Below are 72,089 nucleotides of genomic sequence, written 5' to 3' on the forward strand. Positions count from 1 at the left end.
TAAAGCTAGGAAAGCGGTTCCTATAGAATACTATAGTCGTTACGGGTGCTTAACACCTTCCCGTAACGAAAACGACCCCCGAACTTAGAGTTTCTAAGGGTTTTCTCAATTTTACCCTTCCCAAGAAAAAATAGAGAATATCAAATATTGAAAGGTTCAAGCCTAATTAATGACTTGATACCCCGAAATCGTGATAACACTAACAATAACATAATAGACATGTATCACAGAACAATGTAATAGACAAATTAGTTTCTGATATCGCTAATGCAACCAAAAACCTGGAAGGTTTTTGTTTTATATAAGAGTAACATGATCTAAATAAAATACAATTGAAAATGGTAATAATATTTGTTTGCACCAATAATAAATTTTCATGTAGAATAAAATATCACAACATCACCATAGATAACAACACAATTTCATAACTTGAAATAAAATATTTTAGCTTATTAAAGCCTTACATTTTTCTTATAATAAAATAAGTAAATATTAGATAACATCGGCCCTGATCTCATAGTATCACAGCCTACAATTCTTTTTAAACATAAAAAACAATTAAACAAACATTCAAGAACAACATAACACGAGTTAAAAGATAATTATCCACTTTACTCTCATGAACGAACATCTCAGTACTACATGTAGCGAGGAGGCTCTGCATACAACATAAAAAAGAAAAGAACATAGAAAACAAGATGTTAGATATGTTATATGTAACTTAAAGTTGTACAAAAATAAAAAGGCATACAAACAAACATAAATCTACATTCATGACTCAAACCATCTAAGGTTTGCATATTAAACTACAAGATATTAGTGTGACATTTTCTTGTGCCTATAATGAATTTCCTAGCTTAAATATATGCCCTAACAACAACGTATTATCAAGAGTTTCCACACTAAAGAGTAATCCCCTCCTAGACTATAGGTTAAAATCCCTATATATAATACATGTTTCATCACATAAAATTAAAAAATGTTATCATATAAAAATTATTAATATCATCCATGCCTCTCACAAACTAGGTAACTCATGAAAAAAAAAATTATCATCTTAACACCATCCTTGCGTTTATTGAGACAAGTAGCCTGTCTTAAATAATATTCATTAAAAAAATATACACAAAATAAATATCCTAAAGATCAACCTTGTAATTAGTTAAAACTCGAATTTAATTCTTAAATTAACAACTTATATTCTAATCCCCATATAAAATATTAAGTACATATTCTATATTTTTCTCTTTCATTTATTAATTTCGTTCTTCACTCAAGAAAAGTTACGACACGACGGATGTTCTGGGGATTTTCTAACCTATTTCATTTATTAATTTCATTGTGTGTTTTGATAATTTTCTTCAACCATAATTACCTCTTGTTTCATTATTGATTTATACCCTTGAGCTTTTCGTTATATATATATATATAGACACACACATCTTGTATTACTGAAAACAATGTTATTAAAGAACTATGTATGTATGCTAACAGTTTGTGGAAACTATGGTATATAAAGAGATAATATTTCATATTTGAGTTTTGTTGTGATGATTTTTTAATTTTTTTTATCATAATTTGATATAACTTTGTTTTTGTATTTCTTTTGAATTACAAATTATTTAGACTTGTTCAGAACGATTGTTAGCTTGTTTGGGTAATTAATTTGTTTAGGTAGAATCAATATTATTTCCTAACATATTTATTGTTTTGAAGTATTTGAGTATGTGTTGTTGTTATAAAATCTGTCAATTTGTCCATGCAGCATTCTCAGGTGCTAGGAAGGGGCAATACACATTTGGGACGAGTAGAGTAAAAATATTTTCAATTAATATTCAGAGGGTGGTCTAAGGCCTACTAAGGATGAAATAACTAATGGTATCTAAAGTTTAGTTTTTAAATCTTCATAGTTTCACTTAAAGAGAGATATGTGTTCATTGTATGGTTGATAATATGATTAATCATAATATATTTTAGTAACGGATGTGTGGTTGAATTTTCGTGTTTTACCTACTTCCATCCCGCTAGAAAAAAAAATATTTGACATGATAACTAAAGATATCAAAGAAATTTCAGGATCGGAGAAATATATGTAAGTTTTAGACAAATTATAAGAGAAACAACATTATAACAATAAAAAATAGTTTTAGATATAATAGATAAAAAAAAAATTACCTTTGTACAAACTCAAACAATAACCAATGTTGCAAATCAGAGGCTTTTTATTACCCGGATATAATTTTTCACAATCGACGTCAGTAACACATTCATCTGTAATATAAAATAAGAATAAAGAAGGTTACTAAAAATGATTGAAAGATTATGCATAAAATAAAATAAAAATCAAGATGAGCTTACTTCCACCAGCTTCTACAATAAGCAATAAGGAAACAAAAAGTATCATAATATAAACAAACTTAATAATTTCAGCCATTTTTTTTACCTTTGTGTATAACAAAAGTATAATTGTCTGAACACTTTATATAGTAAAAATCCCCATACAATAATTACATCTATTAAACAGTTTAATAATTTTGAGACGAAACAAATTCATCATTTAAATTAGAATAATTATTAGATATCACTAAAGTACATGTATGTATCATGTTTGTCCCTTTAGTTCATAGAATAAATCTTACATCAAAATGTTGCTTTTAACTATAATTCATTTTTTTTAAAAGGCCAAAATAAAATATATTACTAACCAAAACAAGTCATTCCAACACAAGTTGTACCACAAAAGACTTAAAAAGAGTTACAAAATAATATGAGAAACTAAAGGCCCGTTTGTTACGGATTAAAATAAGGGTTAATAGTGTTTTATCCCCTCTATAAGATAGGTCATTTCCGATTTTACCCCTCTAATAGGTCATTCAAAAACGAAAAATTTTGCAAAAAAAAGGTTGGTTTTTGAATGACATGTTAGGGGGGTATTCCAAAACAAAAACATTTTATAGGGGGTAAATCAAAAAAATAATTTTACAGGGGGTAAATCAAAAAATAATTTTACAGGGGGAAAAACCGAAAATAACCTATATTACAAGGGGGTAAAGCATCATTGCGCATAATAGATGTATAATTTTTCGAACATTTTATACATAAGTTTTTTAATAGTTTTCATCCATAAGAAGTTTTTCATTTAAATTAGAATAATTATTAGATATCACTAAAGTACATTTATGTATCATATTTGTCTCTTTAGATCATCGAATAAACCTTACAACAAAACCTTTCTTTTCATTATTGTTTACCTACCTTTTATTACTTTTTATTTCCTAGCTGACCTTTCATAATATATGGGTATATATATATTGGGGGAATATCAAGTGGGAATGACAATTTTGTATGAGAATGGTAGGAATGGTTTTCAACCCTTAGATCAAAATGAATGATCAAGATTAAAAGGACAAATTGATTTGCACGTGTCTTTGTCTTCCGCAAGTCCAGAACTAAAAGCACATCATTTCTTTTTATGAACCACCACTCTAGATCTCACCCCAGAGGAATAACCCGGCTACCGGCTGCACCAAACCAACCAATGGACCACAATAAATTATATATGCCACCCATGACATGAACATTATAACCTTTGATTTTATTTTTTGTAGTTGAATTCGAGGCACAACCTACTTACAAAGCTATAATGTAGAAGGAAGCATGTAACATCTTCTACTATAGGGTAATCCTTCAATAACTAATTTGAAAGTCTTGTGATTTAAGTTAAACAAAGGGATTTACATATTCTTGGAGGTTGACATGAGTGCATTGAAGCAAATGGGAGAAAAATCAAAAATGGCCTCATAGAGCTTGCAATTCTTATGGTAATTGTCATCAATTTGTGGCTTATGTTCAAATGCCTATTACAGAGCATATGTTACAAATACTTTGGTTGGTTGATCGCATGAAAATTAATAAGGTAAATAACCATTGTATTCAAATATAAGCATCAAGAAGAATAAACTTTGACATAGACATCCGACACGACACATATACTCATACGTCGACACCACTAATTTAAAAAACACATGACACCGACATCGCTACATATTTTTTTATTTATTTATGAAAAATTAAAATTGATAATCAGTTTATTTATGTGTGCATCTAAATTTATCAATTTATTTCATTTTAAAAAAAAGTTCTAAACAAAATTAAAATAGGATAGTTTTTAACATTTTATTTATATTTATCCATCTACTATAAAAAAAAAAAAAAAAAAAACTAAAAATGTTCTAATCAAATTTAATTTCTTTGACCCCTCATTGAATAACAATGATCCTTCACAACATTTTTAACTCTTGTAAATGTGTTTGAGATATATCTTTAAGGCTTTGTTTCAGAATTTGGAGGGGAGAAAAATGAAGACTTTGGAGGGTTGGAAATATATAGGAAAATGGTAAAATCTTTCACATTTTCTGAAAGAGTAATTTTTTAGAGAATGATAAATCAATGCTTATGATTAATATTTTTTTAATTTTAAAAATATTATAACTACATGTATTAAATTTGAAAAATTCATGTAAACCCTCCAGAACCCCTTAAAACCATGAGGGTTTTGTAGTATGAAGAAAAATGAACGCCCCAAAGCCTTTCCCTCTTAATGTCATCTATTTTTTCCACTTGCCCTTTCTTTTTTTCCATAAAGAATTTTTTTTTGAAACAAAGTGTCAAAAAACTTTTTTTGTCATACAAGTGTGATTCGGGTGTCGAACACCTCTATCCAAAGAGTTCCAAATAAATAGTAAATATTTTTTGGATACTTGTATGATATTTTTTGACACGTTTCAAACAAATGTCATATGAGTGTTGGAAATCGATGTGTATCGGACACCGCGACACGTCTGAGCTTATGGGTGTCAGTGGTTCATATATTAATACAAATTTAATCTAAACTTGGATCCCCTAATTTGTATTTTTTTTTACAAACCTTGAGTTATACTTTGTGCTTCGAGTTAGTTATTAAAACTATATTTGCGTCCTTCCTTCCCTATTTCATTCTCACTCCTATTTTACTGGATTTTAGCTTATGGTACTTGTTATTTAGGAGATGCTGGAGAAATGATGAAGGGACAAAAGAGGATATATATAATTTTGATTTGAATATATTTGTGAATAATGGGGAGATTTTAGTATTAAGGTGAAAGATTGATAGAAATAGGCAGAAAATGGTAACCAAACAAATTTTCAATTCAAGGAAGATGTATTGCTTCGTAGAGGATCGCCACAAGAAACGTGGTTTTTTGATAAGATAAATTCATGGTTCAATCTAGAACCCAAAAGAAGTAAAGCTTCCAAATTCACATAAAGTGACATTTTTTCTTATCAAAATTCATCTGCCTTACGTATCATTTTCGTGCTCTATTTATATGATTTTATTACATGATGATTTTGATTCTAAAACTCTTAGAAAATAAAAGGAAATGCATCTATTAATTGCAAATTTGCAATAATGTTTTGCTGGCTGATTAAGACAAGGAAGACTACACTTTAGATAGACTTTTAGTTGGTTGATTTTATTTTCAGTTGTATGCTTCAGTCAATCCCCTCAATTTCACCTCCTTATAGTCATCGTTAAGTGCTGGATTGAATGCTCGTTCCTTCCTTTTTTCAGCTCTTTATTTGAATCACGTCTGAAACTTCAAGCCCATTTTTTACAGAAAAATATGTCGATTTTGATCTTGACCCCAAAAGATGAAATGCAGATAAATTTCTAAGCTTTCCAACAAATTAAAGATTGCATCAATCGGACATCGACATCTCTAGATATGGACAAAACAAGACAGATATATAATGATCTATACGAATATAAAAACTTTGAACCAAAAATAATTTGGTTCTCTTATGCCATAATAACTTAATGATTATTTTCAAGGGAGAGGATATTAGGATCACATCAAGAAACTTATTAGCTTGTGGTGCGTGTTATTTATGACATGCTATAGTGGAAATTTCAATATTTATTATGTGAACAAACAATCAAAATCTGATACACTTAAACTTCAAGTTGATATGACTAGTTTATTATCAAATCATATTTGTCGTCAAATTGATCTGGTATGTTTCAAGTATTTCTTTTGGTATATTTTTCATTGATTGGGTCTGCATAGAACTAGTAATTGTATTTGATAAGGTCAACTATATCTAGATAAATTGATGACAATTTTTATCCCTCAACTTGATAGGTAAATAGATTGAAAAGATCATGTATGACAAGGAAAATGTTTTTGGTGGTAATGATATTCATGCATGCCTCTCTTTCATTATACTTTGTGATTTACAACAATATTAAATGCTCTAGTGTGGTTAAATGGATAGGCAACGATGATCAAAGTTGTTTCAGGTTCCATGGTTTGTTGTGGTGCATGGTTTGGGTGTTTGATCAATTATTCCTTTTGATTTGTTGTATGATTCTTAACTTGTGTGATCATAAAAGTTGAAATTTGAGCAGTAATATTGTAATATGATTAGTACTTTGAATTCGATTTATATTTTGTTATTATGTTCTTTTATAATGAATAAGTTAAATGATTTGTATAGTATTTTTTTGGGATTACTGAAATACCTTTTTAAAAAATAATTCCTTTTTATAATCTCTAGTTATTCATGAATATTGATGTTATCCTTGCTTTTAATGTTTCAATTGTGTGCATTTGAATTGTAATTGAGAAATACATTTTGAATTTAGATTTAAGATAATCATTTTGAACACTAAACTCTAGAGATAGATCTTGGTTTTTTTTTGTGGTGGTCGGGGTTCGAACCCCGGACCTTGCATATATTATGCATTCTCCATACCAACTGAGCTAAGCTCACGAGGACAGATAGATATGGGTTTAACAAGCACTAAAAGTATTGAATATTAATATTGTCATATTGGTTAATAGGTAGAGATCGTCGATTAACTAATATGATCCCACAACATTATTTTGACATAGATAATGCGTTTTGGGCGATACATGATAATATTGATTAGTAACAAGAATATGTATAACTAATCATAAGAATACATGTGATAATCGTATCGTTTACATTGTTATAATTTTATAGCTTATGAAACCAAACACCTTACAATTTTATCACTTAAAATCATATTAATTATTGAACGACTTTAATATCGCACTAGTCCTTGTGGCTTTTTAAAATCACACAACATCACCATAATTTGATATTACATTACACAACATCACCATAAATAAACAACTCAATTTCATAACTAGAAATAACATATTTTGGCTTCTTATAGGCTTACATTTTTCTTATAATAAAATAAGTAAATACTATATTATTAACATCAGCCCTGATCTCATAATATCACAACTTACGATCCATTTTAAAGATAAACAACAATCAAACAAACATTCAAGAAAAATGTAACATGGATTAGAGAATAATTCTCCACTTTACTCTCCTAGACAAACATCTCAATACTACTTGTGAGGAGGCTCTACAAAACACATATAAAAAAACACATAGAAAACAAGGTGTTAAATATTTTACATGTGACTTAAAGTTGTATAACAATATAAATGCATGAAAACATACATAAATCTACATTTATAACTCTAAACCATCTACATATTACATATTAAACTACAATATATATATATATATAATTTGTAAATACACATTTGGGACGAATAGAGTAAACATATTTTCCATTAATATATGGAGGGTGACATAAACCCTACTAGAGATGAAATAACTAATGATATCTAAAGTTCAGTTTGTAAATCTTCTTATTTCCCTTTAAGATAGATATTTGTTCATTATATGGTTCATAATATGATCAATGATAATATAATTTAGTAACAAATGTGTGGTTGATTTTTCATGTTTACTTACGTGCATCTCATTAAAAAAAAGTATATATTTAAAATGTTTATAATAATGGTGGATTCTAGGGTGAGGGATCAATTAAGTCCCTCACCGGTGAACCATGACAAAAATACCATTCGATCTAATTAATGGTCTAGATTTATTAAAATAAAAAAATGAGACCATCAACACATGTTCACACACAACCATGCCCTTATGTCTTCCTCATCTACCTCCTTTTCCATTGCGTAAATGATTTTGTTGAAAAATTAAAGAATCGTAAACTTTCAACTTTAATTAGTTCTCTTTGCTTATATATGTTTGCTAAGAACAAAATAGCAGAATGATTTTGCAATGTTCCTCCAAACAATTTTAAAGTTCAAAGGCCGTTTTTTTTTTTTGTACAAGTTCGATGCCCATTTTTATCACCTTCATTTGAACTAAAGTTTCAATTGATTTGTTTGTGTGTTAAAAGGCCATAACCGAACATTATCCTTGTTGCGTTTTTCACCATGAACATGAAGTATTAAATTTTCAAATTTTAGGGGTTTCTCTTTTGACACAATAGTTATCAACACCAAGAAATTGGTTCCTGTCACTTTCCCATATCTGGTTTTTCATTTTCAAATGGATGTAGATGTTTTCTGCAAGCATCTTCTAGATTTACAGATTTCAGAGGAGTTGAAAAAGATGAAGAAATATAATAGGGACAAGATTGTATGTTAAAATGTCTAGATGTTCTCAATCTTATTTTCAATAAATCTCAACCATTGATTCAATCAAACGGTATTTTTTTCATGGTCCACCAGGGAGGGACTTAATTGAACCCTCACCCTATAATCCACCTTATAATAATATTACATAAATTTTAGGATCGAAGAAATATACGTAAGTTTTAAACAAATTATAGGAGTAACAACATTATAACAAGTAAAGAAAATAAAAGTTTTAGATATACTAGATAAATAAATTTTACCTTCGTATGAACTCAAACAATAACCAATGTTGCTGCAAATAAGAGGCCATTTATTACCATAATATAGGTTTTCACAATCGGCGTCAGTAACACATTCTTCTGTAATATAAAATAAGAATAAAGAAAGATTACTAAAAATGATTGAAAGATTGCGCATGAGATAAAAAAAAATGGGAATGAGCTTACTTCCACTAGCTTCACCAATAAGCAATAAGGAAACACAAAGTATCAAAATATAAACAAACTTAATAATTTCAGCCATTTTTTTCACCTTTGCGTATAACCAATGTATAATTGTCTGAACACTTTATATAGTAAAAAATCTCATGCAATTTTTACATCAATTAAATATTTTTTAATAATTTTCGGACGAAAGAAATTCATCATTTATATGAGAATATGATGCAGGAGGGCTTTATTATTAATTTAGTAGTAGTTATTATTTAGCCAAATCGTAGTAATTTTTTAGTAATTCATCTTTCTATTATTATTTCATTTTATTTTATTTCGGTCCACGGGTTTGTTATTTCTTTCATTATATAAGCAGAACTTATGTAGCCTAAGAGGCACACTTTTATTTCATTAATAATATTCGAGACTTTTCTCTATTTTCTAGTGGATTCCGGAACCCTATTTTCACAAGTTTGTTGCCTGCGAGCTTCTTCTTTTCTATCTAGGTTTAACGCTTGCTAGCCTACGCTTCCATACTGCGTCAGAATAACTATTAGATATAACTAAAGTACATTTATGTATCATGTTTGTCCCTTTAGTTCATAGAACAAATATTACATAAAAATGTTGTTTTTAGCTATAATTCATTTTTATTAAAATGGCCAAAATGTAATATATTACTAAACAAAATTAGTCATTCTATCACATGTTGTGAATACTTTGATCTTTACTACGTACCCTTGTTTCGTCTCATCAGATTCCTTGCATGCAACGGTATACCATAACAATGCACCCAGACCCCTCTTTCATAAACAATGTCAATTTTCTTCGACCATGTGTCTATAATCAGATCCAAACCCTAACCTGAGACCTATGTGCCAACTAAATCCCTAAATCCGGTCGAATCGTTTTTCGGCATCTTGAGCTCTCTCACACACACACACACACACACACTCTCTCTCTCTCTCTCTCTCTCTCTCTCTCTCTCTCACTCATGTTTTCTTTAAAAACATGCATTCAATGTAGTCTATGAAACTCATATACTTGATACGATACGGCCCAATACAATTATACGGGAAAATTTCAAAATCAAAGATGCGATACGACCGACATACTTTAAAAAAATAAAAATTAAACTACGTATTAAACTCAAAATACAAACTATGTACTAAAACTCGGGAAAAAAAAAACAGACGCAAAATCTAATCCCACACAGTGACCATACAAATATAGAAAATAATAAGGTACAACAATGAAATTACCTTCACATGACAATCAACAACAACAACTTTCTCACAACAACAAAAGAGACATTGCACAACAACATAAATATAAATATCGTAATATGGATAATAAAGAAATTGACAATTAGTCAATTACTTGTATATATCTCAAAAAGTGAACCAAAAAGAACATTTTTAATGTTATACATCTATATCCAAAAAAGAACATCACCGTATAATATTCATTATTAAAAGTTAAGTGTTATTTTAAGTAACACTAATATTCATTTATTTTCTTTTTTCTCTTTTAAGGAAAAAGATAAAGAAAAAATAATAGAAAAATCATGTATCCTGTGTGAATAGGTTTTCCACCACGATATCCTTCGCGTATATATGACGTATCTAAAACATATTGGACAATTTTTTTAAAAAAATATAAAATTAATTGTTGGATACTCTTCTGGTACACATCGGGACGTATCAGGCAGGTATCGCAGCAGGATACATATCGGATATCGAAAAATCATCAATTTTGAAATATTTAGGCTTCACTGAATATGGTTATTTCGCTCAACGTTGAACATTTTTAATTATAATTCATTATTGTTTATCAAGTTTTTATTTCTTTTCTAGCCTTTTATAATAGAGTAATGATTGGTAGACACCCTTATTTCGTACATCCATTTGTATCATTCTAGAAAATTTAAGTTAGCCAAATATTATGGTATGTGTGACCACATTTTTTCAGTTGCGTGACCACTATTTTTTCAGCATTTAGAAACTCAAAAATATGGTCACGCAACTAAAATTCGTGTGACCACTATTTTTTCACTTAGTTAACCAAATAAATAGTGGTCACGCAACTGAAAAAATGTGGTCACACAGACCATATATTTGATTAACTTAAATTTTTCAGAGTGGTACAAAGGGGTGTACACAGACCATGTATAATTGTTTGAACACTTCTTTATATCATAAAAAACTGCACACAATGTTTACACCAAATACATAGTTTTTTAGTAAGTTTCGTTTGTAAGAAGTTTTTCTTTTAAATTAGAATAATTATTAGATATCACTAAAGTACATTATGTATCATGTTTGTCCATTTAGTTCATAGAATAAATCTTACATGAAAGTATTTATTTTTATTGTTGTTTACCAACCTTTCATTACTTTTTATTTCTTAGCTAGCCTTTCATAATATATATATATATATATATATATATATATATATATATATATAGATAGGGGGAATATCAAGTAAGAATGACAATTTATATGGGAATGGTAGGAATAATTTTCAAAAATTAGATCAAAATTAATGTTCAAGATTAAATGGAGATATTGATTCGCATGTGCCTTTGTCTTTCCCAAGTCCAGAACTGAAAACTCGTTATTTCCTTTCATGAACCACCACTCCAAATCTCACCCACAAGGACCACAATAAACTATGCCACCCATGAACATTCAAAACTTCGATTTTAGTTATTGTAGTCAAATTTGATTCTCATTTGTTGCACCTCTTTCTCATGGAAATAGAGCGATTGTCTAGATTCCATGAATAATAATAATAATAATAATAATAATAATAGATCGATTGTGTATAAAGAGAATACAAGAGTTTGATCCAACTTATTCACTTTCAATTATATTCTTAAACAAATTTGTCTATAAGAATGTTATATTTTTTATGTTATTTAAAAAGATAAGAATTTATATTATATTTTATATATTGTTGGTGTCATTAAAAGATTAATGTAGTTTGTTTAAATATGAAAAGGCAAAATATTTATAGCTGTAATATACTTTTCGTAATTTATAAGTAGTATTAATGCTTTTCTTCTCAACGCTATTAAAACATTGTTATTTAATAGCATTTTTCAAGCGCTATTATAGGATTTCAACCTATAGTATCGGGGTTTTCTTAGTGCCTGAAAAACACTATTAAAAGTGAAAATGAATGCTACTAAAAGCCAAATTTGTAGTAGCACATTGATAAATTCTATTATAGCAATTGATATATTTACCATATAATTATTATATGTTAATAATTAATTAAAGGGGTTAATGGTGCTTTACACCCCTGTAATATAGGTCATTTTTGGTTTTCCCCTCCTGTAAAATATTTTTTTTTATTTACCCCCTGTAAAATTTTTTTTTTTTTTGGAATACTCCCCTAATATGTCATAAAAAAACGAAAAATTCTGCAAAAGAAATAAATAAAGTCGTTTTTTATGATCTATTAGGGGGGTATTCCAAAGAAAAAAAAATTACAGGGGGTTAAATCAAAAAAAATATTTTACAGGGGGAAAACAAAAAATGACCTATATTACAGGGGGGTAAAGCACCATTAACCCTAATTAAAGTGATCCAAGTGGAAGAATCGTTGGATTTATGGATTCACTTTAGTTAATTAAATAAATATAAGAAGAATTATTATTAAATATTAAAATATCAAAGAACTTATTTTATATGCATATGTGTGTCTATCTATATATCTATTTATCTATCTATCTATCTATCTACAAACACATGCATAAGAAAATGAATTTTCTCCCTTTCACAATTAATCATTCTCTTATTCTAGTGGGAGTTAACTCACGCTCAACATTTTTTAGCGGTAGATAACTCACGCTGGTACTTTTTAGATTGGTTGAACCGACTAAAAAAGTGATTGAACCGATTCAAAAAGTACCAGCATGAGTTAACTACTGCTGAAAAATGCCGAGCGTAACTCCCGCTGGATCAAGGGAATTAGCAAGTTTACAAGGGAGAAACTTATAGTTTGTGGTGCTTGTTATTTAGGACATGAAGGAGAAATATAGTGGAAATTTCAACATTTATGAACAATCATAAACTTAAACTTACAGTTGATATTAGTTTATTATCAAAACATATTTGTCTTCAAATTGATTTAGTATGTTTTGAGTATTTATTTGGTATATTAAATTGTCTAGTGTGTTTAAATGGGTAGGCAAGGATGATCAAAGATGTTTCAGGTATGTTGTGGTGTTTGGTTTGGATGTTTGGTCAATTATTCTTCTTTGATTTGTTGTATGATTCTTAACTTGTGTGATCATAGAAGTTGAAATTTGAGCTATAATGGTTGGAATTCGATTTATATTTTGTTGTTAGGTTCTTTTATAATGAATAAGTGGAATGATTTGTATAGTATTTTTTTATTACTAAAATACTTTTTTAAAATATAATTCCTTTTTATAATCTCTACAATAGCACTTTTTCTCACTATTAAATACAGGACATATAATAACTGCTTTAGCCAAATTCGTTACCAAATCCTCGCGCGAAAGAAGTATACCATAACGTTTTTCCTATTAAAGAAAGACTTTTTTTTTATAGTTTTTCAAAAGCGCTATTATAGGTGTGGTAGCTATAATGGTGAGGCTTTACTAATACTAAAAAAAGCGTATGAAAGCCAAAAAAACTATTAAAAGTCAAAAAGCGCCATTGTAGAAGGAATAATTCACAAAAATAGATTCTTGCTCTCAATATATTTTAATTTGACTTAATTGTATATTTGGTCCCTTAAGTTTATTTTAGATTTTAAGTTGATCATTTATGTTTTAAAAGTTTCAAGTTGGTCAAAAATGTTATTCACATTGCAATTAGCTAGTCACTTCCGTTATATAATATTGAGTTTAATAAAACCAAAAAATTTTAAAAATGTTTTAAAATAGATTTTGTAAATAAGTTAAACTCCAACACCGATATTCTCAACCAAAATCTCTAAAAAGTCATTTGACGGAAGATATTTAACTTATTTTAATATCATAAACATTTATTACGAACATGAAACTTTTATGCGCTTGAAAAACACTATTAAAAGGGAAAATGAATGTTATTATTATTTTTTTTTTAAAACTCGGTATCCGATCCAAGAATCGACTAATTTGATTTTGTTATTAAAAGCCAAATTTATAGTAGTACATTGATAAGTTCTATTATAGCAATTGATATATCTACTATATACTTACTCTATGTTAATAATTAATAACAATAATCCAAGTGGAAGAATTTTTGAATTTATGGATTCACTTTAATTAATTAAATAAGTATAAAAAAAATTATTGTTAGTTATCAAAATAACAAAAAACTTGATTTATGTGTGTATCTATCTATCAATCTATCATTCTATTTATTTATCTATCTATTTATCTATCTATATACACACACATGAATAAGAAAATTTATTTTCTCCCTTTCAAAATTGCTCATTCCCTTGACTCAGCGGGAGTTTACTCACGCTCGATATTTTTCAGCAACAGTTAACTCACGTTGACACTTTTTTTATCGGTTTATCCGACTTAAAAAGTGATTGAATCGATCTAAATAGTGCCAACGTGAGTTAACTACCGCTGAAAAATGCCGAGTGTGGGTTAACTCCCACTGAGTCAAAGGAATGATTAATTTTGAATGGGAGAAGAGCAATTTTCCATGAATAATATGGTATTGGGCCATAATTGAGTTCAATCCATAATGAGTTGAAAATTACTTCTCTCCCACAAAATTGCTCATTCCCTTGACCCAACAGGAGTTAACTCACGCTTGGTATTTTTTAGCGGTAGTTAACTCACGTTGGCACTTTTAAGATTGGTTGACCCGACATAAAAAGTGATTGAACTGATCTAAAAAGCACCAGCGTGAGTTAACTACAGCTGAAAAAATGTTGAGTGGTTAGTTAACTCCCTTTGGGATCAAGGGAACGAACAATTTTGAAAAGGAAAGAGCAATTTTCTAATGAGTTTGGATGTTCTCTCATGTAAGCCCGTTGAGAACTCTTTCTACTTATGCTTCTATATTTTGGTTATCCCGTTAGGTCAGGACAAACTCTTATCTCTATAAAACAAAAGCATCATGAAGGGATAGAAGAACTCTCAACCCTAACTTCTCCCAAGAGTTTTCTCAAGATTTCCTCATCGCTCCAGATGATCCATTAATCATTTAAAAGTACACATTTACATCTGTTTAAGATTACTGTGTATTATAATTTGTATCTATGATTTTGGTTATTTTCGTTCAATATTCTAACATATTACACATACAACCAAAATGTCTTAATTATTGTATCTACATCTATAACATTATTAAAAAGTGATAAATATTTTGGGTTGGATTTTTTTACTTCTGACTGTACCATTTCGATCATTTAAATTATTTATTATTTTTATAGTATTAATTCAATTGTTGATTAAAAAACTAGTTAATTGTCATTAAAATATAAACAATCCACAAAAATAGAAGTAATAATCCACAATAATAGAAATTATATTGGACATTATAAAACTACTTTATTTTGATCTTATTTTGTAAAAATATTTTATTCTCTTTCTATACACGTTATAGCATGCAGCTAGCCATATTATACCCCTTACCATTTGCTATACCTTGCAATGATACTACTTGAAGTTTATTGGCGTTAACATGATTTGTTTGTTATTATTATGTATTTTATTAAATAAATATTTGTTTTTTAATTTAAAATCTCAATCGTTAGATATTTTTTTGTCATATGTCTTACATCCAAACTCTAAATAGAGTAAATGAAGTTTAGCCTAAATGGAGCATATCCGAACTCATGAGCCCAAATTCAGCAAAATAAAAGAAAGCTGATCACAAAACGCAAGTGTCCTGGTAACTACTATAATTTTGTCAAAATATCAACTAATAGGTATTGTTTCTGGACGAATTTAATTATTGCTACTACGAGTACATCCCTCTACCTGCCTCCCCTTACTTGAGCTAAGGTAGAAGGTTATGTTTTCCCGAAGCAAATGATGACCAACAGGAAAGCATGTGGTGAAATTTCAAAGGTAAAGTAGAGTTATCTTTCAAAATTTTGTGGGGTTATTATGTCTACATATAGACTCAAAAGTTTGGCCAAAAGAAAATTAGTATACAAAGATCTCATGTAAAGAGAGACTGAGTGGTGTTTTTGTTTTTTTTTTAGGAGTGGGGTTATTATATGTCTCCAACATTTATAAGACTAAAACATATATAGGCCAAAATAAATAATATACAAATATTTCATGTAACCTAAAGTTCTGTTATGTAGAGGCTCATGATGAGTTCTTTCCAAAGAGCTCCTCCCCTTGGTTATATATTTAACTTGTGGTGTATAAATTGGCAAAATTTTATGCATATAATTCTCTTATCTCACTCATGAGTGCAATATTTTTATTTTTTGTTTGTTGGTAATAACTTAGTAGGGATGACACGTAATTATTTTGAATATATATTATATTTATACTATATATAAAAAAAATAACATGTTTCAGCTCTTTTGGGTTAACTTCTCCTTTGAGTTGACTTTTTTATTATTCAAATTATATCTTTAAATATGTGCGGAGAAATCCGCACAACCATTCCATTCCCATAGTATATGCGAAGAATTCACCCAAAAACCTGTCTGCAAATAATTATGCCACTTGTTCCTCAAATGGATCGGCACTGAAGAAGCATTCTTAGAAGCCAACAGTACACTAGTTAAACTCTTATTTTTTGGATGGTTTTTTTTTTTTTTTTAAAGATTTGGTGGAATATTTTATGGTATTTTATACAACTTTATGAGCATAACACTTTATTATGGAGGTTTGATATATTTTTGTTTTTTTTGGTAGCCGGGATTTGAACCCCAAATCTTGCATATATTATGCATTGTTCATAGCAACTGAGACAAACTCACGAGAACTTGGTATATTTTTGTTTTATAATTAAGTTCAAAATTTAAATTGTTGATACATTTATAGTACTATAAAAGTGTATATGTCACATATGTAATAGTTTTAATATTATTTTAATATGAGATAAACTGTACGAGTTGATTCCACTTAAATAAAGGGTTAATATTGTTTTACCTCCTGTAATATAGGCTATTTAGGATTTTACTCCTTGTAAAATTTTTTTATTTCGTCCTTGTAATTTGAAGATATTTGGTTTTGGACCTTCATGAATTTCGATTGTACAAAATCGAAGATATGGCAGGAGGTAAACCAAAATTTACTCAAATTACAACGGAGTAAACCTAAATTTTCTCAAATTACAGGGGGTGAAATTTTTCATGAAAGTCCAAAATCAAAAAATCATCAAATTACAAGGATGAAATTCAAAAAAAAATATATATTTTACAGAAGGAAAAATTGAAAATGACCTATATTATAAGGGGGTAAAACACCATTAACCCCTTAAATAAATCATGTTGAAAAATTACTTGATTATTATATACTGCTCTTTTGGCAAATATTCTAGTGCACCTAGTAATGCTCAAATTCCATAAAAAAAAAAAAGAAAAATTAAAAAAAAAACAGACGTCGTCTACTGTGTATAAGTAAATAAATTAACACCATGCACAATTTTTTTTTCTATTATTAGATCAATAAGTCATATCATATTAAATTATTGGTGTAAAAACATATTAAATGATTAAGATAAAGAAGGAAAATAAGTTTTACACCATGTAAAAGATTATTTCCAACACCATGTAAAGTATTATTTCCATCATCATAGGATCAATAAATATAATCATTAAATATAGAGCGCTGCTATACAGTACGATAGAATTTACACACGAAATCACACAACAAGCTATACAACATGCAATTTATTTTGGTAATGGATTTCATGCTGGTTTATTGATACTTTTGTATAAAAATATGTATTAAAAAGCCATGTTACCAAAGAAATTACATGCATGATCCACCGGTTTACATGACATTGGTGAGGCAGGGACTGACAACAGTAAACTTGGAGAAGCACCACCAATGAGGTATTTTTGTGATTTATCATAAGATATATCTAGAAGAGGCAAAGTTTGTCACTTTGTGTCAAATTAAAATTAAGATAAAGAACTAAATAATAAGTATACACTTTTTCGTACAAAAATGACGACAAATAATTTCGTGCGTTTTAGCATTTCTCTTAAATATAAATATAATGTCATTTATTGATCAAATTATAGAAAATAGATTTATTCCTTAAAAAAAAAAAAAATTATATACGGTGGGTTGTACATTTTAGACAAAACCTTCTCTAACAACATAAAGTGTGGTACGCAATGTTTATGTAGTTGAGAAGTGAAACCAAAATAACATAGAAATCCTAAGGTAAGAAGATTATCCTTAAACAAACACAATAAAAATCATAAAAAAGCAAAACCCAAAAACAAAGAAAAGGCTATAAAAAACCATATACCAACCAACAAAACCACATTTCTTCCCAATCCTTCCACCTTCATTCCCTCCCCTCCTCCCATTCCATTGAAACTAAAATGGAACCAGCTCCACCACCATTGGAGCTAGACCTTGACAATCTTAAAGCACTCAAAATCCTAGGAAAAGGTGCCATGGGCACCGTCTTCCTCGTCCACAACCCCACCACCACAACAACCACCACAAACACCACCCTCTTTGCCCTAAAAGTCGTTGACAAAACCTCCATCCACGCCAAACTTGACGCCGAACGCCGCGCCCGATGGGAAATCCAAGTCCTCTCCACCCTCTCCCACCCTTTCCTCCCTTCAATCCTTGGTACATATGAATCCCCACAGTTTCTTGCATGGGCCCTGCCTTATTGTCCCGGTGGTGACCTCAATGTCCTCCGTTACCGTCAAAACGACCGTGTTTTCTCTCCGTCCGTTGTCCGGTTCTACCTAGCTGAAATCCTCTGCGCTCTCGACCACCTTCATTCCATGGGCATTGTTTACCGTGACCTAAAACCAGAAAATGTTCTAATACAACATTCCGGCCACGTCACGTTAACCGATTTCGACCTCTCACGTAAACTTAACCCAAGAACTTTTAAAACCGTTGTTGCAACACCACCACCACCTTTACCAGATTCAAAGTTTCCAGAATCTTCGCGAAAACATCGTCGAAATTTCTCTCGTTGGATACCTCTTCTTCCAACTGAATCTTCTCATAATCATAATCGGCTGCATGCTTTGAATTTGAAGAAGGCTAAGTCAGCACGGGTTAGTCCGGTGAGCCGACGTAAATTGAGTTTCTCAAATGGCGAACGGTCTAACTCATTCGTCGGAACGGAGGAATATGTTTCACCGGAGGTTGTTCGCGGTGACGGACACGAGTTTGCCGTTGATTGGTGGGCATTAGGGATACTTACATACGAAATGCTTTATGGTACAACACCGTTTAAGGGGAAGAATAGGAAAGAAACGTTTAAAAATGTTCTGATGAAGTCGCCGGAGTTCGTCGGAAAAAGGACGGAGTTGACGGATTTGATAGAGAAATTGTTGGAGAAGGATCCTAAGAAGAGATTAGGTTATTCACGTGGTGCTGTTGAGATTAAAGAGCATGCATTTTTCAGAGGAGTACGTTGGGAAATATTGACGGAGGTGATTCGGCCGCCGTTTCTTCCGGCGAGATATGATGATGCCGGGGAATTTTCGTCGGAGAAGTTATCAAATGGGACTGGTGGTGTGGATATTAAGGACTATTTTCAGCGGATGAATTCGCCGTCATTGCCGCCGTCGCCGTCTTGTAAGTTGAGAAAAAATGTTTCCTTAAAGGAATTCTAATGCACGTGCTGGTCGTTGATTGCACGTGCACGAGTTAGTTATTTTTTTTTTTTTTTAGCATTAATGTAATTTACATGGACATAGAATAATGGGAGATCGTAATTAAAGAACGGGAATAGCATAATTAGTTGAATTAGTTTGTTGCTTTTGGTTTGATAATGGCATATTTAGTTGGTTTAAATTTCAAAGTTTGAACTATCACAATATGATGTATAATTAGGATTTATAGTGTAGATTGGTATAGTTCCATCTTTGTTAGGGCTGTCAAAACGGGTCGGCTCGTATGGGTCGGCCCGTTTAGCCCGAATAAATATAGAGCTTGAGCCTAAAATATTGAGCTCGAATTTTAATAGGGTTTTTTAGCCCGGCCCTTAAAAGCCCGGTACCCGTTAGGGCTAGCCCGAATGAGCCGCGGGTAGCCCGTTAGCCCGCATAACAAAAAAAAATCTATGAATTATATATATTTTTCAAATAATTATTTACTTAGTTGATTATCAAAGTAAAAAACAAAAGTGAAAATTCAATGAATTAACACAAATATAAATGTAATGTAAAATTATATTTATTCATTTCATTATTTATAGTTTTAAAGATCGAATATATAAATATCTATAACCATAACATATCTAATTTATTTAAAATCATTTTCCTCGTCGTTTTAGTTTACGACGTTTGTACGAAAATGTTTACAATTTACTTTTGTGCTAGACATTATTTAAACATATTAAAAATATTATTTATAAAAGAATTATAGCAGTGTTTTATAATAAAAAATATATATATAATTTTTAATACGGGCCGGCCCGTTTAGCCCGCGGCCCGTGTAGGGCCAGGCTCGGGTAGTATATTTCAAACCCGTTTTGTCAACCGGGCTTTTTGGTCCGGCCTGCTAAAGCCTGAAGCCCGCTAGGGCCGGCCCGTTTAGGGCCGGCCGCCCGTTTTGACAGCTCTAATCTTTGTATTTATTGGTAAAACATTCCATTGGAATCAAAAGGTAATTAGCACCAATAAGTTTCAATATGCTTGACATACACAAGATCATTGTCTCTATTTTTCAACATAGCTCTTTTTGTGAATCATTCAGTTCATAGGAGAAAATAAGCCTGGTTTAATTTAGAGTGTAATTAGAAGATAAGTAAAAAAAAAAAAAAATTGAGCAATGAAGATAAGTGAAGTTTAGTTATCCTTAAAAAAAAAATGAAGTTTTTCGGTTAAAAACTGAATTTCGATACTAGTTATCTGAACTATTTGACTTCAATTAAAATTCATTAATATGCTTGGAGACATTCTTTCATGAGCACAACCATAAATGAATAATATTTGATCACACACACATAAAAATATTTTTTTTCAAAATACTAAATCATTATATTATCAATCTTATTTTTATTACTCCAAACACTAATGTGTGTGTTCAAACTTCAAATACTATTCATTTATGTTTGTGTCCATTAATAAAATTTCTCCTTAAACCTAACGATTTGATAGTATGATTTTAGCAATGATTTGATAAAATTTAGAAACGGACTATTAGTATATCTTTTCTTTTTACTTTAAGAAAGGTTTACACCATTATTGGATATTATAATGGCAAGTAAAACGTGCACGACTTCCTTTCCTTTTTCCAAAAGTGAAAGCTCCATATATGTACTATAATAAATTATGGGTCCCGCTAACCGTGTTTTCGAGGTACTGATTAAGCATACCATAAAAGAGAATTATTACCATAAAGGAAATTGTTTTTAACTTTATTATAAATTAATTACACAATTTCAATACATTAACTACTATATAATTTCTTTTTTCATATCCTTAACCAGTGCCCCGAGACACCGGTTAGCATTTCCCGTAGTCCATTTATTACATGCACATAATATTTCGTATGATGTGTTTCTAGAACAAGGTCAATGAGGCAATCTTTATTTAAAATTGACATGATTATTATGGTTTTGGAAAGAAAGAAAGTGGTAAAAAGAAAAAATAGTTTAACTGCGATCTCCAAGGTGCATTGAGTGCGATTTATTTCAAATCATTGCATATACCAATTTTTTTTGTTAAGTAATCTAATGACTAAAGCTCACACAATTAAATTGCAGAGAAGTGGAGTGTCTGGAGTTCGAACCTCAGCCCCTGCATATAATATGCAATATCCCTACCAACTGAGCTAAGCTCACGGGGATCAAATTTAATATTAACAAAAACAAAAATATATGAAAATGACTAAGGGGTATTTATTTGAGACACCATCCCCTTACCCTAAATTTAATATTAACAAAAACAAAAATATATATAGGTTTACGGTACACTTTTTTTTCTTCTGAAAATGACTAAGGGGTATTTATGAAAATGATGAATATGTTATAAAAATGGATTCGTACGTGTTTATCGTTTTTTTTTTTTTTTTTGAGGAATAAAGGAGTGGAGTATATGTGTACTCCTATAATAAAAAAATTTGCTTATTAAAATAAAAAAGAGGGTGAAACTGCACAAATTCAAAAAAAGATTTATAATTTTTTATATTAGAAAATGTACTTTTAACGAAAAAAATTATTATTCTCTTGTCTCTGAAATACACCTAAGAATATTATTTTTTTAGGAATGTGGGGTTCACAAAGTATTGTTCTTACTCATGTGCCATGTTTTGTGACATGAAGCTCTTAAATTCTAAACCGGCCCAATGATTTCGTTACATTCAAGATTTCAAGGCCCCTGTCTAAAATAGGAACCCATAAAAAGTTGGGAAAGTTGTTTTTCTCACATCCACTATTTTCTATAGAAACATATGAAAATAACTAAAAATATTTAAGTGGTAGTTAACTACCGCTGGCTTATAACTAGAGAACCGACGGTAGTTAATTACCGCTGAATTTTTCGATCATTTTCATGTGTTTTTAAGAAACAATAGATGTGAAAACAACAAGTGTCAAAAGTTGATGGTGGTTCATGGACTACAGTTGTCTCATTTTCCTCTGCTGTTTTCTCTGCATTTTCCTCAACTCCCCTTGTAAATGTTGTTTCAATATTTTAAGTGGAAGAATAGTAGAAACTAATGTATCAAAATACTAGGCCTGTTTGAATCACTTTTGGTTTTTCCGTGTTTTTGGTTTTTAAAAACAGCAAAAGTGAAAATAGTTTTCAAAAACTATTTTGCAAAACAATCAATTCAAACAAATTTTTAAATTTTTAGTTTTTGAAAACAGAAAACAGTTTTTAAAAACTGTAATCAAACAGGCCCTAATTGTAATATTTTAAACAATAATTCTTAGATTTGGCTAACTGCAAAGCCTTGTGTCATTTATAGAAATTAGTTACAAATAAGATTATATGTGTACAATTTTATCCTTTTTAATTAATTTAATTGTTTTTATAAAGAAAAATTAAGGGTGATGTGATATTTCCATGTTGATGCAGAATCTATTAAAGTCACATGTTGATTGAGGGTATGTATCACTTTACGTCATAGTCTCTAGTAATATATTATTCCAATCCAAAATATAAATAAAAATGATCATATAAATTGATGTATTTCGTCTAAAATTTGAATTAAATACATGTCTTGACGGCAAAATATAGTTTTTGGAAAATTATTTGAGTTTGCAAAATTCAAAAACTATTTCAACTAATTGTCACAATTTTAATCGAGAATTAATTTCTTTACAAATTGTGGATGACTGCTAACCACACATGCGCATGTCCACGTCAAGATATAAATTATATGAAAGCAATAAAGATATTAATTAATTATGTGAAAGCAATACCATATACTATAAGGCTAAGGCATACCCTTCCAAGTTAAAGACAAGATTCAACAACCACTTGTAATTCAATCCCCAAAATGATTTATACCTATGAATATGACTGTGTACGTTTCTCAATCAATATTTAACCTATACATAGGAAATGTTCCTTATAAGTTAAATTAGTTAAAACTGCTAAAAGCAACCTTATTCTTGCATGGATTAATGGAAAAGGCAATAAGCTCAAAACTAGAAAATGACCAATTACATCTGCATAAGGCATGTCCTTGCACAATATTGTTGTGATATATTTCATGTTTAAGAGTAATTACTTGTATTACAAGCAAGCTCTAAATGGATTCAGTGATTCGATTCTAATTGTTTAGATAATTGTTTTTTAGTTGGAGTTGTTTAGTTTGTTGAGGTAGTTAGTTATTGGATTGGTTACTATATAAGTAAATCCTATCATATCAACTTTTTGTATTCACTCGTTTGTTATGAAAATTTATATTCCTCATACGCTAATTGATCACTATCTTCTTCTCAACCTTTCCCTTTTTCTTTGATCTCTTTCTTCACAATTTGGAACCCTAATTGTTCCATCAACTATTACTACTAGAAAAAGAAAAATTAGGGAGGGAAATTAATGACGGAAAAAATAAAATTCCTCACAAATTCCATGGTCGCAAAATTTAGTGGTGGAATTAGAGAGGGATTTCACGTTTTCCCTTTCAATTTCCCTCACTAATTTTTGCTTTTTTAGTAGTGTATACTCAATCAATTTTCTAGTGCCATTTATGAAACAAAAATCTAAAATCATATTCTAGATCATTTAATTTGTTGAATGGAAATTCATTTAAGAACAAGAAAGAGGTCTATTCATATCATTTAATATCATTGTTTAAAAAAAAGATCATTCAATATCATAATTGTATTTTTTTTTAAAAGAAAGAAAATATCATAATTGTATATAGTGGTGGCATTTGTAAGAAATATCTACCCTAGAAGTCATAACTAAGTAATGAAGTATATTGCCTTGATATCAAGCACCCAAAATTACTTGATAACTTCCCTACTCCGATTACCAAAGGTTTTGTTTGGAAGTTTAGAAGGAAGGGGAAGGAAAGGAAAGGGAAGACTTTGAAGGGTTGGAAATATAAGGGAAAATAGTAAAATCTTTCATATTTTTTTAAAGTTATTTTTTAGATAATGATAAATTTAATGCTTATGATTAATATATTTTTTATTTTAAAAATATTATAACTACCTAGATTAAATTTGAAGAATTCATGCAAACCCTCTAAAACCCTCCTCAAATACAATTTTTGAGCTCCTCCAAATGAGTAGGGTTTTGTATTAGAGCAATGCTATATCTCTAGAAAAATAACATCAAGAATTCTTCAAGAATAAAGAGCAGCCAATCACAATGCACTATTTGCCACAATTCAGGAAGGTGTGACTGAAAAATAGGAAGTGAACAAATAAATCATGCAATTAAAACTTATCAAGTGTGTCTTGAAAAATTCTTGATACTATTTTTCTAAAGAAATAACATTTTCTTTTGTATTATGAAGAAAATGAAACCCCAAAGCCATCTCCTCTCAATATCGTTTATTTTTTCCATTTACTCCTTCCTTTTTTTCCAAACCCCTTCCATCTTTTCTCCTCAAAACTCGCAAACAAGTCAAAAAAAAAACATCCCTTCTCCGATAACCATTAATTATAAATTAGTTTATGTCGTATGATCTACTCAGTACCCAAATTATTGTTTCATATCTCTTTTATTGTGAACATGGTAGTATATTATCCCCCAAATGATTTATTAGGAAAAAAATTGTCTCAATATGAATGTCTCTTTTATTTTTAATCAAATACTTCTTTTAAACATATCATCTAATTAATGTTGTTAAAAGAAATCAACAACATATTTAAAATCTAAAATAGATCACGTGATGCCACTTCTGTATAGTATTTTGCAAATTGATCACGTGATGTACTGTAATCCATCCATGCCCTTTGTTAATAGCAGAGGTGCCACTGCTACCAACCAATAAACCAAAGGAAAACATGAATCAAACTCTACCTCTACTACTAGTAGTAGTTAGGATTATTAGAATAGGACATCACGGGTAAAGTATAATCACTTGTAAGAGACGAGACTAAAAGGACAGTAAAAGATATGATCAGATAGCACTTGGATGACATTGTACTGTGTCATGTGTCACTATTTATTTAAAAAATATTAAAAAACAAAAAATCTGGATAAAAGAGAGAGTAGAACACCACTTGCCAAGACCAACCTCTTGATTAAATTAAGGTTAAATTAGAACATGGGTTCTTTAAGTTTGAGGTTTATAATAGATTGATGTTTTAAGTTATTTTTGTCACATATAAATCCTTTAAGTTTGATATTTATAATTAGTCATTTAAGTTATTTTGGTTACACATAAATCTTTTAAGTTTGTAAACGTTTTCAATTTATTTCTTTTGCCACATCATCTTTTTTGTAATAGAAAGACTAAATCGAAAACGTTTATAAACTTAAAGGACTTATGTGTGACTGAAATAACTTAAAACCAATCTGTTACAAACCTCAAACTTAAAGAACTTACGTGTAATCAAATAACTTAAAAGACCAATCTATTATAAACCTCAAACTTAAAGGACCCAAGTGTAATTATTTAGCCTTAAACTAATGACAAACATGTTGACATGAAAACCATACGACAAATTACATAACATTTTAATATGAGACAACAATGATGAAAAACATGCAGAGCATTTCTACCATCTTCAATCATTTTAATGGTAGAGAGAGAATCCCTCTATACGACGACATAATGAAATTCATGTTGTTTGCCTTTCAAAAGATCATGGTAAATACTTCACAAAAGTCTTTTTACTAAACAAAATATAAAACAAGCATGAAGATTAATCTATTAGAAGAAAATGTTGGTTCTTTTTATCCTTATCGGTAGGTTTGATCAACTCATGTTATTTGAGGTAAGTGAAGTTTATGTAAAGATCATCAGAGTTTGAACTTAATAATCTTGAACCATTCCACTTTCACTTAAGTTCATTAACTAATATTTTTTTAAAGGAAGTTTATTAACTAACGGGTTTGTTTAACATTTGCAACATTACACATGTTAAAACAACTAATAGTAGTAACTTTTTTTTTGGAAAACAACAATTATTTATTCAAAAGTTTTATATTTAATATTAAATGTACAAGTTCCAATGCAAAATTTCTATTTTAAACTTCTTAACATGTGCAAATTTGCACATGATAGAAAGACAAAAGTTAGGGTTAATAGGCTTTTACCCCCCTGCCATATGGGCGTATTTTGGTATACCCCCCTATCAAAAAAAAACTTGGAGATTCCCCCTCGCCATTTGAAGATTCTTTAGTTTTGACCCCTAATGACATGTGACCGGACAAAGTAGCTTAGGTGGCACGCTGACTATGTATTGATCAATGAAGTGGCACTTTGACTTGGCTTTTTTTTTATTTCTTTTCCAATTTTTTTAATTCAATTTAAATTTCCTTTATTAAAAACTTAATTTAATGAATTAAAAACATTAAAAAAAATTATCTTCTTCTCCACCTTTCCCTTCTCCTCTGCTCTCTTCTCTTTTCCAGCACCATCCTTCTTCTCTTCTCTTTTCTCTTTTATTCAACAAAAACCAACAATAAACCTCATCCACACATATAATTCTCAAACCAAAAAACACACTAGTTTATCATTTTTATCAAAATAAAACCCACTAAAACACACCCACAAAAAAAATCAAGCAACAACCCCACAATAGTTTCAGTTTTAAATTTGATAACTCAATCAAGCAACAACACACTCGTATTTTTGGATCTGAAAATGCGATTTCATTTTTGTTCCGAGTATTTTGAGATTTTTTTTCCTACTTTTTGATCTTGTATTTGTGTGAGTTGGAGGATGAAGATTTGGGAATGAATGTTGAGGATTAAGTTTGAGTATTTTTTTTTCAATTGAAGAGATGAAAAAATGGATTAGAGAAGAAAGAAGAGAAAGAATAGAAGAAAGAGGAGAAGAGGGAGGAAGAGAAGAGAGGAACCGAGAGAGAAGAGGGATGAATGTTGTTGCTGGAATCAGGAAGGAGAGAGAGAGAGAGGAGTTTGAAGTTCTAACTCTTCTCGTTTCTTCATCATTCTCTTCTCTTCCCAATTCTAACCTAAATTTGTTGTTTGATTTGATTCCATTTGTATTGTTTATGATTGATTCGATCCGAAAATGAATTGTTTGTGTGTTGTTGTTGTTGATTGGATCCGAAAATGGGTTGTTTGTTGCGTTGATGTTGTGTTGTTGCTGGAAAAATGAAGAACAAAGAGAGAAGGACATGAAGATGGTGATGGTGATGAAGAACAAAGAGAAAGGAGATGGAAGTGAGGGAGAGGATGGTGGCCACGTGAATGAGAAGAGATGAAAAGGAATTAATTGAGTTTTTTTTTTAATTTGTTTTTGTTTTAATTTTTGTTTTGTTTTAGTTTTTTTAATTGATTTTTGTTTTAATTTTATTTTGTTTTTGTTTTATTTTATTTTAATTGGTTAATGTTATTTTAATTTTATTTTTAATTTTATTTTTGTTTTATTTTATTTAATTTTTATCCAAGTGGATATTAAAAAAAAAAAATCAAAACTAAAATTATTTATACAGTCAGCATGCCACATCAACCAAAATGCACAGTCAGATGCTGACTATTGGCTGTGGGGGGTAAACCAAGGAATCTGTATATTACAAGTGGGAATCTACAAGTTTTTTTTTACAGGGGTGTAAACCAAAAGTTCCCTAAATGGTAGGGGGGTAAAAGCCTATTAACCCCAAAAGTTATTATGCATAAGTCATTTCCTTATGCACCCTGCATAAACACTTCACAACCATCGGATAAAGATTGGTGCTGATTGTCAAAAAAACAGCAGATTCTGCAATTGCAAACATCACTTGGAGGTCTTCATCTCAATAAACTTATCATTCTTGCTTATGGATATAATCACATGTCATTATTACATCATGATTTTGCTTAAATCTTTTATTGAAAGATATTAGTAATTAACGAAATTCATGGAGTGCAGCTTGAGTTTTTTGTATTTTTTTAGTTTACCCTGAAGGTTCCGAAAGGAAGTTATACACTTCTAGTGGTTCAACCGCTTATGGACCTGATTACCTGTTTCTAACATCTCAGACTAATTTAAAATAAAACATGATCAATTTGATCAAATTCTACAGTCCTAAATATAATTATTACAGAGTTTGCTTATGTATGATTTTATCAAATGCTAATGGTTTTGAAGTACAAATCACAAAAACCATTTCCACAGCAAAATGGTTTTGAAGTTCAACTCACAGAAACCATTTCCACTGCAAAATAGTTTTGATATAGTTTTATACAAAACATACTATAATAAGAACATTTGTGACTATTGAATCAAATCAACACTCTGAAACCATTTCCAACTAACATATACAATTTTTAAACTATTTATTTGAGTTAATTTCGGTGAATGGTGATGATGATGATTCTAGTTTATTTCGTTTGGTTTCCTTTAGGGGTGTAGGAAGCAATTATGATGGGCTACCGGTTAATGGGCTGAGACTTATGCATGATGCATAAGGATTCCTTATGCATGATAACCGCACTATGATAGAAAAACCCATAACTAATTGAACTCTTGGTTAGATAAGAATTATTAAATGTCCTTTTCTATAAAACTAAATGTCCATTTTCAAGTATTAATTGCATATATTAAATGTCCATTTTACCCTATTTAATTGTATACTACTCCACATATGGAGCAAAGGCATGTCATGACTTAACTCCACCTTTAAAAACAATACCCTTTCAAGATACATGAATCATTCCCACCATACTCTTTTTTTCTTTTTCACAAAGAATCATTCCTCCCATGCTTCATAACCAGGTTTGTTTCTTACTTTTAACACCCGTGCTTTCTTTATGTCAATTGTTCATCCGTGAGTCCTTGTCTCTCTCTCTCTCTGTATAGTTCCAAGCTAAGCCTCAACATGTTTTCTGTCTTTACTCACATTCTTCTTCTTTTCTCTCCCCTCCACAAATCCTGATACTACTTTTTTATTACTAGTATTAAACACGATATACCAGACATGTTTTTCATCAGAGGTGTTAGAAACATGTCATATATATTAAACACGACACTGATACAAACACGTCACACATGTAAAAATGTGAACAAAAGAAAAAACAAGTCCATTGAACATGATCACATGTATTAGTGAGTGATCACGTGTCTTATACACTAGACACGATTTTCATCAGAAGTGTTAGTGCTTATGAGCTAGTAATTTTTATTTACTTTCCTTTCACGAGATGATATTAATCCTTACATTATTGGTCACATATCTTCACTTCATTCCAAACATACTTTGTTTTCTTGTGCATATCTATATATATATATATATTCTAGTTCACATGTCTATGTTGTTTTCATTTTAACTATACCCTTTCCACCTTCTATTATATCTTCTTCATATTCTGTTAACTTTACTCAATTAAGGTTCATGTCTTTTTCACTTCCTTCAATTAGAACTTCCAAATTAATCCCTTAAAGTTTAATCTTTTTAGATTATTACTCTATTTCTTAGCTTCCAATTTAATTTAGTTGAGATATAAATTTCTGGGTTGGGTTGCATTTACATTCATTTTACCTCTACTTTAATTCAAGTTTGTTCTCTGGTGAGTAATGTAATATCTAAGTTTAGCTTAATGACTTGTAGATTAAGGTTTCTTTCTTTTTTTCTAATATATTTGTGTTTTTGCTTTGAAATTTTCAGAAAGATGAAGGTTTTTGTGTTTATGTTTATGTTTATGGCACTTATGCTGCGTGGTTGTGTTACTATTAAGGAATGCACTAACATTCCGACTCAGTCACATACGTTTCGGTATGAGCTATTTGCATCAAAGAATGAGACATGGAAGAAAGAAGTGATGTCTCATTATCATGTGACACCAACTGATGAATCTGCTTGGGCAACTTTGCTTCCAAGGAAGATCTTATCAGAAGAAAACCAACATGATTGGGCTTTAATGTATAGGAAAATCAAGAATTTGGGTGTGTTTAAGCCACCAGTGGGATTTCTGAAAGAAGTGCCACTTGGGGATGTGAGGTTGCTGGAAGGTTCGATTCACGCTGTGGCACAGCAGACTAATTTGGAGTATTTGTTGATGTTAGATGTTGATAGGTTGATTTGGAGCTTCAGGAAGACGGCTGGTTTACCGACTCCTGGTAATCCGTATGGAGGATGGGAGGAACCTAATACTGAACTCAGAGGGCATTTTGTTGGTTAGTTTATTACATTCATTACCTTTCTCATGTTCTTTATTTGTATCAAGGTCTTTAATTTTCTTCGAAATTATTTCTTGGTTGCAAGGGAATAACGAAAAATGGTTTGAAATGCAATGTGATTGTAGGCTTTTAGCATCCAGGGTTTTAAATAGTGGTCGTGGCAACAGTTGTGGCCACATCGCAATCTTGGACATTGTAATTAGTTAGAACTTTAAGATTAAAAAGTTGATTTGAATAAAAATTGGAGCTATATATAAGAATATTCCATTTTCCATTTTGCTACCTATCCCCTCCCCCATACAGGAACCAGTGTTCTCAAGCTTTTGGAAAGCTAGCCTTTTAGACTTTTCATGTATAAGGTTAATTAAGTATGAAGAATTCCTTGGAATCCATGTATTATAATTTATAATTTTATTGTCCTAAACTGAACTTTGCTTAGTTTGAAGTTGGCCCATAACTTCTGAAATATCTCTCTCTCACACAATATGTAGACTACTATTATACACAAAATGCATGTTCTGTTCTGTTACAATTACTCCTGCCTGCAATTTTCAGCTTCTGCAATTCACTTTTGAAGTTTATTTATAGTTCCTTTTTTTTTTTTTTTTGACAATGTGAAGGGCATTACCTGAGTGCATCAGCGCTAATGTGGGCCAGCACAAAGAACGATAGCCTGAAGGAGAAAATGTCGGCTCTTGTTGCCGGTCTATCCGCCTGTCAAGAAAAAATTGGAACAGGATATCTCTCTGCATTTCCGCCAGAGTTTTTTGATCGGTTTGAAAATATTCAACCTGTTTGGGCTCCCTATTACACCATTCACAAGGTATAACCAAAACTGGATTTTGATTATGCAAGTGCTTTTGGCCTTATTACTGTGTGATCTCAATTATTCAACTTTGACAGATTTTGGCCGGCCTGTTGGATCAGTATACTGTAGCTGGAAACCCTCAAGCTCTAAAAATGGTGACATGGATGGTCGATTACTTTTACGACCGAGTGGTGAATGTTATATCGAAGTACACTGTAAACAGACACTATCAATCACTGAATGAGGAAACTGGAGGAATGAATGATGTCCTTTACAAATTATACAGCGTAACGGTAGGTTAGCTAGTTCATGAATGATGTTCTTCACTGGTTGGATATGTTTCCTTTTAGTACAAAAATTAACAGACATGGATTCTAATCCATAGTTGATGGATTTTATGAACATGTCATTCAAAGCTAGCATATTATGGCGCCTAGTTATTGCTGTAATTTACAATCCTAAAGTAAATCTTTCATGCTATACTATATGCAGGGGGATTCAAAGCATCTATTGTTGGCTCACCTTTTCGACAAGCCATGCTTTTTAGGATTGCTTGCCGTACAGGTAACTCATATGAATATTTGTTTTTATGACATAATTCAATGTGATCGACATTGTCTTAAATTGTTTTGGCTTGAATTTCAAGAGGTTGCACTGTTCTTCAAATTAACTTTAAGACGGCATTTATAAATTACAATAGCTAATGTTAGATTTCAGATGAGCAATATGTAAAGTGCGTAACATACAAATATACAACATATACCAGAAAGTTTGCATGCAAATTTTAATTATAGACTTATTTCTACTTAAATTTTATGACAAACATACCATGTAAAGAGGAAAGTTCAGACAATCAATGTATCCTGCTTCTGTATAAAACATAAGTTACACCTACTTGAATATTAGTTCAGTCATTTTATTTAATTTTATGACTGGTCCCAAAATTATTTTTGAAATTTCCTTTTTTCATGTAGGCTAATGACATAGCTGACTTTCATGCTAATACACATATCCCAATTGTCGTTGGATCTCAAATGCGGTATGAAGTCACAGGTGATCCACTTTATAGGGTGAGTTATTTATGCACTTTGTAGATAACTGGTGTATATTTCACTAAGTTTTAAGAAAATTATGTTTATTTGCTATTAACTGGTATAATATCATCTATTTTAATTGTAATGTTTAGTGATATAATATGAGGGTGATAATCTTTCAAACACCCCCTATTCATACTTATAGACATTCAGTCTGTCATAGTCATAGTTTTGTGAAGTACACTTTAACTCTTAATGGTAGAAACAGTTATAACTTTCTATATGCTATGATTTTCAATATTCTAATATTTGTTCTCGTGTTTTTGTGTGTTAGGAAATCGGGTCATTCTTTATGGATATTGTAAACTCTTCTCACAGCTATGCGACTGGAGGGACATCAGTCCGTGAGTTCTGGTATGAAGATGCCAGCATTTTAATTTTCAGTTTACATTCAAGTATCCATGGATTTTTTTCTTCTTCTTAAAAGGCATCAAGTAGAAAGTTTCTGTTCCTTTATTTTTATATACTCGGTTCTATATTTCTTTCTGAATCCTTTCACTTCAATTTTTGTGCAGGAGTAATCCAAAGAGAATTGCAGACAACCTTGGAACAACAGAGAATGAAGAATCATGCACAACTTATAATATGTTGAAGGTACAACCAATCACTCTTTATTCGATTAGTTCATCATGTCATCCAAGGGAAGTTAGAAATGCGTATCATATTCTTGATTTACGATCGAATATGTGTTCCTATATCAGTGTGACATACTACTTGATGTTCAGTGATGATTCTTAGTTTATTTCTGTAAAAGTATTTATGTTGCCAGATAATGATTTCAGGTTTCACGGCACCTGTTCAGATGGACCAAAGAAGTCACTTATGCAGATTATTATGAGCGTGCCTTAACGAATGGTGTACTCGGAATTCAAAGAGGAACAGATCCTGGTGTGATGATTTATATGCTTCCTTTAGGTATTGGGGTTTCGAAAGCTAAAACTGGACATAGTTGGGGAAATCCATTTGACACTTTCTGGTGCTGCTACGGAACAGGTAGGTATTTGTTTTAGGTTTTTACTTTTAATATGTATCAAATTGCATACTCCTTTTAAGATTATGTACACCTATTGAATAAAATCATCGAGTGTACTAATTTTTATTATAAAACGAGTTTCATCGACTCCATACTCCTTTGTCATTAGGAATTGAATCATTCTCAAAGCTGGGAGATTCCATCTATTTTGAAGAGGAAGGGAATAGTCCTAGTCTATACATCATTCAGTATATATCAAGCTCATTTAATTGGAAATCTGGGAAAACATTGCTCACCCAGACAGTTGTTCCAGCAGCTTCGTCGGACCCTTACCTGCGAGTGACATTTACCTTCTCTTCTAATGAGGTACTCATCACATTTACTTTTGGCATCTCATTTAACCACATATCCTCTATTGATAGGTTTTGGACCTTTGAAATCATAAATTTCTAATGCTACTTTTTTAGCCATATTTAAGAAACCAGCAACACATGTAGTCTAAGACCCTCTATATTTTCCTTCTACAACTTATATCATTTCAAAACTTGATTTCTGCAGAAAACTGGGACTTCATCCACATTGAACTTTCGTGTACCATCTTGGAGTCACGCAGACGGTGCCAAGGCGATATTGAATTCTGAAGCTTTATCTCTTCCAGCTCCAGGTCTGAACCTGTCTTTAATTCCCTAGAATGTATAATCACCTTGAAAAGAACAAGCTCTTAGGCCATTCATATCAAGTCCGGACACACACACACACAATCATACGCACTAGTATTACATATTTGTGTATTTATAGCAGGAAAAATTAACACTTGAAACATAAAAGTAATATTTACTGTCTTGATCTCTAGGGAATTTCTTGTCAATCACGCGACAGTGGAGTGCCGGTGACAAGCTGACCCTTCAATTGCCTCTTATCATCAGAACAGAAGCCATAAAAGGTAGCTTCTTGCGTCACAAGATAATCAATGAAAGAATATGCTGATTATCATTACCCTTACTGATATTGTGTTTTCAAATTATAATTCAGATGACAGACCGGAATATGCATCAGTTCAAGCTATTCTTTACGGGCCATATCTTCTTGCCGGTCACACCACCAGAAATTGGGACATCAAAGCCGATACTAACAAAGCTGTTGCAGACTGGATTACTCCAATTCCATCCAGTTACAATAGCCAACTAGTTTCTTTTTCACAAGACTTTGATCAATCAACTTTTGTTATAACAAACTCAAACCAATCACTTACAATGCAAAAATCACCTGAACCTGGCACTGATGTCGCTCTTCAAGCAACCTTTAGACTTATCCTAAAAGGCGCTGTTAGTAAAACTGTGATGCTAGAACCAATTGATCTTCCTGGAATGATTGTAAGTCACCAAGAACCAGACCAACCTCTTATTGTTGTAGATTCCTCCCTTGGCGGGCCTTCTTCAGTTTTTCTTGTGGTACCAGGCTTGGATGGACGAAATCAAACAATATCTTTACAATCACAAAGCAATAAAGATTGTTACGTGTATAGCGATATGAGCTCTGGTTCAGGAGTTAAGCTAAGGTGCAAGTCTGATTCTGAAGCTAGTTTTAACCAAGCAGCAAGTTTCGTTTCCGGGAAAGGATTAAGGCAATACCATCCTATCAGCTTTGTGGCTAAAGGAGGAAACCAGAATTTTCTTTTAGAGCCATTGTTCAACTTTAGGGATGAACACTATACAGTTTATTTCAACATTCAAGGTTGATACAATATATGTTTATTTCAACATTCTATTGATTTGAAATAAACAATATATGTAAGTTTCACCTACAAAGTTCAAATAATCAAAATTTAATTTTATAAAAAAATGAAATTTAATTGTAGAAAGATTAGTCGTTGAATTTCTTCTACTAAGTGTTCTAATCAACTTTAGGGTGGCAAAATGAAATGATTGGATAGTTTTGAGTTTTGATTGTAATGGACCGATCAAAACTATTCATTTACAATCCAATATAAATTCTTAAAAAATTTAAATCCAAATCCTATCATATTTTCAATGGATGAATATTCATCCAAATCCATGAATCTATATATTTTTTTATATTGGAAAAAAAATTACAATTTATTTAATTATTTACTTATTTATTAATAATTGGAAGTGGTGGTAACCAGAGAGCTGCTGGCGGCCGACGCGGTTGTGGTCAGCAGTTGGCATGGTGGTGATCGCTATCCTATGTCTGGACTCTGGTGGTAGCAGGAGATATGCTATTTTTCAATTTTGTTTAATAAAAATACTTAATTTTAAAAATAATTATAAATTTTATTATTTATATAAAAAAAATTGGTACAACATATAGAGATTATTTATTCCTAAAAAAAAGTTTTATAACTAAAAAGGGTTTTTTTTTTTTTTTTTTGAAAGAAAAAGGGTTATTTCATTAGTATATATACCTTGAATGAAGATAGAAAATGAAAGAAAATCTAGAAAACATAATAAAATTAAACAAAATTGGAATAGAAAGAAAACATAAGATGGAACAAGATGTGAATTGGGATTTGGGAAGAACATATAAGATTGCCACATTATTTGAAGAATATTAAATAAGATCAAATGTAGATCCATCACAAGAATAAAGTTGTTCTTGAAAAGGATAAAGAATTAGTTCATCTAAGAACCTAGGGAGTAAAACTAACTCTTATATGTCAAAACTCATGCATAGTGCATTAATTCTCCATATAAAGAGGTAACAAAATTACTATTTATAGCAACACCTATAAAGGACACGACCGATTGTACTATAAGCCTAATTAAGAAAATGAAGGCTCGTGGTCAGTGGTCACACACTATAAAAATAAAGAGCGTTATAGAACTCCATAAGAAAATAATCTAAATGTTTACCTAAATATTATTACAATTAAAATTTCCTTGACGAAATATTAACACATTGGTCCTCGTTATAATACTAACATAGCGGAAAAAGCAACTAAGAGGTTAAAGAGGACAATTTGCATTTTAGGATCTCGGTCCAAGCCATTAACGAACATCAATACTAATAGATAATGAAAACACAATCATCTTTTAAAGGTTCGGAGACAAACGGATAAAGATTTTGAAATACAACCAAGATAGTGCACAATGAACAAATCCTCAAAAGCTTGTTGCATTTAAATTACACCTAGCCAAAAAAGACAAAAAATGCCCTCCACCTCAATTTTGAAACCACCCACAAATCTTAGCTAGATAATATCCACACAATCCCAAAGCAAATAATACCATAGCACAATACCATCCAAATTGTTGCAAACCTAACACACTGCTATGATAAGACACAACCGAGACAAATAAAATCTGAGCTGAATTAGATGGTATGAATTAAGTCACCTGTGCACTTTAAAATCACCAGAACAATCTGAATTTTCAAACCGTAATATCGTCAAGGAAAACCCGCGGATTCAAACACCACTGCACAATGTTGTAATTATTGATATTTAATTTAATACGCAACCAGTTCCAAGAATAAACTTTCATCTCCTCGTGCATTTTTTTTTTGTGCCTTTATTTGTTGGGAAATAGTTTCTTGTTTCTTGTCTTTCAAATGTTCCACACACATGTGAACCAAACTACATTGACACGCTTTGAGAATGCTCTTCTTCTACCTAGTAGACCTTCCTTCCTTTTGAAAAGCCGAAGAGATCCCAAATCACGAACATATATTGTACCATAAACCTAGAAAAACAATACACTAAAAAAATAGACGACATACCGATTCTTCAAACCCACACTCTCCAACACATTGTAAAGATCCCTGGCCAATTGCACCTCTTTTGAAAAGATTATGTTTTGTAGCAACTTTATTTTGAAACAATCTCCACACCAAACATGAGACTTTTTGATGTGATGGATTTGTGCCACACCTTTGCCCATAAATGATTAGAAAAATTTCGAATTTCAAACATAAGCACCCTACAAGCCTTTTTTACCGAGTATGAATTTGATGACTCCGTACCACCTATATCTAACTGAAAGATATCCTTCCACCAAGTGGAACTTCCTCTACCCCATACAGTAATAGATTCATCCCTTATTCCATACTTATTTACCAAGATTCTATACAACATACCACTTCTTTCATTACTAATTTTCCACCACCATTTTCTTAAAAGTGCAAGATTAAAAACCCTCAAGTTTCTAATTCCCAATCAAGCACCCCCCCTCTCCTCTCTTTAAGGCCTTTATCTCATTTTATTTTCCTCGCATCCCCATAAAAATTGTCGCAAAAGATATTATAGTTTAGAGATGATATGTGTGACCTTGAAGAAGAGAGAAAGTAGACTGAAATAACAGACAAGACAGTAGACTGAAATAACAGACAAGACTAATTTTATTAGAACCACACGACATCCGATGGATAACCATTTATTTTTCCATTTTGACAACCTAGATCTTACCACCTATATCACCTTCATATTATATTTGTTCGGTTGGGTACTTGAGCTTGGTGCAATGAGATAACAACACTTCAATTGTGGATATCAAGTAAGGGATCTAAGATGGCTATCAAAAAATTCAAAATCCTTCAGTTTTACAAATGATTGGTCAGCATGTAATTTGATTAGTCATCTCAAACGCACTTATAGTCGGTTTGAGAGATCATTTTTTTTTTTTTTTGTGTTGGGATGTGTTTAAATATTGGAGATCTCGTATTATTATTGATTGTTGGCCATATGTAGAAGAAATTAGTTTGGTTGTTAGAATTAGATTTTTGGTTTGTTATGGATTTTAATATTTCATTATGTATCTTTAGCACCTTAGTAGTAATATCAAAATACGGATGAGGAATATCCCAAATCATGATCATTTTAATTGTATTGTCATAATTTTAGCATTTGAATGAATGAAACTTATTTTGGTGTAAAAAATTATGACTTACAAAATATAATAATTTAGACTCTACAATATATTAATTTACTCTTTTTTTTTGCTTGTTTAATTTACTTTAATATATATTATTTAAGTATGTGTACAAAATGATGTGGTTATTGACGATGGTCTTTGATCATTCCTCACCGCTCTAACATTCAAGTCATCGAGGTCTTAAAGGTGTTTGGAGGAATATCATGGAATGAAAATTATGTACATGTTTTCATGGTGAGGTTCTCTTTTCGTTGATTCCTAGAAGTTACAAGAGCATACATCTTAAGGGTAATACCTTGATGGCGTAGAGGGTTCATAGGGGCTCTAAACACTTTATTAAGTGCTTAGGGACATTTTTATTGTGCACATGATAGTCAAATTCCATGAGATGTCTCATCAAGGTTAGGTTTGTCTTCCGTTGTAGACTTTAGGTTAGATGGTTGAGCCTCAGTATAGTTTCATTAAGGTATTATTGCCACACTTAAAATGCATTTAACACGTCATTTTAATAAGAAATAAAAACTTAAAAAATAAAAATAAAAAAACAAAAAATCTTTTTTATAAACCCAAAAATTATATAAAATAATTAAAAAATTCTCCAACTTAATATATTCCGTAATTTTTGAAAGATTATAAAAAAAAATTCAACAAAAATTCCCGATTAATTTTAAATTATAAAAAAAGCAAAAAAAAAAAAGTATTATCTAATTTTTTTTTATTTTGAAAATTAAGTTATAGAATTTTTTCTTTTAAAATTTTTTGTAAAATCTGAATTCTGGAACAATATTTCAAGATTTTATAAAAATTCTAGTATAAAATTTTCGAAAAAAAAAATATGAATGGTTGTGTTGTAGACATGTGGTGACCATAGGTTTCCCCGAGGTTGTCTGTATCCTAGCTAGGATTAGGTAGAACTCACTGAGACATTATTTATCATCCCAATCCTTATTTGTTTCAGATCAGCAGGTTGGTTTAGTAGGATATAGCAACACGTGACCGAATGGATACTCAGCAAGTGCTCATTCGTACCGGTTGCAGGACTTTTTTATGGATTCAAGTGTGTATATCCTATATATCGAATGTGTAGTGTTGTATCATTAGTTGTACGAACATGATTTGTTGTGTTTATTTATCCATTCAAAGATTCATGTTGTAAAAAATTTAATGTATCCAGTACTAAAGATAATGCACATACTAAACTTTCTACATACGTTTAGTTTGGGCGTTACAAAAAAAAAAAAAAATGACCTGTCAGTGCCACGTCATAGATTTTGCTGAGTCAAAGGGGCAATTTTGAATAATCTTTATTTTACAATGACCGAATCCAATTTTTTTTTTTTTTTTTTACAGGGAACAAACCTAACAATGCTCTATATTACAGGGGGGTAAAACACTATTAACCCTATATATTATGAAAGGCTAGCTAGGAAATAAATAACAATGGGCGGTTGGTAAACAATAATTACAAGCAATATTTTTTATGTAAGATTTGTTGTATGAACTAAAGGGACAAACATGATGCATAAATGCATTTTAGTGACATCTAATAATTATTTTAGTTTTGATGAAGAGTTTCTTATGGCAAAAAAAATATTAAAAACTATTGCATTGATGTAAACATTCCATGGGTTTTTTTGTTATATAAAGTGTTCAAGTAATTATACATTTGCTATCTGCAAAAGTGAAAATAAAATGGCTGAAATTCTCAAGTTTGTTTATATTGTGATCCTATTTATTTCCATATTACTTGTTGTAGAAACCGGTGAGACTAAGTTCATTCTCATTTTTTTTTATCTTATACAAAATTTCTCAATAATTTTTATTAATATTTCATTATTCTTATTGTACATTACAGAACAATGTGTTTATGATGCCGATTGTGAAAAAATATACCCGCTTCATCGTCAACATTTATTTAAGTGCATAAAGGCATTTTGTGTGAGGTTAGGTCGCCAAAGTAAAAATTATTTTTCTATTATGTATAAGACTTTTATTTTCTTTGCTTGTTATGCTTTTACTCTTATAATTTGTCTCAAAGTTTCACATGCATAGAAATCTCTTTGATAGCTATAGAAGCATGTTAAATATATATTTTAGAAGGAATACAAATATATATTTCTTCATTTAAAACACCTAGTAAGAGGTACTAAAACAATAATAAAATAAAATCTAAAACATTATAATGGAGAATCGGATTATATTACGAAAATTTTGTTATCTTTGTTTCCTTGTGAATGATATAGATATGGTAAGGAGAAATATGACCAAAGGTGCTTAATATATAATCTAAGAAAATTAGAATTGAGTAATTAGTCTTAAGAGAGGAGAGTAAAATGTCGAGTTTTACACTTTAGTGTATTATCTTGAGGATGTCTTTGTACAACTACCCTCTAATCACTCAATCGTATTATCTTTGTGAGAGTGTGGATGCCCAATAGTTTTAGCTTGACTAAGGTTTCTTGATTATGGAATTCAGCTAAGAGTATGCTTGCTTTAGCACAAGAATTTTATGAAAATTGTTGTTTACAATTCAAACAGGGCTAAAACATACCAGAAAAAGACGTAAATGTCCATCGCCAGTTAACTGCCGCCAGTTAAAATCCATCGGCAGTTAACTACCGATGATGTTATGTTGATAAATTACTAGTGTTTCCTAGAATTGATTGAAGTGTGAAGAACATTCTTCGACTTTTATTTATTGATCCACTTGTGTGCTTTGCAAGTCAAGCAAAGTCCAATAACCCATTTGTTGGTTTTGCTAACCAATTAGCACCATATACTAAATGCACCCACATATAATAAGTCTCACTTATATATCTCATTTATTTGTTCCTTTGTGTGTGACCATGTAGGTTCTTGTAACATTGATAATACTAATAAATTTTATATTTAATATTATAAATAATGACTGGTATCTAGCAACACATCACCACTATACAATTGACAATATGTCATGTGATCTGACAGGGAAAAATAATTCATGTCTAAAAAATAATCCATAAGAGGGAGATACTTATTTCTAGTAGAGTATCTTGCCAATATGGTGCTTGATACTAATACTTATCAATAAATATGAGTTAATATTTGATTGGTTTTTAGTCTTGGTGGGAGATTGTTTAAGTAAGCCCGAATAACCAATCTATATTGATTGAATTTGGTTTTGTATCATGATATATATATATATATATATATATATATATATATATATATATATATATATATATATAAAATAAGGCATTTTTTTTTATTGACTTTGTCGTTTTAAAAGAACATTAAGTGTGACTCAATCGCGAGACCTCATTGAACTAAATGACATTATTTTTAAAGTATCCGCAGTCAAAATATTTAATATGAAATGGAATAGTAGTAAGGAATATAGTCTATTATGTGGGTAGACTGATAATCACATCTTACAGATCTTGGATAAAGAGATATTAAGTCTTCACATAGATATAAATACGGTTAATAAGTTTTTACCTCCTGCAATATAGGTCACTTTTGGTTTTACCCCCTGTAAAAAAAAATTGTCAGATTCCGTCCTTGTAAATTTTTTTGTTTTGGAATACCCCCTAGGACAGCTGACTGTATAATTTTTATTATTTTTTATTGTGTACACATGACATTTGTGATTTTTTTTTTAAAAAACGAAAAAAATTAATAAAAATGAAAAAAAAAATACCGGAAAAATAAAAAATTTATGGAAAATTTAATAAAAATGATTATAAAAAAAATCAGGTAAAATGAAAAAATTCTAGAAAATAAAATGAAAAAAAATCTGTAAAAATTTTAAAAAAATATGGAAAAGATTAATATATATCGAAATTGTCGAAAAAATTATAAAAAAAATCTGAATTAAGTTCCTGAAATATTTTAAATTCCTGAATTTTTTCTTTTTTATAAAAATTCTAATAAAAAATAACACTTCTTATGAAAATTTCAGGAACTTAAACTATTTCGAATTTATTTAAAATAATAAGAAAATATATTTTGAAAAAAATTCAAATTTTTTTTTCAGGAACCTGATCTTTTTTAGAATTTTTCAGGAACTTAATTAAGATTTTTTTTTATAATTTTTTCGAAAATTTCGATACATATTAATTATTCCAGTTTTTTTTTTCATTATTTTTCATTTTATGAGATTTTTTTAATTTTTCCGGTATTTTTTCAGATTTTTTTCATTATTTTTCAAGAATTTTTTTTATTTTTTAAAAAAATCACAAATGTCACGGGTGCAAAAAAAAAAATATATACAGTCAGCGCGCCACGTTATTAGAAAAAGATGACTCAGCGTGCCACATCAGCTGGCCTAGGGGGATATTCCAAAACAAAAAAAAAAAATTACAAGGTTGAAATCTGACAAAAAAATTTTACATGGGGGAAAACCAAAAGTGACCTATATTGCAGGGGGTAAAGGCCTATTAACCCATATTAATATTATGAGTTATATTTATATTGGAATGACTTACCATAATATGCTACCTAGAATGTTATGTAAGTGTCACAAATTATTGTCATAATGATAAGTCTTGTATTCCACCCTTCGACCTAAAACCACTGTGTACCCTAGATGTAGGAGTCAAATACTTTGATGTCGTTCAAACATTGTCTGTAATTGAAAATTTATAAAGCCGGTTGATGGGTACTCCGCAAATCATGACGAGGGACATGAGTGACCTATATAGAATTTGCCCCTCCTACACAACAGGATAAATGTCTAAGGGCCCAATATTTAATTGGAAAAGGGTGACCCGCTATGTCTTGTGTTCAACACAAACATGAGAGATAAAATGGTAATCATACACAAGATCATTATTACAGAAAAGGTTTCTTCAGATCACATGACATTTTTGTCACTTGGATAGCAGTGATGTGTTGTTAGATACCACTCACTGTTTATAATATTAAATGTTTGATTTAATATTATTTCCAATATTACAAGAATTTACAAGGTCACACACAAAATGATAGTTAAATAAAAGGTAAATGCGAGACTTATTGACTAATTAGTTAGTGAAGCCAACAAATGAGTTATTGAGCTTATGTAAGTTTAGTAGTGACTCATTGACTATCAGAGCACATAAGTGATTGTATAAATATAACTCTTGTCCTAAACCAAGAGTACACTAAAACTGAATTCCACAATTCATAAATCATAAAATCATCCCTCTTTCTCTAAACCTTGATTCAAATAAGCTAGCATTGAATGAATAATATGTTATTATGGACTGAGTAGAGGTTTTTCCAATTGAGCAATGCTTGTGATCGCTAGTAAATTTGACATAAAAGGAACTACACTACAAGAAGTAATACTTCGATCCCTGATCATGTTGATTCTTCGTAAGGATCCATTGAAAGAAAAATTATTTTATTTTATCTGCTGCATATATTTTATTTTGTTATAAGATATCCCTTCAGTGGTATAAGAGTCACTACAACCCAAGTTGCGATTTTTTTAGTATAAAAAACTTTTAATTAATTTCCACAATAAATATTTTTAAATTTGGCTGTCACATTAATGGTATAGGAGGCAGGCCCGTTTGTCAGACTGTTATGTAGGGGTGGCAATAGGATCCATGAGATCCATATCCATCCAATTCATCCACTATAAAATTCATCTAATCCATCCACCAAACAAAAAGTTTGTTAATGTATTGGTTTGAAATCCATCCATCAAAGACTATGGATGGATTGAGTCCATCCACCAATTTTTGAAATCCAATGGATCACCTCTTTAAAAAAGAAAAAAAAAATCAATGGATTACTTCAAATAATATTTAATTTTTTATTTAAATAAATATATATTTGATAAAATAAAAAAAATTAATTAAAAAAATAATTTAGGAAAAAAACTGACGGAAAAAAAATAATTTTTTTTTTAATATTTAAAAATTATTAATATAATATATTATTAAAATATTATTTAATAGTATTTATTAAGGGTGACGGTCAACGCCGGAGCTTGACCGGTCAACACCGGAGCTCCGCTGTGAACAACCGTGAGACGGTGGTGGACCACTGTTGGTCGCCGAAAAAATGGCCGGTCTCCGCCATGCACCGCCGTGGGGGTTGCGGACTGGCCACGGTGGTCAACACCGGTGGCTGTCAGTTGACCACCACCACCATATTATTTTAAGTTATTTAATTAATACTATTTAATATTTCTGAATTTTTAAATTATGTGGCCTTATGACAAAAACCTTATTGGGCTAAAGAAAAAAAAGTATTGGGCTTGCTTATATAAAATTTATTTGCATTGAATTTACTAAACAAAGCTGATTAATAAATAATACACCCCTTCAAACAAAATAATACACTTTGATTTATGAATCGGATGGATTATCCATCCAATAAAATTTAATAATGGATGGATTGGATGGACATAATACTTAATGGATGGATTGGATGGTTTTTTTTAACAAAAAAAAATAGTGGATTGTAATGGACTAATGGACCTTTTTTGATCCATCCATTAAGATCCAAATTCATAACCATCCAATCCATCCATTTTGCCACCCCTATTGTTATGTGACCTGTGTCTACCATATTTGGTTAATAAGTGCGTTCCATGTAATTTCTTAATATTATGAAATAATTTTCATATAATAGTTGTGTAGTTACGTGAGATGGTTGTTGTTAAATGTTTTCCCGTTGTTGTATATCCTATGCGACATTATTTAGAAACCAAGTGAATTATCGAACACTTTGAATGAATCATTGTAACAACATTCATTTTTCTTTTCTATAAATAATTTTGAATACAATTTATTAGAAGTAATTTTGGGTAATGGTTAAGTTAGGAACTTATAAGGAGTAAAATTGTGGCCCATTTAGTGATAAGAGTGGTTGTCTCTTGGAAATAATCTTCAAGGTTAAGTAGGATCTTCCCACCAGAACTCACACTCACCTACACATACAACAACGCAATCACCCAATCAGACATAGATAAACTCGCAAGTGTGTGATTTTACCGCTTAATTAAAAGATATTGATCCCACATGAACTTTCGAGTATCGAAAGTGTCTTCCTAAGATGTTTAGCTATAAAAGTTTTGATTGTTTTGGAAAAATATGCAATTTATAAAAGAACTTTGGAATGATTGGGTTTCACCACAATGATGAACAAATGAAATCCCAATCCCTTCTGTTGCTATGGAGAATCAATGTCTAAAGGTTAGGTAATTCTAAGGTAAGTAATGGCCTCTTACAAGGATACAAAAATGTATTCTATTTGGCAAGATCATAAAGCTAATTTATAGCTTATACGTTCATATGATTAAAAAAGTCTTGTTTCTGTCCCCGTAAACTTAACTCAATTGGTAGGAACATTGCATAATTTATGCAGGGGTCGGAGTTCGAACCCTGGACACTCACTTCTCCACATTTAATTGTGCGAACTCTAGCCACTAATCTACTAGATCAAAAAAAAAAAAAAGTCTTGTTTCTTAAATGACATTTCTTCACAAAATTATAGCTTATCTTACTACCTTATAATTTATTTTTTAGACGCTGTTTCAATTTACGTTTGAGCTTATAACTTACTACCTCCGGTCCTATTTATAAGAGAAATTTAGGTCAACAAAAGTGAATGTATTTGGACTGAATTTTTAACTAGATACATTAACTTTTGTTGACCCAAAATTCTCTTATAAATAGGATCGGAGGGAGTATAACTTATCATCTTTTGTCTCACTTTTACCATCATCACTTTAACTAAAGTCCATTTTTACCCTTAGTAATAAATAGCTACATTTAAGAAAGAAATGTTAGGTTTAATTAAACTTAAACTTCAGATTTCAATGTCTAGTAATTAATAAAAGTTACGTTTACTTAACAATGAATGTTCGTTTAAGAAGCATTCAAAAAAATGTTACGTTTAAGAAGAAAAAAGAATATAGTTATGTTTAAGAAAAGAAAAAGTCTTGTCATAATTAACTTTGTTTTGTTTAATTTTTTATAAGGTATAAAAACTGAAATAAAATAAATTTAAAATAAGATTTCAGGAAATTTCTTCATTTAAAAAAAAATGAAAGACATGTTAAATTAATAAATTTAAATCATCAAATTTTAAATATCTTAAATATGAATAGATATATATTATATTAAAAATTACAAATTTTCTTTTATGCCATTTTACATTAATTAGTTGGTTGAACCACTAAATTTATCAAACAATTTTATTAGTTTATCAGTCATCAATCAACGGCCATCAACCATAAGCAATCAATCATCAGCTATAAGATATAAAATAAAAATAATTTTTATAATTAAAAATGGTTGTTATATGTATTTCATGCTATATGTATTTAGTAACACGATTTAGGATAATATTTAAATATATTGTTATATTGATAGATTCATGGTACTCAGCTAAGAGGGTGATATGATGATATTGATGGAGAAGGTGAGATTGTGCTCGAATAATCGAGGTAGCGATATGTGAAATTTATGATAATTGAGAGATTTATATAGTTTGCATCATTGTTGTAATACCACTTCCATGTGGTATGGGATACACGAGGTCAATCATCCTAACCGAACACTAACTGTGTGTTTGTATGAGGAATGTTTTGAGGGAATTTAAGTACTTTGATGTGAAATTTTGAATAATAATTTGAAGAATTTTTAAAATGATAGAAATTTATGAAATATTTTGTTCAAGTTAAATTTAAAGAATTTCAAATGACACCTAAAAGTTAAGAATTTCAAAATTCTTCATTCTTATAAATTTTCAAATTTTCCAAAATTTTCAATTTGACATTTGTAAATTTATAAAAATTGCAAATTGACCCCTCAAATTTTCCAAAAATTATAATTTGACCCCTCAATTTTTTGAAATTTTCAAATTAACCCCTAATTCATTTTTCAAATTTGACCCAAAAAAATAAAATTTATAAAAGTTGCCCAAAAATGATGACAATATATATTTTTTATTACTTCATCCAAACAATAACATTTAAAAATGAAAGCAATTGAATTGAATCATTTGAATTCCCTAAAATTCTAAATTCTTCAAAATTTTTCAATTACCCCATCCAAACACACTCTAAGATATAATTATATTCACAGGGATGGAATGTCTCTAAGGATTAGGTCATTCTATCCGATTATTGGTTGGATGACGCTTTCTAAGGATTAGGATCGATTGTTTCAACATATAGTCAAAGTTGCATAATTTGAGTGATTTTGTGGTTGCTATGATTGCTTGCTTGTATGTGTGTGGCATGTTATTTTACATTTCTATCCCACTTTATGTATTTTTCCTTATGTATTGATTACATATGTTTTAGATCAAGTTGAGGAGGTGCATGTAGCAAAGGATGGTGTATTCCCTTCCACCGTTCATGCAGCTGACGCCACAGGTGTCGACGCAAAGGGACGTAAAGACTTGTCTTAAGGATGATTGTATTAAATGATACTCCCTCCGTTTCATAATACTTGTCCATTTTAGAGAATAATTTTGTTTCACAATACTTGTCCCTTTCAAGTTTCAATGCAACATTAATTATTGTCTTGTCAATAATACCCTTGCATATTTATTGTAGAGAGAGAAAAAAATAAAATGAAATAATAAATGATTAAGGGTATTATAGAAAACACACACATATTTTCATCAAAAATAACAAAATTTATTTGGTTTCTTGGTTAGTGCAATTTCTCCAAAATGGACATGTATTTTGAAACGGATGGAGTATTTGATAACTTTTATCACGTGGAATCTTGGCTCGGATCCACAAACATGCTTGATGCTTAAAATAAGATGCATTTCAAATATATTTGTATGCTTATGTTCATGTTTTAAATTAATTCGTATTTTAAATTTCTTCTTCTGCTTATCTTCTAGATGTTAGCTTTTGTATTTCAAACGAAGTGTCTGGTGGAAACCATAATTTTCTTTGTGGTTAAAGTAAGCAACAAGTGTCTCCTTGTTTCCCAAAGGATATATGTATTAAAATATGAGACATCTTATCAACTTTGTGGCTAAAGGAGGAAACCATAATTTTCTTTTTAGAGCCATTGTTTAACTTCAAGAATGAGCACAATACAGTTTAACTGCTGGCGGCCGACACGGTTGTGGTCAGCAGCTGGCGTGGTGGTGATTGATCACTATCCTATGTCTGGTGGTGGCAGGAGTTATATATCTTCTGATTGAATTAGTTTTACTTCAAAAAAAATCTAAGTACCTAGTGGAGTAAAACTAATTCATAATTCAATCAGATATTGAATGTCAAAATGAATAATGCATTAACTGTCCATATAAAAAAGATAACAATTATTATTTATACCAACACCTATAAAGGACATGACCCATTGTACAGTGTACTATAAGGCTAATTAAGAAAATGAAGGCTCATGGTAACACACTGAAAATAAAATAGCATTATACAACTCCAAAAGAAAACAATCTAAATGATTAGCTAAATATTATGACATTTAAAATTCCTCGACCAAATATTAACACATTGATCCTCGTTATAATACTAACATAACGGAAAAAGCAACTACCAGACCTATAAATAAAAAATATTTGAGATTACTAAGGAGATTGATCCAGAAACAAGCCAAAGAAGACAATTTGCATCTTAGGATCTCGGTCCAAATCATTAACAAGCATCTATACAAATAGAAAATGAAAACAAAAACGTCTTCTATAAACCCGGAGATAAACAAACAAGGAATTTTAGATAGCACACAATGAACAAATCCTCAAAAACTTGTTGCATTTGAATTACACATAGCCGAAAAAGACAAACAAAAAATTCCCTCCACTTCAATTTTAAAACCACCCAAATCGACCACAAATCTGAGCGATATAATATCCATACTCCATCGAATTCTATCAGAACTTGCTAATAATATGCACACAATCCCAAAGCCAAAAAAAAATAAAAAAATACCAGAGCACAGTACCACCCAAACTGCTGCAAACCTAACACACTGCTACGATAAAGACACAACCGAGACAAATAAAATCTGAGTTGAATTAGAGGGTATGAATTAAGTCAATTATGCACTTCAAAATCACCAGAACCATCTAAATTTTCAAAATGTAATATTGTCAAGGCAAGCAAACGGACTCAAACACGACTGCACAATATTGTAATCGTGAATATTTGATTTAATCCACAACCAGTTCCAAGAATAAACTTTCATCTCCTCAAGCATTTTTTCTATGTGACTTTTTTTATTGTGAAATAGTTTCTTGTTTCTAGTCTTCCAAATGCTCCACACACAGGAGAACCAAACTACACTGACACGCTTTGAGAATGCTCTTCCGCTACCTAGTAGACCTTCCTTCCTTTTGAAAAGCCGAAGAGATCCCAAATCACGAACATATATAGTACCATAAACCTAGAAAAACAAGACACTAAAAAAAATAGATGACATACTGATTCTTCGAACCCACACTCTCCAACACATTGTAAAGATCCCTCACCAGTTGCAACTCTTTTGAAAAGATTATGTTTTAGTAGCAACTCTATTTTGAAATAATCTCCGCTCAAAACATGAGACTTTTGATGTGATTGCTTTTTGCAACGCCTTTGCTCATAATAGATTAGAAAAATTTCGAATTTCAAACATAAACACCCTATAAGCCTCTTTTACCGAGTATAAATTTGAGGACTCCTTAGAACCTATATCTAACTAAAAGATGTCTTTTCACCAAGTGGAACTTCCTCTACCCCATATAGTAATAGATTCATCCCTTATTCCATACATATTTACCAAAGTTATATACCACATACCACTTCTTTCATTACTAATTTTCCACCGCCATTTTCTTAAAAGTGCAAGATTAAAAACCCTGAAGTTTCTAATTCCCAATCCCCCCTCCTCTTCGAGGCCTTTATCCCATTCTATTTTCCTCTCATGTCCCACCCCCCATAAAAGTTGTCACAAAAGATATTATAGTTTAGAGATGATATATGTCGGACCCTTGAAGAAAGAGAGAAAGTAGACTGGAATAACAATCAAGACTAATTTTATTACAACCACACGACCTCCGACGGATAACTGTTTATTTTCCATTTTGACAACCTAGTTCTTACCACCTATATCACCTTCATATTATATTTGTGGGGTTGGGTGCTTTAGCTTCGTGCAATGAGATAACGCCACTTCAATTGTGGATACCGCGTATGGGATCTAAGATGGCTATCAAAAAATTCAAAATCCTTCAATTTTACAAATGATTTGTTAGTATGTAATTTGATTAGACATCTCAAAAGCACTTATAGACAATTTGAGAGATCAAATTTTTTTGTTGGGATGTGTTTAAATATATTGTAGATCTCAAATTATTATTGATCGTTGACCATATGTAGAAGAAAATTTGTTTGGTTGTTAGAATTAGGTTTTTGGTTTGTTATGGATTTTAAAATTTCAGTAGGTATCTTTAGCATGTTAGTAATAATCTCAAAATACGGATGAGGAATGTCCCAAATCACGATCCTTTTAATTGTATCGTCATAATCTTAGCATTTAAATGAATGAAGCTTATTTTGGTGTAAAAAATCGTGACGTACAAAATATAATAATCCAGGCTCTACAATATATTAATTCACTTTTTTGTTGTTGTTTAATATACTTTAACATTTATTATTTAAGTATGTATACAAAATGATGTGGTTATTGACGATGGTCGTTGATCATTCCTCCTGATACTCTTAACACTCAAGTCACCAAGGTCTTAATATGATTGAAGGAATATCTTAAAATTAAAATTATGTACATGTTTTTAAGGTGAGATTTTCCACTCATTGATTCCTAGAAGTTACAAGAGGGTAATACCCTGATGGCATAGAGGGTTCACATGGGCTCTAAACACTTTATTAAGTGCTAAGGGGGATTTTTATTATGCACATGATAGTCAGATTCCTTGAGTTGCCTCATCAAGGTTTCTCTTCCTTTGTAGACTTTAGGTTAGAGGGTTGAACCTCAATCTAGTTTCATTAAGGTATTATTCTTACAAATAATTTTTACACTGCTCTATACTATTATTTATCTTTTATGATTTTTTTTTGTCTTTTTTCTTCCCCATGTTACAAGTGTAGAATATCCATTGTCTATCAAAAAATAATCTCAACTAGAAAATCATATTTTCCACATTCAATGGAGTTTACCCTTCTAACTACATTTTCTTTAACCACAAGATTCGAGCACGAGACCGTATTCAAGACATGTGAAATCAATTCCACTCATCACAACATATTACAATAATGATTATATATATATATATATATATATATATATATATATATATATTATGAAAGGCTAGCTAAGAAATAAAAAACATTGGATAGTTGGTAAACAATAATTACACGCAATATTTTTATGTAACATTTGTTGTATGAACTATAGGGACAAATATGATGCATAAATGCATTTTAGTGACATCTAATAATTATTTTAGTTTTAATGAAGAATTTCGTATGACAAAAAAGTTATTAAAATCTATTGAATTGATGTAAACATTCCATGGATTTTTTGTTATATAAAGTGTTCAAACAATTATACATTTGCTATATGCAAAGGTGAAAATAAAATGACTCAAATTCTCAAATTGGTTTATATTGTGATCCTATTTGTTTCCATATTGTTTGTTGCAGAAGCCGGTGCGACTAAGTTCATTCTCATTTTTTTATCTTATACAAAATTTCTCAATAATTTTTATTAATATTTCTTTATTCTTATTTTACATTATAGAACAATGTGTTAGTGATGCCGATTGTCAAATCAAATTTCCGGGTCCCCGTCAACATTTATTGAGGTGCACACAGGGTAATTGTGTGATGTTAGTAGGTCAAGGTAAAAATTATTTCTCTATTATGTCTAAGACTTTATTTTCCTTACTTGTTATAATATTTTTACTCTTATAATTGTCTCAAAGTTTCACATGCTTCTCCGACCTAGAAATCTCTTTGACAACATTAGAAGCATGTTAAATATATATTTTTGAACAAAAACAAATATTTTCTTCATTTAAAAAAACTAGTACAAGAGGTATTAAAACAATAAAATAAAATCTAAAACCCTATAATGGAGAATCATGTTAAACATATTATGAAATTATTGTTATGTTTGTTTCCTTGTGAATGATGTAGATATGTTTAAGGAGAAATATTATCAAAGGTGCTTGATATATAATCTAAGAAAATTAGAATTGAGTAATAAGTCTTGAAAAAATTAAAAAAGTTTTTATTGTTTTGGAAAAATATGCAATTTATAAAATAACCTTGAAATGATTGGATTTCACCATAATGATGAATAAATAAAAGGCTTAAATATGTATTTGATCCTTGCAATTAGGGGTCGTTTAAAAATTGGTCCCTGTAATCGCTAATCCTGGCAATTTACCGTTGCATTGTTTAATCATTTAAAATTTCGTCCCTCTCCCCACTTAATCACTACCACGCCACATGAAATTCCAATTTTACCCCTGGGTTTCCAATTCTTTCTTCAATATTTTGTCATCTTCTTAAGGGCAAAATTGGAATTTCATGTGTGGCAGTGATTGCCATGTCATCAAATTAGTGACGTGGCAGTGATTAAATTGGTCAAATGACGAAATTTTAAATGATTAATGATTGCAAGGCTAGTTTGCAAGGATTAACGATGACATGGACCAATTTTTAAACGACCCCTAATTGCAAGGATCAAATACATATTTAAGCCTAAATAAAATCCCAATCCCTTCTATTGCTATGGAGAATCAATGTCTAAAGGTGAGGTAATTCTAAGGTAAGTAATGGCCTCTTACAAGGATACAAAAATATATTCAATATGTCTGTTTGCCGTGATAAAAAAAAAAAACTAATTTATAGCTTATAAGTTTATATGATTAAAAAATTCTTGTTTCTTAATTGACATTTCATCACAATTATAGTTTATCTTGATAACTTATAGTTTATTTTTCAGACATTATTTGAAGTTACGTTTAAGCTAAAAAGTATATATCTTATCATCTTTTGTCTCACTTTTACCCTCATCACTTTAACTAAAATTCATTTTTACCCTTAGCAATAAATAGCTACATTTAAAGATAAAATGCCAGGTTAAATCAAACTTCATATTTCAATGTCTAGTAATAAATAAATAGTTACGTTTACTTAACAACAAATGTTCGTTTAAGAAACATTTAAAATAAATGTTACGTTTAAGAAGAAAAAAGAATATATTTATGTTTAAGAAAAGAAAAGGCTTGTCACAATTAACTTTATTTTGTTTAATTTTTATAAAGTATAAAAATTGAAATCCAGAAGTCCTAGCTCAACTGGCAAAATGCCGAAATTGTTAGGTCGGATGTCATGACCGGGGTTCGAACCCCGGTACCTCCACTTGTGTGTGTGAGTTTATAATGGCTTTGCCATTTCGTCTATCTACAAAAAAAAAAAAAAAGTATAAAAATTGAAATAAAATAAAATAAATTTAAAATAAGATTTTAGGAAATTTATTAATTTAAAAATAATATATAAAAGACATTTTAAATTAATAAATTTAAATCATCAAATTTTAAATATCTTAAATATTAATTGATATAAATTTTATTAAAAATTACAAATGTTCTTTTATGTCATTTTATGTTGATTAACTTGTTGAACCACTAAACTTATCAAACAATTTTATTAGCTTATCAGATGATTGTGGTAGCGATGCTATGATTGATTGTATGTGTGTGACATGTTACTTTACATTTCTATCCCACTTTATATGTGTATGTGAATCTTACCCCTTATGTATTGGTTATATATGTTTTAGATCCATTTGAGAAGGAGCATGTAGCAGAGGATGATGTATTCCCTTCCACCGTTCATGCATATCACGTGGAATCCTAGCAAAGATCCACAAACATCCTTAATTGATGCTTAAAATAAGATGCATTTCATTTCAAATATATTTGTATGCTTATGTTCATGTTTTAAATTACTTCGTATTTTAAATTGCTTCTTATGCTTGTCTTCTAGATGTTAGCTTTTGTATTTCAACGAACTTCCAGAACACTTGAAGTGTCTCCTTGTTTTCCAAAGGATGTCAGCTTCTTATTTATTTTTCAGTTTGAAAGGTTTCAACATTGAACATTGAAGGTGAGAAAAACACAAGAGAGAGAGGGGGGGGGGGGGGGCTTCTGATGCAATGAACAGAATCAGATATGCAGCGGAAAAGAACAGAGCAGAGAAAAGAAAAGCGAGACACAAGCAATTATCCTGGTTCCTTCCACAAATCGGAAGTAGTCCAGTCCCCCTTGCACTTCCAAGGAGATTTCACTAATAATCACAAAGATTACAAATGCTCAATACTCTCTAAGTATGAGACTTTTCAAAATGCTCAAGCACGCAGGAAAGAGTCTTCCAATGCTCAAGCACTAAGCAAGAGTCTACTAATGCTCAAGCACGCAGACGAGAGGCTTCTGTACGTTCAAACAAAAATACAGAGAAAATGTTTGACCTTGAACACTTGATATACAATCAGTGGTGTTCACAATATAATGCAATAAAGACTCTAGACTTGTGAATTTCTAAGATGTATCAAATCAGTGCAGAAATTCAAGTGCTTTGTAGAATCAAATTTGACAGAGTTTTGGCGCTTTTAACTTGTGTTGATCTCTATCTACAATCTTCAAGTCTTCACTCCTTTATATAGAGGTGTGAAAGAGACGTTGAGATGATTAGCACGTCTAAAGAGTCGTTGAGTTCCTTTGATCATCTACCAGTAATCCTTTGCCTGATTTGGGTGTAGTCCTTTGAAGAATCAACTTCAAATTCATTTCCATCTTGAAGGAACATTTCTGCAGGCAGAGCTGTTGTCTTGTCTTGTAGCGTAGACAAAAACAGAGTAGTGGAGGTAGTGGTTGTACACTTGTACTTTGTCAACTCTGATAACGAAGGACAAGTACTCAGTGCTCTTCAAATGACCGTTAATACCTCCCTTTCAATTCTTCGTTCTTCTTAGACGAGGTTGAAACAAGAAACAACTACTTTGAATCTTCAGTTTAAATTTACTGAACAATTGTAGCTTCTAGTGATGATATCGCTTCTGATGAAATCTTGCTTCTGATGGTCTTCTGCTTCTGATGGGCTTCTGCTTCTGATGACGTCATTACTTCAGAAGCACTTTCAGAAGCACTTTAGCTTCAGACGCAGTTTTCTTCAGATGCTTCAGATTCCTTTGCTCTCCATTGTTCTTCCAAGACCTATTGAAATTGATTGACTTGCCTATGGTCTTGTACACTTGAACAATTATTAGCAATAACCAATTGACAATTTTTAATACATTGTTATCATCAAAACTCATTAAGGTTTATTGTGAAACACATTTTGTTCCAACAAACACGACTTATTTTCATGTTTTTGCATATCCAGTGTAGGAACTTTAGGTTTTAATTTGTTCCTCTTTCGATATCCAATACCTTTAAGTTTGTTCGTACTAACACTATAAATCATATATGCCATTTTGGTTCTTTCTATACCCCATTAAAGAGAAACTCTTGGAAAGAATATTCATATTTTTCAGAGTTACACTTGCTAGGTACAACAGATTGAGGCAGTGTTTAAAGAATAATTCTTGAGTGGACATAAGAATTTGAACCCTCTATTTGGTTACAAAAAAAAAATAAAAATTGGACATGCTATAATCATTTAAAAATTAATGATTATTTAATTGTTATTTTTTCTACTTTTTTCTTTTTATGTGTGTGCGACCAAATAGAAGGTCCAAATCTTTGTGTCCACCCAAGAGTTTCTCGTGTTTAAAACCTCGTTTTCATTTTTAAAATTCTCAATCTCCTAGTTCAAGGCAACTTTCTTCTCAAGTTGGTTTTTAAAATGTTTGCTAAGGATGTTATGTTATTTGGTTTTACCTTGAACATTCTTTAGCAAATCTTTAACGGTAGAAACAAGTTCATCTCTAGTGAGTTTAGAAGATACCTCATCATCAATGTCACTATCAAAATGTGAATCAGGTCTAGAAGATGTTTCCATGAGTGAGAGATTAGCTTCTTCATCATTTTCTGACTCTTCTTCAAGATCCTCCTATGTTGTCATGAGACTTTTCTTGACCTTGTTTTTGAAGTTGTCCTTATTTGATTTTCATTCTGGAGGTCAGGACAAATATGATTTTAAGTAACCATGTCTCTTGCAATGAAATCAGTTCTTCTTTCTTCTTCTTAAAGCTTGAACCTCTGTAAGGGAAAATGCCTTTTCTCTGAACTCTGTCCCTCTCCTTCCATAGATGTTTAACTCTCCTTGTAAGGAAAGCCATCTCATCATCGTCATCCGCAAATTCCTATAGAGCTTCTTCTTCAACCTGAAGAGCTTTCACCATTTTACCTTTAGATTTAATCGCTGTTGATTTGAATTTTGGTTTAGGGTCATCATGGTTTAAGCGCTTTCACCATTTTTATGACACAGTTAGAGTATACGTCAAAGACCTAGCTCTGATGCAAACAGAAGATGAGAAAAACACAATAGGGGGTGTTTAATTATGTTGGTCACTTTTTGAATCTCTTTTTGTAAAAGTGGATAATAGAAAATAGACAACAAATAGGAGAGGAAAGTAAAAAAACAAGGGAGAGAGAGAGGGAGAGAGGGAGAGAGAGAGAGATGACACGATAAATTTATCTTGGTTCAATCCATAATTCGGAGTTACTCCATTCCCCTTGCACTTCAAAGCGATTTCACTATAATCAACTAATTAGAACAAAAAAAATTAAGACAACCTAGTCTTATATTTCCCTGCATCAACCTAGAAGAATTCCTAATCTCAGTCTAGAGATTACAACAACAAGTTGTTTACAAATTTACAAGCAACCCAAAGCATTGAATGTTGAACCAAAGTGGGTTTTACATCAATGTCTTTAAGATTTTGATGATAACAATTTATGAAAGAACAATTGGGTACTCTAATGTGTGTTCAATTGTGCAAGACCATACAATTAAATTTTGAAGACTTAGAAGATGGTCTGAAGAAAGGTCAATAAAAAGTAAAAGCTTTGATTAGAAGTAGCCTCAAGCCGTGAAGACTATGAAGAAAACAAGCTCCGATATAAACATAATCTAATGAAAGCAAGTTTGCATGGACATGTCAGTAGTCTAGTAGACTCTAATCAATTTTGTCGTCTTCTGAAGCAACGTCACATTCAATTTCTAATCGCATTGTTCGTCTTCTTCTGACCACGTGCAGAAATAAACAAAGAATTTCAAAGTCAAAGAGAATTCAACTGATCATTCCAAAAGAAGTAAAAGATCCCTCTAGTAATATTCAACAGAATTATCCTTAAAGGCAAAGTATTCAAACACTGATCAAAGCTTCGCAAGGAAAAATTTATGTGTTGGCACCTCTTCAAACAATTACTCTTTTATTCTCTCCTATTTAAGGACCTGAGCAGTTAGAAGAACAAAAATGAACATCATGTAATTTTACAAGTTCCAAAACCCTGTAAAATTATGTAGCGCACAAACACTTAAATAAATACTTACAAACTTTCATATCTTATAATTTCTTAAGTATCAGAAGTCATGTAAGCTTATAGTTTGTTTACCATCCTCTTAGTACAAATTTCAAACAATCAAACTTTATTTGTAAACTCTGATTGTAGAAGTCCTCTTATGTGAGGCAAGGAAATTTTAGACTTGTGTGTCTAAGTAATTGTAATGATGTGTGATTTTAGTGAAAAATCTCTTGAAAGTTCAAGGGGACTAAACTAACATCGAATAATGGGGGAATCTAGATAATTGCTTATGTTGTCTCTCTCTGATTATCTTGCTTGCTCTGTTTTATTTAAACTCTTGGAACTTTTTTTCCAGGAAAAGCCAACATATTCAACCTCTCCTTCTTTTGTTTTTTTCACCTTCAGTTAGTACCTGAGCTCCTGGTATGTTGGTTCAACACTTAACCGTGTAACAAATATAAGATCCTGAGTAAAACATGTATGTCGATTCAACACTTAACCGTGTAACAAATATAAGATCATGAGTAAAACGTGCCTAAGCCCACTGCCACTTCCCGTTCCAATCATGTTGTGTCTCATAAATAATTAATAAAAAAAATTAATAACATCATATCCTAAAAATTGGGTCGTTACAAAAAGCATCATTGATGGAAATGAATGGTTGATATGCTGACTGCATTTATTCAAGAATATCTCAACATTTAATAAAACATTAAGAGAAAAGGATTCCTCAAGCAACAATCGTCATGTTTCAACTCTATATAAGACCAAGTTTAATTGAAGAAGGTTAATTTCTTGCATAACATCTGAACATACTCACGTATATACAAAATCTAACATGTTCATATACTATTGTAATTATATACATACTTGTTCATAGTATATAACTTGTCTAAAAACCGATCAAGAAAACCATAATAGATCACTCAAAGTGTATTGAGCTTAATTTGTGTTTACTACTCTTAAAGTTTATGTGAACACTACCTTTTGTAATCAAAAAGTGTTGTTGTAAATTTCTGGATTGAGATTAGGAAGCCCTCTAGGTTGAAGTAAGGAAATCTAGGACTAGATTGTCTTAGTACTGTTGTAATCAGGATTTGATTATAGTGAAAAATTTCTCGGATGTATGAAGGGACTGAACTAACTCTGGGTTGTGGATGAACAAGAATAATCTGCTTTTGTGTCTTCTCTTTTCCCTTATCTGTTTACTTTGCGCTTTTATCTCATCAATCAAAAAGACATTAAAAAAACCTAAACAATTCAAACCCCCCATTTCTTGTGTTTTCTCACTTTCAATTGCCATCAAAGCAAGGTCTCAATGGAAACACTTAACCGTGTTAGAGAAAAATATATCTTCATATGTGTCCTCATCCACCTCGATTTATAATGGCTTGGAAGAAGTTTGGGAATGGGAGTTGATGTTCCGGGTATGAACAAGAGCACAACAACAGTTAATTGCTGCTAGCATCGGCGGCGAAGCTAGCCAAATTTTTTTGAGGGGACCAAATATATAGAAAAAATAAAAAATACATTTATGAATATTATCTTAATAATTTTCGTTCTTGACAAAGTTCTATGTGTATTACTATAGGGACTGAAAGTGCCAAAACAAGAAAAACAAATGTACAAATCAATTGTTTATGTGTTGTCTTTCATGTTTGTAAAAAAAAAAATGTTTCTACTAAAATTTTTCACAAATAAATTTATTTTGGGTATCTAAATCTATATTATGAGAGTGTTGATTGGCTTGTTAATTACTGTTTGTCCTTGGAATCTTATAGTTGTTATGTGGTGGAGTTTCCTCCTAATGATTACCGTAGCTTACTTTTTGATGATTTTCTAGGGCTGGCATGTCTAGGAGTGTTCGACTAACTTCTTTGTTTTGTTTTTTCTCCCCGGACTTAGACCCTCTTTTGTACCAAAAAAAAAAAAAACACAAAAGTACACTAACTTATCAAAAACATTAAACAAATAAAAAAAATGGTAGCCAAGGCCACCCCAAGGCCCAAGCTAACACTATGCTTCGCCCCGGCTAGCATAACAATACTTAACTGTTGTTGGCACAACGATAGTTATTTGCTGTTGGTAGCGAACGTCAGTTAACTACCTTTGGGATTATTTTGGTCTTTTAATGGGCAAGAGAGCAATTTTGTGTGTGACAATAGCAATTTTCTAAATTGAATTAACATTTATTTGTTCCTCAAATTATCCTTTCATGGAAAAAAGAGGCCAAACAAAAGTCAAAATATAGAAAAACGAATGGACATCAGCCTTTTTCTATTTTTGTTGAGCAAAGCGGCAATGACGCGGGAAGCAATGGTAAGTCATGCATGAGTTAACAAAGAAACATTCCTTTCAATACGTAACTCATGCATGCCAACATGCATGCTTTGTTTTCTACTACCTATATATAAATATTCTTCTTCAAATGTCATTATTTTATATGATCTTCCTTTCAATAACTTAAGAACATGTCATAAGTTCGACCAAACAGTCTCATAAGTGTTTATGTCAGTAGAGTAGTTCATATAATTAAATCTAAACATCCCCTTAGGTTTCTTTCTTTTAATATACATTTGTTTTTACGTCGAAATTTTCAGAATGATGGAGGCTTTTGTGTATGTGTTTTTGGCACTTATCTTGTGTGGTTGTGCAAATAGCAAAGAATGCATAAATAATTTGCCTCAATCGCATACGTTGCGAACTGAATTAATGGCATCAAAGAATGAGACATGGAAGAAAGAAGTGATGATGTATCAGTCTCATGTTCATGTGACACCATCCGATGAATCGGCTTGGCAAGAAATGATTCCAAAGGAGATGTTCTTAACACAAGAAAACCAACGTGATTGGGCTGCTAAGTATAGGGAAATGAAGAATGCCGATGTGTCTAAGCCACCTGTTGGATTTCTCAAAGAAGTTCCACTTGGGGATGTGAGGTTGCTTGAAGGTTCTATCCATGCTCAAGCACAGAAGACTAATTTGGAGTATTTGTTGATGTTAGATGTTGATAGGTTGATTTGGAGTTTCAGGAAGATGGCTGGTTTACCGACTCCTGGTGCACCTTATGGTGGATGGGAGAAACCAGATCAGGAACTCAGAGGACATTTTGTTGGTTAGTTTTAGTTCATTCGTTGCCTATTTTATGCTCTTTGTTAGTATTTGTATCATGGTGTTTAGTAATTGTGTAATGAATTCTAGGTTGCAATGTGAGCGCAACATTGCTATTCATGACCATTTGAATCATTGTTGTCAAAATCTCGACTTAATTTCTAAAATTCAAGATTTTGCGACTTTATTCACCTTCAACGACTCAAATCCATAGCAGAATCCTAAAATGGGTGAAATCCTAGTAAAATCGCACGAAAACGTGAAATACATACAAAATCGCAGGATTTTAATGGGCTTTTAAGAATTGTGTCCATTTTTTTTAGTCATTTATGTATAAGTATTTATGACTATATACAATTTATAACATATATTTAACATTATTTTTGCTTTGGTAAAACTCATCGATTTTGATTGCGATTTTACGATTTCTTATATCGATTCTACAAAAGTAATCGAGTAAAATCCTTCGATTGTGATTTCGATTTTTCGATTTTGCTCTTCCCTTTCGACCTGAAGCAAAATCTCGATTTTGACAACCTTGATTTGAACTACTTTTAGAAGATCTGCAACCTCTGTTGTTAGGAAGACAAAAGTGTCAAACACAAATGATATAAAAACATGTTGATTGTCAGAACGCGTTTTTATCATGTTTGACCACTTTCTTTGAAGCAGCATTGAGGGATGCTTGTTCCGCAGTAAAAGTCCAGGTATCAATCCCACAAGAGTGGAAATCCCAGTCAAGTCCACATATGCACGTTTCCCTCCTACCCATCCGTACATAAGAGCATATATTGTCCTAGATGTCGATCTTTGATTCAATTTTTCAAAAGATTCAAAAGCGAATATCTTTCCTGCAATGTTTCTCCACTTTTCTGAATGGTAATTTTTAGTCAGATCTTTTAGAAGATAAAAAACTTGGTTTGGATAAAAATTGCAGCTATATATAATAATTTTCCCTTCTCGATGTGTTGCTACCTACCCCCTCCCCCAAACAAATGTTCACAATCTTTTGGAAAGCTAAACTTTTAGACTTTTCAAATGCAAGGGTAATAATGAAGATTTCCTTGGAATCCATGTATTATAAGTTTTTGTAATGAATTGAACTTGTAGTAGTGTAGACAGACACTATTACACACAAAATGCATGTTCTGTTCTGCAATTCAGTTTTGAAGGTTAATTTAAAAATTTTATAATATTATTTCTTTACAATGTGAAGGGCATTACTTAAGTGCAACAGCTCAAATGTGGGCCAGCACAAACAACAATATCGTGAAGGATAAAATGTCGGCTCTTGTTTCCGGTCTGTCCGCCTGTCAGGAAAAAATTGGAACGGGATATCTGTCTGCATTTCCAACCGAGTTTTTTGATCGAATTGAAAATCTTGAATATGCATGGGCTCCATATTACACCATTCACAAGGTATAAGTAAAACTAGATTTTGATTATGCAAGTACTTTTGGCCTTAATGTTGTCCGATCTCAGTTATTCGACTTTGACAGATCTTGGCTGGCCTTTTGGATCAATATACAATAGCTGGAAACCCTCAAGGTCTGAAAATGGTTACATGGATGGTCGATTACTTTTACAACAGAGTGATGAATGTAATACAAAAGTTCACTGTAAATAGACACTATCAATCCCTGAATGAGGAAGCTGGAGGAATGAATGATCTCCTTTACAGATTATATAGCTTAACGGTAGGTTAACTAGTTCATGTAGTTTCTTCAGCTCTATTGTTGATTCATGTGTTCATATGATATTCTTGACTTGTTGATTATGTTGCTTTCAAGTATAGAAATTAACTGATATGGATTTTAATGCATAGTTTATTGATTTTATAAGCATGTCATTCAAAGCTACCACGTTATAGCGCCTGGTTATCGCTGTAAACTTCAATTCTAAAATAAACCTGTAATGATATGCTATGTGCAGAGGGATCCAAAGCATCTGGAGTTGGCGCACCTTTTTGACAAGCCGTGCTTTTTAGGGGTGCTTGCAGTACAGGTAACTCATCAATATTTGTTACGCATAATTCTTGTAATGCATATCGTCTCGTATAGTTATGGCTGTATTTCAAGAGGTTCCAGCTGTTTTTCAAAGTAATTTTCAATTCGCACTTATAAGCTATACCTAATGTTAGCTTTCAGATGAGCAATATGTAATGTGCATAACATAAACTATATACCAGAAAGGTTACATTTACACGTAAAAATTAATTATAGCCTTATTTCAACTTCAACTGTTATGACACGGATCATGTGAAGAGGAAAATTAAGACAACCAATGTATCCTCGTTTTAAATGCGTATATAAATTAAGTTTCCTCTTATCAGTTCAGAAATTGTATTTATTATTATGACTGGTTCCAAACATTATTTTTAAAATTCTATTTTTTTTCCTGTAGGGTAATGACATAGCTGATTTTCACGCTAATACACATATCCCAATTGTTGTTGGAGCCCAATTGCGGTATGAACTCACAGGTGATTTACATTATAAGGTGAGTTCCTTATGCACATTGTAGAATATATTTCACTAACTTCGAAGAAAATTATTTTCATTCGCTATTTATTTCTGTAGTATCATTTATTTAATTTTTTAATTGCAAAATTTAGTGGTATAACTAAATATTTGTTATTGTGTGTTAGGATATTGGGCAATACTTTATGGACATTGTAAACTCTTCTCACGCCTATGCAACAGGAGGAACATCAGTCGGCGAGTTCTGGTACTAAGATGTCAGCATTTTAACTTTCATTTTTTTTTTCTTCATATGCATTGAAAATTATCCATCGAATTTGTTTTCGTATAAGGACATTAAGTAGAAAGTTTCTGTACCTCTATTTTAAGATAATCAGTTCGAAACATCTTTCTGAAAAAATTCTTGACTTCCATTTTTGTGTAGGAGAAATCCAAAGAGAATAGCTGACAACCTAAAATCAGCAGAGACCGAAGAATCTTGCTCAACTTACAATATGTTGAAGGTACAAGCAATCACTCATTATTCTTTTAATTCATCATGTAATGCTACGGAAGTTAAAAATGCGTATTGTGTTTTTGATTTACTATTTGATATTCAGGAATGATTCTTAGTTTATTTCTGTTGAAGTATTTATGTTGAAAGATAATGATTTCAGGTTTCGCGGCACCTGTTCAGATGGACCAAAGAAGTCACTTACGCAGATTATTATGAGCGTGCCTTAACGAATGGTGTACTCAGCATTCAAAGAGGAACAGATCCTGGAGTGATGATTTATATGCTTCCTCTCGGCCTTGGTGTTTCCAAAGCACAAACGTATTGGAAATGGGGAACGCCATTTGATTCTTTCTGGTGCTGCTATGGAACAGGTTTGTATTTGTTTTAGTTTTTCTAAAATTGACAAATAATATTAAACAAACAAGTATTTGAAATATGAGACTTAACATGAGACGGAGGGAGTAATAGTCTTCGCAAACTCCTCTATTCTTTTATCTGTGTGCTGTTCTAAATTTTTTTTTTTTTGTGATTAGGAATTGAATCATTCTCAAAGCTGGGAGATTCTATCTATTTTGAAGAAGAAGGGAAACATCGTAGTCTATACATCATTCAGTACATATCAAGCTCATTTAATTGGAATTCTGGAACTGTCAATAAAAAAAATCATAATCGGAAATCTGGTCAACTTTTGCTCACTCAGACAGTTGTTCCAGCTTCTTCGTCGGACCCTTTCCTACGAGCGACATTTACCTTCTCTCCTACTGCGGTACCTATTACATTTTCTTATTGCATCTAATTTAGCCACATATTAATCTTAGGTTCCTAGTTCATACCAAAGTTGGGTTTCTGAACTATACATTCCTTCTACGACCTATCATTTCAAAACTTGAAATGTGCAGGCAATTGGGACTTCGTCAACATTGAACTTTCGTATACCATCATGGACTCTTGCAAATGGTGCCAAGGCACTATTGAATTCTGAAACTTTACCTCTGCCAGCTCCAGGTCTGAATCTATCTTTATTTCCCTTATCTCATGCGGATAGATGCTAGAATGTTTAATCACCTAAAAAAGAAGACGAAAAAGAACAAGCTCTTACGCCATTCCTTTAAGTTAGAACAGGAATGGTTAACACTTGAAACATTAAAGTAATATTTACTGTCATGATCTCTAGGGAATTATTTGTCAATCACACGACCATGGAGTGCGAGTGACAAGCTGACCCTTCAATTGCCTCTTACCATCAGAACAGAAGCCGTAAAAGGTAGCTTCTTGCTTCACATGATAATCAATGAAAGAATATGCTGATTATCAATACCCTTCCTTTACTGACATGTGTTTTCAAATTATAATGCAGATGACAGACCTGAATTTGCATCACTTCAAGCCATTCTTTACGGACCATATCTTCTCGCCGGTCACACCACCAGCATTTGGGACATTAAAGGCGTTACTAACAAAGCTGTTGCAGACTGGATTACTCCAATTCCATCCAATTACAGTAGTCAACTAGTTTCTTATTCACAAGACATCAACAAATCAACTCTTGTTATAACCAACTCAAAACAATCACTTACGATGGAAATATTACCCGGACCTGGCACTGAAAATGCTCCTCATGCTACCTTTAGACTTATCCCAAAAGACGCTGACGGTAAAACTGTGATGTTAGAACCATTTGATCTTCCTGGAATGACTGTAAGTCACCAAGGACCAGAGAAACCTCTTATCATTGTAGATTCTTCCCATGGCGGGCCTTCTTCGGTTTTTCTTGTGGTACCGGGCTTGGATGGACGAAATCAAACAATATCTTTAGAATCACAAAGCAATAAAGATTGTTACGTGCATAGCGATATGAGTGCTGGTTCAGGAGTTAAGCTTGTGTGCAAGTCTGCTTCTGAAACTAGTTTTAACCAAGCAAATAGTTTTGTTTCAGGGAAAGGATTAAGGCAATACAATCCTATCAGCTTTGTGGCTAAAGGTGCAAATCAGAATTTTCTTTTAGAGCCACTGTTCAACTTCAGGGATGAGCACTATACAGTTTATTTCAACCTTCAAGGTTGATACAGTATAGCATAAAGATGGGCACGGACAATATATTTTTTATTTTTTTTATTGTATTTTGTTGTACATATATTTTATATAAATTTATTTAGATGCCATTTTAATGATTAGTTTAAATATTTTTAAATTTAAATTTGACATCCCGGTAAATGTGTGGTAAGTTTTCATATTTTTTATGAAGCCATTAAAAAAAATTGAAATTATGAAAAGTATTGAACTAAAATATGTGGTAAGTTTTCAAACTCCTATAATTATGTTGTAGGTTTGAATTTAAATTTAAATTTGATAATGAATGAGTTGTTGAGGGTAAATGTGTGCAGGATGGTAGAACAAACTAAGAGATTTCGGAATATTGAGAAAAGTAAGGTTTGAGAGAATTGAAGAAAATGATAGAAAGAAAACTTTATTGAATTGAATTGAAAACTAACACATAATGTGTTTATATAACAAGAAGCATAACAAACTTTAAACTAACTAGAGTTACCTTGTGCTACAAGTTAAACCTTGTCTCTAAAAACTAGAAACTAATTAATTGAATTTTTATTCTTCTAATACACCTCCTAATTCATTAGATTGTGATTTTAACAATTCCTAACTTATTCCTCAAGCATATTCAAAGCAACAGGCCTTCAGAGGCTTGGTAAGAAGATCTGCAACTTGCACTTTTGTCTTGCAATGTTTGATATGCATCTTGTCCTTGTTTACTTGATCCCTAAGGAAATGAAAACATGTCTCATTGTGCTTACTCCTACCATAAGTCACTGGATGCTTAGCCCAGTCTATAGCAGACTTTCTATCAATCAAAAATTCCATCTTCTCCTCTTCCTTTAGATTCATTTCTAGCAAAAACATGGTAATCCATTGAGATTGACGGACATCCATAGAAGCCGCAATATATTCAGCTTCACATGAAGACAGTGCAACAATTGCTTCATTCATAAAACTACATGATACTGCTACATTTCCATTTCATCTTCAGAAGAAGAGGTACTACTATTCTCACTCTATTCACCATCACTTTTTATATTCACATTCTATATCGATACCATTACCGATAATGGAATCCTTTAATTAAAGTTACAAGTTACGAGATTGAAAACTTTGTAAAAAATATAACTTACGAGATTGAAAATACTTTATAATTTTGTTGGATATAAATCATTATTCAATCATTTAATGTCATGATACTTTTTTTTTTTTATATCTAATTATTTTTAATTAAATTTCACTAAAATGTTCCTTTTTTTTTCTTTATACTTGTAAAAAGTTTTTTTTTTTTTTCAATTTTACTTTTATCATAGTGGTTTAATGTGAAAATCCTCACTAGTAGATACTCCCTTCCGTCTTAAACAAAAGAGAAAGTTGAGTAAATAAAAATGATGAATTTAATCTAAATCTTTAATTGAGCTAACATTCTCCTATATTTAGAACACGATGAAGTTTTTTTTTGAAGTATTTATTATTATTATTATTATTATTATACTTCCCTTCTATCATTATTATAACAAAGAAAATCATAAAAATTCATGGTGATTAAGAAAGTTAATTAAGTGCAACTATTTTCTAGATTTTATGTAAAGCACAAGTTAATTTACCAAATAGTAATCCTGGTTGGTATTTAAGGGAAAAACTTACTTTATTTGCATTAAATGCTTATGAAATAAATGATGGATATATTAGGAATACTAACAAAAAATTATTGGTTAAATTTTAATTATAATAATGACGAAGTTTTGAGACATCTATTTTTTCTCGTGATATGGAAAAACATCTAATATTTTTTTGGCCTCTGACGAGTTTAACACGAGTGAAAATTAAAATTTTAAAATCTAAAAGATTAGATCTCAATGCAGCTGTAGTAATCGAAAACCATCTAATATCAAGGGAAAAGCCACGAGACAAACTCTGAAAAATATTCCATTATATTAAAGAACATAATAATATTCTCTCCATTCTCTTACCGACACGAGATACACTATATTGTTTTCCGTGAGACCACTCCTATTCAAATGTTATTATTTTACAACACCTTTCTTAAAAAAAAAAAAATTATTTTACAACAGCTAGAAATTATAAAGATGATATCCGATCGACCCGATGTATTTTTCCCACACTCTATCTTTTCATTCATACACTTCTACAGACAGAAGCTTTGTATTTCAACTTCTTCTTAGATGCTTTCCTTCCTTCAAATACCCCTCAATTTATAGAGGTAATGGACCAAGAGAGTTTGGAAAAATCAGCACTTCCATTTTACCTAATGCCATGCACTTAAATGTGAAACATGTATAATATGCCAATCTTTCAAAGTCACTCACCGCAAGCTATGTGTGTATCTGAAACAGCCTATACATAACCTAACTATTTTAAAGAAAAACCAAGCCATGCATTTGTTGGCTTGAAACAACCCACACGTGGTGGGACCAACGTTTTTTCCCTATTTCACAATCATTCCTTACCGTATCTTCATGTATTAACCTTAATTTTACAACTAACCTTAATTAACACTGAGTCATTGTCTATATCTTCTTATTTCTCCCCCTACACAATAATCTTTATCTTGTTTCCATTAATGAGATAATGCTTTATTAGCTTCATCTTCACTGTATTCCAACATGCATGCTTTGTTTTCTACTTCTTATATATACATATATTCTTCTTCACATGTCTTTACTTAAATTAAGAAAATCTGTCGTTTTCATAGGATAAAGCCTACTTCTACCATTTTCAACATATTCAATTTTAAGAAAATTTATTGTTTTCATATGCAATTTAACCCCTCATTTCTTGTGTTTTTTAACATATTTAATTTTTTTAAAAGAAATTTTGACGCTTGAGTTCCAACATAGTATTCAATTAATCGACTATATATGAACAATATGTGTGTAAACTATCCTATAAAACATTACATGTGATTGTATAATATTATATGTAACCTTGTGACATCATCACGATATAAACTCGTGTACAAGTATCTCATGTTGGAACACTAGTAAGTTATAGTGGAAAGTTGGAAAGAATAAACACCTTAGTAAGAATAACCCAACAATTTGAAACAAACGATGCTTGGTCATCAAGTATAACATTCACTTTAATAATCTTGTTTTTACTTTGAGTTGAGCTTATTTTTTGTTACCGTTTCTATCTCTTTCTATGATTTGAATTTATAATGTTTCACATTTTTGTTGAATAATGAGAAAAGGTGGAAACAGAATATAATTGAATAATATTTTTTTTTTTAAAGAATCAAGTAAAATACATTTTGATGTGTGTGTTTAAATAGTGTGTCCAAATACATTTTTTCAAGTAAGACTATCTCCAACACTTATAAAGTGGTGGGTCAAAGAATTTTTCCTTTTTTTTTTTTTTTGAAAAAAAAAAATCATTTAATTCAAGTTTAGCTTATTTACCTTATTTGACAATCCTCCATTCTTTGATAAAGTTTCTTCTTTCTTTAATACGATTTTGTTTTTACATTGAACTTCCAATTACAATCATTTTAATTCAAGTTTGTTCTCTGGTGAATAGTAATGTATTATCTATGCTGTTTTTTTTTTCTTTTTCTGTTCAAGTTTAGCTTAATAACTTAAAGATTAAGGTTTCTTTCTTTTTTCTAATATAATTATGTTTTTGCTTTAAACTTTTCAGAAAGATGAAGGTTTTTGTGTTTATGTTTATGGCCATTATGCTGTTTGGTTGTGTTGCTGGCAAAGAATGCATGAACAATCTTCCTCAATCACATACATTTCGGTACGAGCTGTGGGCATCAAAGAATGAAACATGGAAGAAAGAAGTGATGTCTCACTATCATTTGACACCAACTGATGAATCGGCTTGGGCAGATTTGCTTCCAAGGAAGCTTTTATCGGAAGAAAACCAACGTGACTGGGCTGCTAAGTATAGGGAAATGAAGAATGCCGATCTGTCTAAGCCACCAGTTGGATTTCTCAAAGAAGTTCCTCTTGGGGATGTGAGATTGCTTGAAGGTTCTATCCATGCTCAAGCACAGAAGACTAATTTGGAGTATTTGTTAATGTTGGATGTTGATAGCTTGATTTGGAGTTTCAGAAAGACGGCTGGTTTACCGACTCCTGGTACACCGTATGGAGGATGGGAGGATCCTAGCATAGAACTCAGAGGCCATTTTGTTGGTAAGTTTATTTCATTCATTACCTGTTTCATGTTCAACCAGTGTTTTAAATTGTGGTCATGGTAACAGTTGTGGCCACGTCGTGATCTTTGACATTGCAAAGAATCGCAGTAAAACACAGGCCTCAATCGTTGTTTTGTTGTATTTTCCGAAAAATCAAAAACTGTTATGTTGAAGCCCAAATCATGGTTGCGAACCTTTTATTTACAACCCTATTAACCTTTATTCCCATAAGTCTGTCTTTCATGTAAAGCTTTTTCCACTTTTACGTGTAGTAATTAGTCAGAGATTTGAGAAGATTAAAAAGTAGAATTGAATAAAAATTGCATCTATATATAAGAATATTCCATTTTTTATGTTTTGCTACCTACCCCCTCCCCCAAACAGGAACCAAAGTTCTCAAGCTTTTGGAAAGCTAGCCTTTTAGACTTTTCATGTATAATCTCAATTAAGTATGTAAAATTCCTTGGAATCCATGTATTATAATTTATAACTTTATTGTCCTAAACTGAACTCTGCTTAGTTTGAAGTTGGCACATATCTCTCTCACACATTGTGTAGACTCTATTATACACAAAAATGCATGTTCTGTTCTGTTCTGTTACAATTACTTCTGCCTGCAATTTTCAACTTCAGCAATTCACTTTTGAAGTTTTAACTTATAATTCCTTTTTTTTTTTTTTTTTTAAATGTGAAGGGCATTACTTGAGTGCATCAGCTCTAATGTGGGCCAGCACAAAGAATGATAACCTGAACGAGAAAATGTCGGCTCTTGTTTCCGGTTTGTCCGCCTGTCAGGAAAAAATTGGAACGGGATATCTGTCTGCTTTTCCAACCGAGCTTTTTGATCGAGTAGAAGCTCTTCAATATGCATGGGCTCCTTATTATACCATTCACAAGGTATAAGCAAAACTATGTTTTCATTATGCAAGTATTTTTGGCCTTAATGTTATCCGATCTCAGTTATTCGATTTTGACAGATCTTGGCTGGCCTGTTGGATCAATATACAATTGGTGGAAACCCTCAAGCTCTGAAAATGGTTACGTGGATGGTTGATTACTTTTACAACAGAGTCATGAATGTAATACAGAAGCTCACTGTAAATGGACATTATCAATCCCTGAATGAGGAAGCTGGAGGAATGAATGATGTCCTTTACAGATTATATAGCATAACGGTAGGTTAACTAGTTCACGTAGTTTCTTCAAATTTATTGTTCATTTTATGTATCTGTATAAATGTTTTTCATTTGTAGAAATTAACATATATGGAATCTAGTGCATAGTTTATGTATTTTATACGCATGTTATTCAAAGCTACCACATTATGGCGCCTGGTTATCACTGTAAACTTCAATTCTAAAATAAACCTGTCATGATATGCTATATGCAGAGGGATTCAAAGCATCTGGTGTTGGCGCACCTTTTTGACAAGCCTTGCTTTTTAGGGGTGCTTGCAGTACAGGTAACTCATATCAATATTGTACTCCCTCTAAATGAAACAATTAGACATTTGGATGTTGAACTTGGATTATTAATTTCTCTTTTTTCATGTAGGCTAATGACATAGCTAATTTTCATGCCAATACGCATATCCCAATTGTTGTTGGATCTCAATTGCGGTATGAAGTCACAGGTGATCCACTTTATAAGGTGAGTTATTTATGCACATTGTAGATTATATTTCACTATGTTTCAAAGAAAACATGTTTCTTTTTCCTTCAATTTATTGATGTCATATAATTGATTATGTT

At 31.2% G+C, this 72,089-nt stretch overlaps 4 protein-coding genes and 2 long non-coding RNA genes across 7 annotated transcripts in view; 4 read left to right on the plus strand and 2 right to left on the minus strand.

Moving 5' to 3' along the window:
* Positions 1-379: 379 nt before the first annotated feature.
* On the minus strand, positions 380-2,432 carry LOC25492588 (uncharacterized). Its single transcript, XR_003010957.2, has 3 exons — positions 2,359-2,432; positions 2,176-2,271; positions 380-658 (listed from the first exon to the last, which is right to left on the minus strand). It is a non-coding gene; the product is annotated as an uncharacterized lncRNA (long non-coding RNA).
* A 4,751-nt stretch (positions 2,433-7,183) lies between these two features.
* LOC25492589 (uncharacterized) lies at positions 7,184-9,182 on the minus strand. Its single transcript, XR_003010961.2, has 3 exons — positions 8,978-9,182; positions 8,792-8,890; positions 7,184-7,444 (listed from the first exon to the last, which is right to left on the minus strand). It is a non-coding gene; the product is annotated as an uncharacterized lncRNA (long non-coding RNA).
* Positions 9,183-18,333: 9,151 nt separating this feature from the next.
* LOC11413884 (serine/threonine-protein kinase UCN) lies at positions 18,334-19,915 on the plus strand. The gene has a single exon (XM_003606690.4). It carries the CDS (start codon positions 18,470-18,472, stop codon positions 19,733-19,735), a length of 1,266 nt encoding a protein of 421 aa, XP_003606738.2. The 5' UTR covers positions 18,334-18,469; the 3' UTR covers positions 19,736-19,915.
* A 9,371-nt stretch (positions 19,916-29,286) lies between these two features.
* LOC11412462 (uncharacterized) lies at positions 29,287-35,577 on the plus strand. 2 transcript variants are annotated; one of them, XM_024782385.2, is made up of 13 exons: positions 29,287-29,426; positions 30,316-30,824; positions 31,448-31,650; positions 31,731-31,928; positions 32,128-32,199; positions 32,610-32,705; positions 33,004-33,083; positions 33,245-33,323; positions 33,512-33,722; positions 33,872-34,068; positions 34,261-34,366; positions 34,556-34,645; positions 34,735-35,577. In XM_024782385.2, the coding sequence occupies exons 2-13, from the start codon at positions 30,320-30,322 to the stop codon at positions 35,439-35,441; spliced, it is 2,544 nt and encodes an 847-aa protein (XP_024638153.1). In that variant the 5' UTR covers positions 29,287-29,426; positions 30,316-30,319; the 3' UTR covers positions 35,442-35,577. The 2 variants fall into 2 exon arrangements, with proteins under 2 accessions (XP_024638153.1, XP_003606745.2); XM_003606697.4 differs by lacking the exon at positions 29,287-29,426 and adding an exon at positions 30,058-30,217.
* A 24,428-nt stretch (positions 35,578-60,005) lies between these two features.
* LOC11415960 (uncharacterized) lies at positions 60,006-66,276 on the plus strand. The gene is made up of 13 exons (XM_003606703.4): positions 60,006-60,353; positions 60,635-61,149; positions 62,362-62,564; positions 62,645-62,842; positions 63,078-63,149; positions 63,549-63,644; positions 63,793-63,872; positions 64,050-64,128; positions 64,282-64,492; positions 64,655-64,887; positions 65,021-65,126; positions 65,296-65,385; positions 65,479-66,276. Exons 2-13 carry the CDS (start codon positions 60,636-60,638, stop codon positions 66,183-66,185), a joined length of 2,589 nt encoding a protein of 862 aa, XP_003606751.2. The 5' UTR covers positions 60,006-60,353; position 60,635; the 3' UTR covers positions 66,186-66,276.
* A 3,522-nt stretch (positions 66,277-69,798) lies between these two features.
* LOC11427655 (uncharacterized) overlaps positions 69,799-72,089 on the plus strand; it is a 5,192-nt gene continuing 2,901 nt past the window's right edge. The window contains exons 1-5 of the mRNA XM_003606702.4: positions 69,799-70,336; positions 71,033-71,235; positions 71,316-71,513; positions 71,729-71,800; positions 71,893-71,988. Coding sequence (XP_003606750.2) covers positions 69,838-70,336; positions 71,033-71,235; positions 71,316-71,513; positions 71,729-71,800; positions 71,893-71,988 — 1,068 coding nt within the window. The 5' untranslated portion in view covers positions 69,799-69,837. The remainder of the gene's footprint in view (positions 70,337-71,032; positions 71,236-71,315; positions 71,514-71,728; positions 71,801-71,892; positions 71,989-72,089) is intronic.

This window comes from Medicago truncatula, chromosome 4 (genome assembly GCF_003473485.1).
Source record: "Medicago truncatula cultivar Jemalong A17 chromosome 4, MtrunA17r5.0-ANR, whole genome shotgun sequence".
Classification (NCBI taxonomy): domain Eukaryota; kingdom Viridiplantae; phylum Streptophyta; class Magnoliopsida; order Fabales; family Fabaceae; genus Medicago; species Medicago truncatula.

Coding starts and splice junctions, on each gene's coding strand:
- LOC11413884 (XM_003606690.4), top strand. CDS start 18,470: ATGGAACCAGCTCCACCACCATTGGAGCTAGACCTTGACAATCTTAAA.
- LOC11412462 (XM_024782385.2), top strand. CDS start 30,320: ATGAAGGTTTTTGTGTTTATGTTTATGTTTATGGCACTTATGCTGCGT. Junction 32,706..33,003: donor CAGGTGATCCACTTTATAGG/GTGAGTTATTTA, acceptor TTTGTGTGTTAG/GAAATCGGGTCATTCTTTAT. Junction 34,069..34,260: donor TTACCTTCTCTTCTAATGAG/GTACTCATCACA, acceptor TGATTTCTGCAG/AAAACTGGGACTTCATCCAC.
- LOC11415960 (XM_003606703.4), top strand. CDS start 60,636: ATGATGGAGGCTTTTGTGTATGTGTTTTTGGCACTTATCTTGTGTGGT. Junction 64,493..64,654: donor CTGGTGCTGCTATGGAACAG/GTTTGTATTTGT, acceptor TTTTGTGATTAG/GAATTGAATCATTCTCAAAG. Junction 65,386..65,478: donor CAGAACAGAAGCCGTAAAAG/GTAGCTTCTTGC, acceptor ATTATAATGCAG/ATGACAGACCTGAATTTGCA.